Source organism: Nyctibius grandis, chromosome 3, assembly GCF_013368605.1.
Source record: "Nyctibius grandis isolate bNycGra1 chromosome 3, bNycGra1.pri, whole genome shotgun sequence".
Classification (NCBI taxonomy): Eukaryota; Metazoa; Chordata; class Aves; order Nyctibiiformes; family Nyctibiidae; genus Nyctibius; species Nyctibius grandis.
In genome coordinates this window covers 102009809-102070756 of record NC_090660.1, presented here as the reverse complement: position 1 = coordinate 102070756, position 60948 = coordinate 102009809, and the positions used below count along the sequence as shown (strand labels likewise).

The 60948-nt window shown below is 46.0% G+C and overlaps 3 protein-coding genes across 3 annotated transcripts in view; 2 read left to right on the top strand and 1 right to left on the bottom strand.

Annotated features, from left to right (window-relative positions):
* Positions 1-2812: 2812 nt before the first annotated feature.
* On the top strand, positions 2813-28199 carry FBXO32 (F-box protein 32). Its single transcript, XM_068396897.1, has 9 exons — positions 2813-3103; positions 6379-6491; positions 8201-8250; positions 8951-9043; positions 16001-16094; positions 16990-17174; positions 20818-21000; positions 22177-22320; positions 23027-28199. Exons 1-9 carry the CDS (start codon positions 2988-2990, stop codon positions 23114-23116), a joined length of 1068 nt encoding a protein of 355 aa, XP_068252998.1. The 5' UTR covers positions 2813-2987; the 3' UTR covers positions 23117-28199.
* A 13341-nt stretch (positions 28200-41540) lies between these two features.
* LOC137661389 (protein N-terminal glutamine amidohydrolase-like) lies at positions 41541-56536 on the bottom strand. The gene is made up of 5 exons (XM_068396923.1): positions 56180-56536; positions 55837-55936; positions 51364-51512; positions 50911-51035; positions 41541-41843 (listed from the first exon to the last, which is right to left on the bottom strand). Exons 1-5 carry the CDS (start codon positions 56251-56253, stop codon positions 41710-41712), a joined length of 582 nt encoding a protein of 193 aa, XP_068253024.1. The 5' UTR covers positions 56254-56536; the 3' UTR covers positions 41541-41709.
* Positions 56537-56942: 406 nt separating this feature from the next.
* The window catches only part of LOC137661610 (ATPase family AAA domain-containing protein 2-like), a 61799-nt gene continuing 57793 nt past the window's right edge, over positions 56943-60948 (top strand). Inside the window, exon 1 of the mRNA XM_068397216.1 lies at positions 56943-57060. The gene's annotated coding sequence lies outside the window, so the exon portion shown is untranslated. The remainder of the gene's footprint in view (positions 57061-60948) is intronic.

Below are 60948 nucleotides of genomic sequence, written 5' to 3'. Positions count from 1 at the left end.
ACTCCAGGTCCCCAATATCCCTCAGCTTCTCTCTCACTCAATGTAATCTGATCTCTGCCAGTTAACGACACTCTCCACGCATACTCTGTCTCAGACTCCTTCAGATTGCGCGAATATTCTTTTTTCAACTTAGCCAATTCAGTTCCTGTATACGGCACCTCCTTAGTGACCATTCTAGGGTTATTGTCCTCACTATCCTCATAAGCATATTCTACCTTGACCCGCGGTCGAAGGGGTTGCAGAGGACCCTGCGGAAATCATATCGCCTCCTCGCTTCCTCTAGTTCTCCATTGGGGTACAAACCATCCCTTTTGTGACAATCACCACGGGACAGGGCTGCATCAGTTCCCTGTTGACGATTCTGTCCCCCCTTGCAGTCACAAACAAGTAACTTTTCTACAAAAGCCTCCTGCAAACACCTTACATTCTCTTGTTCGTTCCCTACTTCATTTTGCAGAGTTTTAACCTGTTCCTCCAATTCCCAGTTTTTTATCTTTAAATCTGCCACTTGCTCCTGCAACGACTGCACCAAAAGCTTTAGTGCCTGCGGCATCTGTGCCGGGTCTTCTAGTTCTTGATTTCTAGTTTCAACAGCCGCAGCCAGACTTGCACCCAAGATGGCGCAAATCAGGGCTTCTGCCTTCCCAGACCGACATCTCGCATCCTTAAGCAGGATGCAGATTTGGTCAGTGACCGCCTGCAAATTGCACCAATTCTCACACGCCCACTCGGTACCAGGTACCAAGGGGCATGCCTCATACCCCTCCAAAAAGTCAAACAATACATTAGTCTCCTCCATGCTTAGCGCGTGGCTCTTGACAACATAAGGAAAAAAAAATCAACAAGCGGTTTTCCAATACACAAATGGTTTCACTACAAAACCCCAATCCACACGCGAGCTTTCACAAAAAATCTTAATGCACAAACAGGTTTCACACAAGATCCTAGTTACCAAGCAATTTTTCCACACAGAATTCGGATGCACAAGTTACAAAGTTCTGATAAAGTTCTGGTCTACAAACACAACAAGCTGGGGGGGGGTAATCGTCTCAGGGAGGTGGCACGTGAATCTTCACAAGGCTCTGGTTAAACAGGGATTTTTGTCACACAACGCTCACCCCAATCGTCCCCGAGAGGCACACACAGAAACCAGAACTCCACACACAAGAACTCCCACCCCATACATCCCTGAGAGGTGAACACGTAATACAGACACGTGTACAGATCAGACCTATCCGGGGTACACAGGAGAAACGAGGCAAAGTTAAAGCAGATTAGAAGCGCAAGCCAAAGTTAAAGCAGGCGAAGGGCGCAAGCCGAAGTTTAAAGCGGGCTGGAGGGCGACACTGTTGCTTTAAGGGATCCTGCCGACTGCGCCATTTAATGTCAGGGCCCGGGTTAGATTCTGGGCTCTGAGAAGGTTCTTCGTGATCCCAGAGAGCGACATTAAGACACAAATGAGGTCAGATGCTGCTCTCTCCGCTCTCCTGCTTAGTTTTCTCCTCTCACTTCCTACCTTTCCTATCGCTTCATTTTCTCTCTGCCCTCTCGTTCAATAAAGCGGTCTGAGTGGCAGCATCTGATTCTTTGCATCTGGGATCGCAAAGAACCTTCTCAGAGCCCAGAATCTAACCTGGGCCCTGACAGGCCTCGAGCGCCGGCCAGGCAAGGCACATGGCCGCCCCATCCCAACAGCCACCCACCCCTTCCCACGGGGCTGGAGCTGCTCCTGGCCACCCAGTGATGCCCCACACACGAGGCCCCCAAGTAACATTGACTTGGCAATAGGAAAATCAGTGTATTGAGATACATACACCATAGCACGGGCAAATATGTCGTAATCCTAATACAAAATGTCCTGTATTTACAAAATGAGCCATAGTGCATTCCTGGCTGTGAATGTAACACCTCAGCCTGGGCTTGAATGTAAAAAAACTCACGTTTTTAATGTTCAATACATAAGACCTTCTCTTAAAACCTACCAGTGCACGCACCTAATAAGCTCCATTTATATATTATATATATTTTCATATATAATACTGCTTTATATATATTTATGTATCTTTCTGCCATGCACATTTATCTATAAAATATTAAAAGAGAGCATTATATACCAGAACATAATGCATATAAAAGCACATGCATATATAAAACATACAGACATAAAACATGATATAGATACATAAAATGTGATATACATAAAACATTACACAGTTATAAAATAGATACATATGAAACATACTTTTAGAAAACATTCTATACATAATATTCTCTCTGTATATATTGTTGTCTATATAGAATCATATATACCATTATATATGTATTCTGTGTATTTTCACAATGTTCTAAATTTATCTGTACCTTTATTAGATCCTGTACTTTTCTATAAATGGGATATAATTTTGTGATAAATAAATGTCTAAAACACATTTATAAGGATAAACAAACATGCCTGTGTAAATATTTATATTATTTATATCAATAATTTGCATATAGGAGTTATATATGGAACTGAAATATGCATATAATGTAATTTTTATAGATATTTGTGTTCTATATTTAATGTTTTATATATACAACACAACCATATGAAAGCGGTTTTGTGCATAGTACATAAAATCCCTACATGTGCACATACACACTATTTGTGCGTGCACACGGACGGGCGCGGGCTTAGCGCCGCTCACGCAAACAGCTCGCTGGCCCCGCCCCCAGCCTGGCCCCGCCCCCGCCCCGGGCCGGTGGCGGCGGGCGGGGCGGTGCCGATAAACACCGCCACGTGCGGCGGGGCGGGGGCGGGGCCAGCCCCGCGCTTCCGGCAACACGCCGCCCCGCCGCCGCATAAATAGCGCGGAGCGGCGCGGCCTCTGCAGCTCCGTCGCTGCGGCGTCTATCGTATTGTCATACCCCGTGCCAGGTACCGGCCTCTCCGCCACTGCTGCTCCTGATTCTCGGTTCCGGTTTCGGTCCCGCTCCGTCCCGCCGCCATGCCGTTCCTGGGGCGGGACTGGCGCTCCCCCGGGCAGAGCTGGGTGAAGACGGCCGACGGCTGGACGCGCTTCCTCGACGAGAAGAGCGGCGGCTATGTCGGCGACATCAGCAGGTACCGTCCCCGGCGGCTCGGTACCGTCCCCGGTGCGGTCCCCTCCCCCGGCGGCATCGCCAGGGGGCGCCGCGGTGCGGTCGCGCGCAGCCGGGGGGGGCTAGGGCGGGGTGGAGGGTGCGCGACGGTAAGATGGACGGCGGCGCCTCGCCCTGAGCCGCAGGAAGGGGGGGGGGGTCCGCCGAGCTCTCTGAGCCGGCGGTGGCGGGAGGGGTCGTTATGCGGGCCCGCCGGTAACCCCGGGCCTTGGCGTAGCTGAGGCGGCCGGGCCTGCTGGTGGAAGGGCTCGGCGGCTTTCCCCCGGGCCTCCTGGGAACCCCAAACGGGTCTTCCTTAGCCCCGGCGGGGTCCCGGCCCGGCTGGGCACGGAGGCGGCTCGCCATCCATGCGGCTGCGGGAGGGGGTGGGAAAGCGAGGAAAAGGCGAAAGCGATCGCTGCCCCACGGCCCAGGTGATGTGCCCTCGGGGAGCATCGCTGAGCTTCTGGGGGCCCCTGGAGATGTCACCCTGCCTCCTCCTCTCAAAACAACCCTTGTTTGGTGTTCCCGGCTCTTGGGCTGGAGAAGGCTGATGTGTCTGAAGCACTAAATCTTCCCCAGAGCATGAGTAATGTTTCTCATGTGCTGCTCGACTCATCTGGCTGTAAAACATCCTCAAAACCCCTGAGATGGTGAAGTGCTGCGGAGCTGTGCGGTTGCGAGCAGGAAGCCTTTGCAGCAGTGTGGGTGTCGTGGTCTCCGGCCAGATCGCTCCTGTCAAACCAAACTTTTATTGCTGAGCTGCATCCTGTTTTCAGCTGTGTGCAGTCAGGTTTGGGTTTGCTGTGACCTGGTGGAGGGATGGGTCAGGAATGTCCATGATGAAGGGACTTGAAGCAAACGGGGATTTGCTGTGAACCACTCCTGAGATGTTATTGTGCAAGGAGGTTTATGTAGAAGGTCTCTATCTCTTGCTCTTCTATGCAAGCTGTAAATCAAGTTTAGAATCCAAAGCATCTGATTTGTAAACAGGTAGAAAAATGTCTGGCTGGTGGTAGTGTGATTGTATTGGGAATATTGAGTTTGGCATGGGTTTATACATCCCTTTTCGCATTAAAAAGCAAGGAGGTGACATACTGGCACTGGACTGAGGTCCTTGCAGTGTCAGGTCCTGGTGCCCAACTGTTCAACCTGTCAAGATGCCTTGGAGAAGTGTGTGAAAACCTGGCAGTACATAAACAGGGGAACAATCTGCCTCCCATACTGGAATTTGTCCACTGCTGCTGTTATGAAGGTTGCAGATTAGAGTCATTCAGTAGGAAGTCAACAGTCAAGGGTGTGCTGGTGACATGTAAGATTTAAAGCAGATCTGTCTTGTGCTCTTGGGCTTGGATTCTGCCACTGCATGGGTCACGTTAACCTGGCCCATTATTGATTTTGTGCAACTCTCATAAAATACCAGCTTGAACATCTCCAAACCACTTCTTTGTTACTGCCATACTCTGTTCCTGGATTTTGGTCCCCCCCCAGCAGAAAGCAGCATGAGTGGGGGAAATGTGCAGCTGAGATGTTCTGCTCTCAGGTTTAGGTTCTTTTGAGCCAGCCCCAGCTGGCTACCCAGAGGTAGAAGCCTCTGGTTCCTCAAGCTGTTGTTGCTGTGAATATTGTCTGCTGACGTTGGTGCTGCTGTTCTCCCTGTGCAGTGTTGTGGTGGAGCCTGCAGCAGTGGTGCCTTCCCTGCAGCTGTGATGCCCTGTGAGGGGGGGGACTTGGAGCAGCATTGTGGAGCTGAGGCTTGTGGTGTCCTGAAGCTGGGGGAGGTTTCCTCCACCTCTGGGGCCATGTGCATATGCCAAACCAGAAGACACAGCTGGACCCTGCTGGAGGAGGTCTATGTCTGTCATGGGGCTGAAACTGTGACTTGGTCACTTCTACACAGGCTGGTGGCGTGGCTGTGCTGATGGACAGCAAACCTCTCTCTCCTGGCTGTGGGCCTGGGCTGGTGATCCTGTTTATCAGTGGGGGGAAGCAAGGAGCCTTGTCCCACAGGCTTCATTCCTTTGCAGGAGCCCGTGCTGAATAGCTGTCGGAGGTGTGAGTCGGTATGCTGCTCACGTTATTTTTTTGGAGGCTAAACAGTGTAAACACAAGGTCTGTAGAGGAAGCAGCCTGGCTGCACAAGGGTCCTCGTGGCTGTTGTGGAGGAAGCTTCCCCAGCACTGCGAGCAGCAGCACATTTCATCTCTGGGGGTGTCCCAAGCTGGTGCTGCCACAGGAGCTGAGAGGTGCAGCAAGGTGCCTGGGACCCTTCTTTGAATTTAGATCTGCAGATAGCCATCTCGCCTTCCTTGCGAGCTGCTAGAGCAGTGGAGGTGGCTCTCTTTCTTTCTCCTGGATGCACCACCTGTCTTCTCCCCAGCACCTGTGAGGTGTCCCTGCAGCTCTGGGCAGCATGCTGTGTGCAGGGGGGGCCTCTGCTGACAGCTCGTGGTGGGTGCTGCCTTCCCCTGCCACCCCCAGGGATCTGTGCTGCAGCTCTGTGGCTGCCCAGGGGCTTCTTGGTTTCACATTGCTGCTTGGATCTGCTGATTTGCAGGTCTGCAGAGTGTGGAGATGTTGATGCATGGCCTCTTTATGGGTAGTCTTTCATTGCCCTCAAAGAAAATAAGGGGTTATAGCTCCCTTCACTAATAATATAGTTACAGTAGAGCTCCAGCAAATGCAGAAGATGTGCAGTCTTGGACGAGAGATCCTAGCTGTTAATTTGTACAGTCAATACTATTTGGGGTTTGGAAAACCACCAGCCAAGTCTGAACCTCAGCTGAGCTTTTCCTGTAAGCTTGAAAGAATGTTTTGTAGGGACTCTTTTGTTAATAAATATTTTGAGTGCACATATATATATGTCCTTAGAGATGCCTAAATATGTCCTTCCTTAGAAGTCTGGCTCAGAGGAATTTACCACCTACAGTAGGAGGATATGGTGTTACTTAAAGATAGAAACAAGTTAAAGGGAGGAAAAGAATTACTGCCCAGCAGTGTCCCAGCACTAACTGTGCCATCTGTATTACCTGCTCCTGTCTGTTGTTTTCTTAGCTAGCACAGAAATGAGGCACCAGAGGCTCATTTGAAAATACCATTAACTGGATGCAAAAACTGCATGCAGACTTCTCGAGAGCAGCTGGCAAGGAGGCAGCTTTGGAGCTCTCAATGAAAACCTGTGGATTTTCTCTCCTTGCAGGAAACAGTGTTCAGCAGACTGCAGAAATAAACAGAATCTTTGCTTTGTGTCATTCACAGCTTTTGTAAAAAGGACGATCACAACAAAGAGAATCTCTTCAACAGCCTGAACTATGATGTTGCTGCCAAGAAGAGAAAAAAAGACCTGCTGAATAACAAAGCCAAGATTCAATGTAAGATGTCTATTTGAGCTTTTTTTTTTAAATAAAAGTTGCTGCAGGAGAATGGAAAATGCTTCATATCTATGAAGTGCATGAGGAGTCTTTCCAGAGTGTCTCAAAGGGCTTTGCGCCTATGTTTGACCTAAGTAGAGAACTTGGATACAGTTTAATGTGAAGATTTATGCCCCTGTTAGTAATCCCTGCTCTGAGGAGTTGTGCTTGTTGTGTTCAAATTTTTGTCATTTGTGTTTGTCAGAAGGAGGGTAATTTTTTCCTATGGTACATTCAAATGAACTGGTTCCAGTTCCCCCCCGCCCCTGTAGACTTCCTTGTGCACAACAGGCTAAATTTATTCTTTCTTCCATATGCATGTTGAGTACTAATCTACATTACTGGAGGCTACAAGCCTGAATGAGTTTTGATCCTATCTCTGTGTGCAGAGTGCATAAAAAATGAAATAAGATTTCAGCGTGCTCAAAACAATGGAAGGTTTGAAATCTTTCTGTATGCACAGCAAGCAGCCAGGGTCTTGGATGGTGCACTGTGGGAGGACTGAGGGGAGCCTGGAGGGACAGCAAGGTCTGCGTTGGTCTGATGGCAAGATAGGTACTGAAGCTAGATGTGAAGGCTACAAATGTAAACATACACAGAGGAAATGAGTTACAATTCCCACACTACTATTAGTGCATTGTGCATCCCCCAGGATTTCAGAAACTGATGCCAAAATCTGGCCCCTCTGTGCATTTGGTTCTCTGAACAAACAAATGTTACTGTGACAGTTTTTGGCTGGATTCTGTTGTGACCTACTATTTAAAAGGGCCTGATGCAGGGTCTGCATGCCTGTAACTGAGACAGGGTTTGTCCTTGGGCTCACAGTACCGGGCAGGAGTACATCGCTGCATCCTTAGGTGGAAAAAGACTCTAGGAGCACAGTATTTCCTTTAAGGAAAAGCATCTAGCAGGATGGAGGAAAGAATTTTTTACTCACACTAGCTGTTGAATTGACAGTGTGTGGTGGAAGAAGGGTCAAAAGCCCATGTGAGAATGGGGTGGGAGAAGGATTGAGCAGCATAACTGCTGTTACAGTAGGGACTCTTCTGCAAACTGAGTTAGCAGCATGTGGGTACAGGAAAGCTATTTTGGGGAGTGGATGAGACAACTCCTAGTTCTGAGGGAAGGAAGGGGCAACTAGAAGTAGGAAAATTTTGGTCCCAAATGGGTTTTTCTTTTTTAGCAAGTTAGCTGCAAGCACAAGCATGTTCCTCTGAGCCTGACCTCACTGCTAAAAGCTTTCTCCCACATGCCTGGTGTCTCATGACATTTTTGCTCAACTTCAAATTTGACATTCAATCCCAAGCCTGTAACCAAGGTAATGAATAGTTAATAAAATCAATAACAACAGAACCTGGCTGTCAGCCACACTTAATGTCTGGGACCAAGGAAGAGGAGGTGCTATGGTATATCTGTGTCTGGCAAATTAAACATTTACAGTCTTGAACTGTGTCACTGAAACAGAAGCCCTTTCTAAGGCTCAGGGCCACAGTATCAAATGAAGCAGGATGGAAACAAAGCAGCTCAGTAAGTTGCTAGTTTTGGTTTCAAGTGCAGTGATGTAAACACAAAATAACTTCATTTGCATTAAAAGGGCAGTAAGTGTTGTGAGCAGACAGAGATCCAGTGAGGTGGAGGATTAACTGAGCAAAATGTCTTTGTCCCAACAGATTTCCACCAGGAGAAGTGGATCTATGTTCACAAGGGGAGCACAAAAGAGGTGAGTGCTTCCATAGGTTCTTGGTTCCCTTTTCTACTGTTTTTTTTCCAAGCAGTGGAAGATCCTGTGCTGATATAAATCAGCAGAAGCTCTTAAGAGATAAGTGGAAGATCTGGCTTGTGGTTGGAATTTCAGTAATGATTTTAAGCCCCAATCAGGGAGCCAGGTCTTTCTGTACAAGGCTCTGTACATGTGTTTAAAATATGACTTGTTTGCTTCGCTCAGTTAAAAAAAAAAAAAACAAAAAAAACAAAAAAAAACCACCCAGCCATTTGCAGACCAAGCCATAATACTGTTCTTGGCTTTCACCCAGTACAGTCCTAACGTGGAAAATCATTGGAATTCATCACAAGGGCTTGCTTGCACTCACGGAGAGAAGCGGCCGTGTGAGACAGCTCTGAACTCGTGCTATATGTTGAACCCAGGAATTTGTGGCTCATTCTTGCCCGTAAATTTATGGGTCATGAGCAGAGCTCGGGTCACTCTTGGGAAACTACCATAATCTACATTAGGCCATGCCCACTCTTGACATCAATAAGTGCGGCTCTGCGGGAGACAGGCCTGCCTTCTCTGGCCCTGAGCTGGTCCCATGGTTTGTACCCATTAGCTTGCTAAATTGAGTTCCCTCGGGTCACGTCTTCCTGGTGCTGTCTGGACTCATGTCTGCCAAAACATGACCCAGACTGTTTTTTCTTCTCAGCGCCATGGTTACTGCACCTTGGGAGAAGCCTTCAACCGACTTGACTTCTCCAGTGCTATCCTGGACTCCAGGCGATTCAACTATGTTGTGAGGGTAAGTGAAAGGCCAGGGTTTATTTTGCTGTGATGGTGGTGGAGTTTCTGAACTGAGCACCACTTGGGTGATGGGAAGCACTGGCAAAGAAGAGAGGTCCAAGCGTGCAAGTGGGGGCGTTGGGCTTTGCTGCATGAAGTAATTGATGGAAGTTATATGAATAGATGCCCAAAACCTCCTCTTTGATCTGTTAAAATTGAGAGGGAGGGCGGTGGTGGTAATGTAGAAGATGGGCTGTCCTTAGCCTAGCATTCCTTCTACTCTTCAGTTGTGAAATTCACTTCTGAAACCCAGAAAACTCTGCTGCTAATTCCTGAGTTCAGCTTCTACATGGGATTCCTGTAGCCCCAAAAGGAGCATGGGCTCTCTGTGGAGGCCATAGAGCAGTGGGGACCTCTTAGCACAGGAGGCTTCAGCTCCATGAGGGCTGTGGAGCTCTGTCTCCTTTTGAAGTGATACAGGAGAGACTTGGGGGAGCTGAGTATTTTGGGAATGGGGATGGGTTGTACCTCTTGGAGGCACTGATCTTAGCTTCTCTGTAAAGGATTGTGGTTGCTCTTAATCCTGTGTGACTGGCAGTGGTTTCAGTGGGTGAAGCATTTGGTTAGTCCTGATGCCATTAGTTGGTGGGAAGGAGTCATCAGCCCCAGGTTCCCCATGCTCTGGCTTTGCATAACAGACCAGGGCTTCTCTTTTGGCTCTCGCTGGCCAAGGCAGGTGGTAGTGGTCAGGGGGAGCTGCTGTCCCAAGGGCTGTCTGTTTATGTGCATAAGATCTGCAAATTGATCTCGAATTTCAGAATGCTTCTCAAGGTTTGGAATTCAATAAGCTTAAAAAAACATAATCTGTTATTAACTTGAGGCTGTTTATAAACAGCTCCTTTTCACATCTCATCAGCAGTTGATCACTGGTGAGGCACCAGCTGTTCAGGTTTTAGATTCTGGAGCAAGCAGTGTTGATATTGCTTTCCCTTTGCCCAGTCAAATGTCATGAAAAGTGTCTAAGGAAGAAATGATCTGAGCAAGTTCACCTTGGTTGTTCACCTGTTGTCTAGATGACAAGGAGCCTGTGAAAACCTCTGTCACCTTGGGAAGGGTACAGGCATTGGGGGTGATTACCCACCCACTGTGCAGGAAGGCCACTGGCAATCTTTGGATGTCCCACTGCAGGGGTCGTGGCAGGATGCTGGGGGAGGTAAAGTGGGATACAAGCCTCTGGAAACTCAGGCTGTCCTAGCTCTGGTCCTGGGACAACTTGTTTTCCTGATTGTGCAGAGAAGGTGATCACCAGTGCTGAGGTACTTGGTGTTTTCTGATACTGGATATATATACACAGAGCCGTGTCATCATCAGGGGGATTACTGTGGAAGGAACAGTTCATGCCAAGGCTATAACCCTTTAGTCAAATATAAAGGAGGAAAATAAAACTTGTATTCGGTGTTCCAAAGATCCCTTTGGCAGTCTTTGTCTTATGACAATGCAGAACTCCAAAGACCTCTGCTAAGCATGGCCTCAGGTCATGCTGTGCCACGTGATGGGCTTTTGCTCAGCCCAATATGATGGTTGTCTCGCATGGGACTGCAATGATTGAGCAGAAGTCCCATTAAATTGTTTGAAAAGCAAACTTAGATTTCAGTGATGTCGGTGTGGTCTGGTGGGGAGACTCAGGCTGACCTTCTTCCTCCTTTTTCCCATGAGGACTTCATAAGAAGCATCCCAAACCTGCTGTGTATCCAAAATAGCAGTGTTCTGCATGGAAGTTGGCGTGTGTCCTTGTTTTGAAAAATTACCTCTCTTCTGAGCTTTTAAGAGTAGTTTTCTCCCCAGTAGTTTTAAGGATACAGCACCACTGAGAAGGATGAAGCTTTCTAATTGAGGCTGACTTGTGGTTTGGCAGATTAAAGAAGATATTAAACCTTGTACCGTGGATCAAATATAAAACTGACTTCTTAAAATGAAAGGCTTGTATAAGCCAAGTCTCCGGTGGATACTAGCTCATAAAATGCCTTATGTGCCAGATTTACTCATGAAGTGCTCTGCCTAGATGTGGATCTTGTTTATGGTCCTTTGCAAATCGCAGGCCTCCTAGAGCACACAGATGAGCAATCTGTCACATGGAAAATGCCTTGAACATTGGCAGGCAAAACATTTTTCCCTTCCCTCCCTCTCCTTGTTCTCTCTAGTTCCACCCATTGCTTGGGGTATCTGATTAATGTCATGCTACTTAGTTCATCAAGCAAATGCTTTCCAAGGAGGGAAGTTTAGAGTTGGAGGCTGGGGGAGAATATGAGGATGTCCGTAGGGCAAGAAAGAGAAACAGCTGCAGGTGTGAGGTTCTGCTGGCTACACCCAAACTTGCCCTATAGAGTAATAAGCTGCATCACTGCCTATAGCAAAATGGGCTTTCAGGCTGAACATTAATTTGCCTTTCTCAAAGCATTCCTTTCTGAATTTCTCTGAGCTTAAGTGCTATGGTGTTTTCAGTGCTGATTTTTTTTTTTTGTTGTACAGGAGTGTCTGCTGCTTAAGACACACACAAACTTAAGTTCTTGGAATTCCTAATAGTGTACTGATAAAACAGGTACCTCCAAGTGAAGTGGAGGTGTGAGCTGCAAGAACCTTGACAGGTATTTTTCATGAGCAAATGCCATCAGCTGTAGCCATTGAGTTCATGTAACTGAAGCAGAAGAATTTTTTCCTCCAACATCAATCTTGTCTTGACAGTCTGCTGATATAGCACTGGAAGTGCTAAGTATAGGTCTTGGTGCCATGATGTGGTCCTTGCTGATCTTTTAACTATAGTATCTGCCTACATGTTACAGGACAATCTTCCCTTTTTAGAGCTAGTAAGGAAGTCTGTGGTTGACCCAGAGGACCCAAACTGATCTTGGTCTTGAAGCAGTCCTGGTTTCTATGATCATTACAGATTCAATGAAAAGACTGGAAGCATTCTGTAAGCATAAGTGATATGAGCGGAGACAAAAGTGCCTGCAGCTTGTTGGTTCTCCTTCAGGAACGCTCTGTTCAGATGACAGTGAGGTTTTGTAGGCTGCTTCCTTCAGAAAGATTTGTTGTATGATGGCTGTATAGTAATGTTTCAAGGGAACATGCTGTTTCTGATCATGAAAGCTTAGGTCAGGTTAAGCTGCATGGGCACAGCTCTTCTGGAATAACATGATATAGATAGTGTGCAGCCTGCTGAAGTCATCTCTTAAATGTGTTTCTTAAGTTTTTATAGCAGTTAGCTCTGTGAGTCCTGGATTTAAGCTGTGCTGAAAGAATATCAGCTCAATGCTGTCTTGTGGAGATCTGTCAGCACCTGCACTGTAAATCATTATAACTCACCTTGCTCTTGCTCTACCTGCCAGCCGAAAGCCAATGTGACATTTCAGCCACAGAAGGTGAAGGGCTGAGAGAACAAGGGGGAGCTGAAAGAGGAATTTTTCATTGCAATACATTTCTCTAAGCAGTCCAGATGTGAGGAGCCACATCCCCGACCCTGAGGAGCTTATGGATCCCTGCAGGGTGCAGTCCAGCTTCCCTATAGCTGGTTTGGGGTATTCAAAGGGAGATTTACACTTGGGTAGTTTAAGACTTGTGATTTTAATCATTACAAAGCATTTCCCTTTTTGAGGCAAGGTTACACCCTCCTGCTCAGTGCAGCAGGCCTGCTGAGGATTTTTTGGCTCTGTGTGCTGTAAGCCCTTAGCTGTGGGTTATTTGGGCTATGGATTGCCTGCTCACCTTGGTGTTGAACCGAGACAGTGGCAGAAGTGCCATCAGGCTGTAGCAGGTCTAAGCAATGCTGCACTCAGTAGTTGTGGGTGCAGAGCAGTGTGTTTTCATGGCCCTGAAACTGGAGCCCTTGTTCCCTGCCACATGGTTCCTTTTTGTTTGCTTGTTTTTCCCTTGTGCACTCTGCTCCCCGAGCTAAGTGGCTCAGCGCACCAATTGCTTTAGACCAACTGCCAGTGGGGTTTGAGCAGGAGCCCATCACACTCATGGGGAAGTGAGGAGGTATAGCCCTGCTGCGGAAGACACTGCCTCCTGCCAGCTTTGCAAAGGCTCTGGAATAACCCACTGCATCTCTTGCCTTTTCTCCTTGGCTCCTGCAGACCCTTGAGAGCAGACAAAATAGGGGTGAGGTGGTAGGAAGGATTTTCCTGGGGGATGCTACTGGGCCACCTTTTTCAACTTCCTAGGACTTAAGAGTGAATTGGGATCTAATGCCCTGTTTTCTGCAGGTGTTGCAGATTTCTGAGCTCTGATTAAAATCAGCTGGAATGCAATCCCTTGGTGTTCTTGAAAAGCAGGCCTTTTAAAATTGCTCTTAACCTTTCCCTGTGCACTCTCTCCTGCCATCTGTCCCTCTCACTTGAGTGTGGGAGGGACTTAATGAAACTGCATTGTAACACAGGCTTGCAGCTCTCCAGCCTTTTTACCCTACTCAGCATTAGTCTGAATTCATCAGTCTGCTTTTAGTCTGTGTTATGCATGTGGCAACATTGCTTTATTTTTTTAAATGCTGTAGACCCCAATTAGGCAGTTCATTCATTAACGGAGACCATACTCTGGGTCTGTGCCAACACTCAAAAGACCCTGAATGCACTGGAGCATGTGGGGCACAGATGAATGGTATTGCTTACCTGTTTTTTGTGTATTATGTGAACACAGAAGAATAAAAAATGTCTTTTGATTTGTAGGGCTAGCCAGTCGCTTCAGCTGGCGGTCCCCAGGGAGCAGAGTAGTCCTAGAAGTATTCATGACAGAGTTTTCCTATGGAATTTCATCCTGTGTTTATTGCTGCTGGGGAAGGGAGGTGACACATGATATCTGAGCTGGTTCACTGAACATAAATTGAACCTTGATAAACACAGACAAGCCAAATTTGAATATGTTCCTTTGGCTAAATTAATTTTGTACCAATTCAGTGTTCTTCAAGGAACTGAGATTTTTATCCTTGTTTGTCTTAAAGAATGGCACTGGCGTCTAGCTTGTACGGTATTGAATTAGTGATGCTTATCACTGGATGCATTTTCAGTAATGGGCACAACATTGCTAACACCCAGCCTGGAGGAAGCTGTCTCTGTGCCAGTTCCAGAATGGTACAGTCTGGAGACAGCAGTTGTTTATGCACAGAAGAGCTGATCTGGGCGCATGTGTGGCTAATGTACAGATGGAGTCTGGCAAGTTGATTGCTGTAATCAAAGGTCTGAAGGCTAAACAGTTTAGTGTAAGCAGAGTATTGCATACTATTTTGGGACACTGACTTTTTTTTTCCCTTTCTCCAATATTACATGAAATTAAAGACCTTTTAAAACTTTCCAAACATCTTGCAAACTGCCTTGTTTTTAAGAGTATCTAGTCCTTGTGGTCTCAGTTTAGCTGATATAGCAAGAAGATCCACTGATGCCTGTACACCAAATACTACCCAGCTCTCCTGCATCTCTTGTTTCCCCAAAATAAGCCAAGAAAACAGGCAGCCTGCCCTTCACAGGAGTTAGCGCAGGTCTTTTTTCATCTTGTTTTCTTTCAGTTGTGCGAGGTGCAAGATATTAATAGAATGTAAACTCAAAGCCATCTGATGATGGTGTTGGCCTGAAAATTAAACGGAAGAAGAGATCGGTCACTGCAGGAGATTTCGCTGCTTCTCACTGGCAGTCACATGCCAGTGCCCGAGACAAGCAGAGCAGGCGAATGACTGCGGTAATACCTCTCCCTGAGCTCCCTGCTTTGTGGCAAGCTGCCCAGTGACTTTTTGGATACGTTCCTGTCATTCTTTATAGCAGGGCAAACAGTTCAGCTCATGACTTATCAAGTCTTGTCAAAAGCCATCTTAGTTACTTGACAAAAGTAGTTCCACCTTCTCTGGACTCTCTGTGGTGCCAGCAATGGGATACCGAAGCTGTAGATGATAAAGGATTAATAAACTAGTCATGTGGTAATGTGTTGATTGATTTGTAGCATAAAAGGTTTTTCCTTTCCTTTCTAAATTAAAACAGAAGGCTATGTACATCCAAAACAAATGGACTGACACGTGGACAGTCTGTGTATTTATATAATGCTGGGGGAAGGGAGGAAGGCTTGGAAGATCACTGGCTGCATGTTCTGCAGAGCATGATCCCCAGGAAACTTCCACAGCTGTTCTTGTGGTGGTGGAGAGCTGGGGAGGAGAGGGCATCTTCCCTGTGGGAAATGCTTCCTTTAGCAAATGCAGCCCAAATTCCATGTTCAGCTTGTATGTCAGTTGGGAGATCTGTGATGGGGGAAGCAAATCCTAATCAAAAGTAAAAGTGATATGTCCATTAGGGGAGGTTAACAACTAACCAGGACACACAGTGAAAGGTGGTTTGGTGTTGCAGCTGTAAGAGCTGAATAGAGGAGGAAACCTTGGGGGAATAGGGGTTTGTTGGGGGGGAGGATTTGTTTTTAATACAGTGCTTAACCTTTCCGTCGTGGCGACAGCGCTTTGACAAAACCCATGCAACCCAGGAGTTTGACGTAAATTGTGGAGTCTGATTCTCATTAATGCCCCATCAATAATATCACCATCCAAACAGGCATTCGCTTGTGGTCCCGTATGACACTACTTGTTTATGTCCCAGTGAAGGATGGTGATGTTGGCCGTTTGTTGTTCCCTCGGTGTGAATAGAAGCTGTCAGTCTGAGCACTGCTCTGTGGTTTCTCTGCATCTCTGAACCATGAAATCAAGTTTGATTTTTTTCCCCTGAAGATCATTAGAATAACTTTTTTTCTCCCCCCACCCCTTTCAATGTGGGTTTATTTGGCCTCTGCTCTCCTTCTCCTTTGCATTAGTTTGCTCTGTTGTTCTGTCTCCCTTGTATTTTCAAGCAGCAAACAAGTCTCTGGACTGTTTTGCTGTGTCATGTGACCAGGAGTCAAGATTAGAAAGGTATCTCTGTGCTCTAAGGCTTGCAACTTCTATTTTTATCCACAGCTGTTGGAGCTGATAGCAAAGTCTCAGCTGACGTCACTGAGTGGCATTGCCCAGAAAAACTACATGAACATTTTGGAAAAAGTGGTGCAGAAAGGTAAGAAATGGAAATGGTGAGGGGGAGGAGGAGTCTGATTTAATCTGGTGTACTCTGTGTGAACCACATCCTTGAGAATAGTCAGGCAATGCGAGGTGGGTCAAGAAGGGCACCGCTGCTTATTTCTGTTGTGCAGTTCCACTTTCCTTGCCCTTGGTGAAGGACTGTGGCGTGGGTGGGGGAGCAGGAAGAAATGTCTATATTTTGGTAGGTGTCTGAGAGGAGATTACTCCTTTTCCCACTTCCCTCACTACCACCCCTTCTGCATCCTACTGAGTCCTATTTCTGACTGCAGAAGAGACGGCTGCTCCTGCCCCTAGCCTGGCACATCTGCAGTCTCTACTGCCGCCTTGTCGCCAGTTTGCTGGATCATCAAGTGCTCCCAGTGCTCCAGAGGAAAGGAAAGCTCAAGGGTTGTCTTCACCTGCTAGGGGGGCTGAACTGTGGTTCAGATGTGCCACTTTCCTCCCTGATGTTTTAGCTCTGGCTGAAGCCTGGGAATTGAGAGCACCCTGTTAGTGTGTGTATACGTAATGAGAAGGGAGATCCTGAGCTGTCTCCCTGCACATCAGCTGGGGTAAATGGGGAAGAGATGCACCTAGATAACCTCTCACACATATTGGAGGGGAAAGCTGGCTGGTTGCCAGTGACTGGAAATGGGTAGTGCTGTAGAAAGGTCAGATATCTCATCTGCTTATCCTGGGAGGATCTCTTTTCATCTGCTAACCTGCTGTACCTGGCTAATGTTAAGTACTTTTCCTCTAAGAAGAAAAGCACAGGTTTGCTCTCTTGGACAGTGAGGTTATAATTGGTAACTTGCCTTGCCTGAGAAACATGTAGATTCAGAAAAGGATTTGGGCAGTCCTCATTTTTAACCTTTACTGTTCCTCAAAAGTCCTTGAAGATCAGCAGAACATCAGGCTAATACGGGAATTGCTGCAGACCCTCTACACGTCCCTCTGCACGTTGGTTCAACGGGTTGGCAAGTCTGTCCTGGTTGGAAATATCAACATGTGGGTACACAGGATGGAGAGTATTCTCCATTGGCAGCAGCAACTGAACAACATTCAGATCACCAGGGTAAGCATGAATCCTGAAAGCTAAAAATAATGTGGCTCCTTCGTGAAACCTTCTCATGTAGCAGCTCTCATTTAGGTGACTGCATCCCACTGTACTCCCAGTGCAAGCACAGAGTTCTGGGGAAGGACCTGGAGCTGCCAAAATAACTGGATGCATTCCCAGCATTACTTGTGTCCCTTAATTCAAACTCTGTGTACACAACCCAGGATCACGCTCACTGTTACTGGTCACAGACCGTGCCTTGACTCCTTAATGGCCATGAAGTGCTGTGTGAACAGAGCTGGGCAGGAAACCACCTTCCCCTCTTGAGAGTCTTCAGAGACTAGGCAACGGTATGAAAAGTCAGCTCTGCCTTTCTCAAACTGGGAAATTGCCTTCTAAACTTGTTTATCAGATAGTTGAGGTTTGTTTAATCTGTAAATTAAATGCAAATTTCCAAATAGCTGCATAACTTCATGCTTCCTGGCTGAAAATATCAATGATTCTTCCAGTACTCTGGAGCTGCCTGTTCCAGCTGGACAAGTCCTGCTTTCACAATATGTGTTTTCAACAGTGTCTGTGGGGATGGGAGAGAGATGTATTAGTTGATAAATTCCTAGCCTGGCTTTGCATGGGAATCAAATCTGAACTTGCTCCACTTCACAGAATCACAGAAGGGTTGAGGTTGGAAGGGACCTCTGGAGGTCATCTGGCCCAACCTCCATGCTCAAGGACTGTGTCTAGGCTTTTTTCCACCTTGAATGGATACTTACTCCATAGAAATGCTAAAGCTTTCCCCCAGTGCTGATCTCTGTGTTGGTGTGCTCATCATGGGACTCTTCTGCAGTGAATTGGACTGTGCCATTCCATCTTGGGCAGACAAAGGCATGGCCCAAGGGAATATAAAAAGCACCTTTTTCCCCAGTGGGTTGACCAGAGAGGCATTTGCAAAAGATTAAGCAAGGGGCCTGCTTTCATCATTTTACACGGCTGTGTTCTCCGAGAATACCACAAAACAATTTCCAGGCCTTCAGTTAGAGTAACGCAGGGAACAGGATGCATGAGATGATGAACTCTGGGAGGTCCCAGGAAGTTTGAAGAGCTGCAAAAGCAGCAGTGCCGTATCTGATGGTGGTTGCTGCCCCACCTCTGCTGTCCCTCCTGGTGTCCAGCTCTCGGGATGGGCTACAGCTCCCTTTGCCTTGCAGGGGAAGCACTGGCCCAAGTGTGGGGTGTCCCTGGGGCCCAGCAGGTCTGTGAGCTGGGGAGCTGCTCTGTGCCTGGGCACTGCCAGGGTCAGCTCCACCCACGCATCTGCTGTCCTGAGTGTACCACAGGTCAGGACCTGCCTCCTGCTGCTCAACTGAGTAGTACAATGGGGGTTTTTCCCTTTGCTTTAGGGACTCGTAAAACACACACAAGCATTTCAAAGAACTCTGCCTGTCCAGACAGAAGTGCATCACCGTATTGCTTCTGAGCAGAACTGCCTTTTATGCATACTTACTTACATGTACATTTACAGACACTTTTCTAAAATAAATAAAATACATGTTGAGTTTGCAATTAAAAAAAAAATTTCGCACCACTTGAAGATGACTTCAGGTCAAGCTAGAACAAAACCAGCTGAGTGTTTAGAGGAAGGAAGAACAAGCTCAGCTCTGTGCAGCCAGTTCCTTACAGTGCACTGAGTGCTTCTGGTGTTTCTGGAGGGGAGGAATGTCTTGCAACAGCCAAGACCTAAACCTTTTTTAAAAACAAAAAACTTGCAAAATATTGTGTGTGCTAGAGCTGCTTTAAAAAAATCTCTGTTAGGAAAGTGATAGCATGCTGATCTGCTCTGATCAAATCTGTGTTCTTTCTCCAAAAAAAGGAATGTTTGAAAAGTCCTGGAAAGGAGTACTGAGGGAAAAGAAGTAGCAGATAAGTCTTTGGCCCTGACTCAGAAAACCTGTAAGGATTTGCTTGAGTCACACTGGTTTCTTCAGAAATAAGACATAAGCATGAGCTTTGGGCTTTTTTTGACCCAAGAGCCTCTGAGCTTAGTCTTGCCTGTTGTGCCCTAGCAAAGCTTACATGTAGAGAGACTGCAGGAGAATGCAAAAGACAGGCTGGCAAGGGAGACCAACGGGAGGTGATCCAAGGCTCCAGTGTGTTCTTCCTACCCCAAAATATGACCTCAGTTTGCACTGATGGGCAGGGACACTGAGTCTGGACTTGTGGATTGTACCGAGGAAGCATCTACGTGTAACCGGGCAGTGTGCTTGCAGCTTAAGTCTCAGCGTGCAGTGTTAAAGCTGTCATGGGAAGAAATGTCCTCTGGAGATGGCAGAGACAGTTCATTCCTTCTGCAGGGGCTGTTCCAGGCCTGTCTTGCTGGTGGAGATGGCCAAAAATGATGCATTGGTCATTTGTGGTCCTTGCAGGTACCAGGCAGTGCTGCATGGTGTAGGCAGGCTGGTCACTGGGGCACTGAAGGGAAGGTGGAAGCTGTTTGTGTACAGATGTACTTGTACCTCTGGAGTTTGACGTGCAATGGGATGGCTGCAGTTGGGGCCGTATTATTAAAAACAGCCTCATGCAGTGTTCCCCTGCTGATGGCAGTCTGCATGCTTCTTGTGTGAAATGGTTAAGAGCTCTGCCAATTGTGAGATGGGTGCTGTGACTTAAAATAGCAGCATCTCTGTGCAGGGTAAATGATAAACTTGGCACATCTCTCTAACATTGTTTCTTTGTTGGGGCACAATCCTAAAAGCTGCTGTTTGCCTTAATAAGGCTGGGGCTGGTTTTGGAGCAGCCGGAGCCCGGGTTGTGGTCCTTGCTGATGCCTTGCTCCCATGTGTGCCTTGGATTTCCCACAAGTGCAGGACCCACTGATACATCGTGGTCAGTTTGTCCTGGAGCTGTGCTGCCATGTGGACTTGCAAAACAGTCCTGGACCCCGGTGTAGACCAGGCAAAGGTGGACGGGGAGGGGTGGAGGTGGCTTTTGGCTCTTTAAGCTAGGATGTGCTTTGGTGTGGCTGAACAGCCTGGAAAACCATGGCTGCAGCTGACGGGGAAGGGGCAGCTCCTTCAAGTGTTCATGGAGGAAAAGTTAGCCTTACCAGCAGAGACCTGGGAAGCCATGCAGGGAAGATCCTGCTCTGGGTACTCATCAGCCACTGCTGTGGTTACAGCAGGATCCTGTGACGACATAAGCTAAAACACATGGCAGAAGACCGTGAGATTCCCAGCAATGTGTGAAACAGGAGGCTGAACTTGAGAAGTAATGCCAGTGTCCCTCATGGTGGAGAGACCTGGATGGTTAATAGCTGATACCATGACATAGACAATGTCCTCCTGTAGTGAAAGCTGCTGGTGGTGCTTCTGGGAGGAGAGTCTCATGAGTGTGGATGTGGGATGGACAAGGGGAGAAGGAAGCTTGGACTGCAACTCTGCTTCTAACTACTGTAATACAAATACATGCCCCTTTCCTTGATGATATCTCAAACTGTTCTGGGGCAGAAGGTCAAATGTCTCTGTAAAATGTCTCCTTACTCAGAAGAGGGAACTGTTGCTTATTCTATAGGTGAAGAGCAATGCTTAAAAAGCAGTAACTCTACTGCAAGCTAGAATTGCTTGGGTTGTCAGCTTCCCGTGAGCTCAGTTTTGTCTGTCTCTTCCAGCCTGCCTTTAAAGGAACCACTTTCACAGACCTGCCGTTGTGTTTACAATTGAACATCATGCAGCGACTGAGTGATGGGAGAGACCTGGTTAGCCTCGGTCAGGTGGCTCCCGACCTGCAAGTGCTCAGTGAAGACCGGCTGCTGTGGAAGAAACTCTGCCAGTACCACTTTACGGACAGACAGGTACAAGGAGGGACGCAAACTGCCGTTAGTTGCTTGTTGTAACCCACTAGTAAATGAACAAACATGGGCAGGACACTCTTACTTGACTATCACTTGATCCAAGTGCTATGCTGCAAGCTGATAATACAGGCTGGCATGAGAATGGCTGTGAAGATGATTTATGCAGAGGGTTTTGCATGCCACAGCAATGATTCCTGAAATAGGAGCCTGAGGAATTAGTCACACTGTGAACTTCTTCAACCCTAATCCAGGTGATAACAACTGCAAGTCATGCAGTTGCTCCTTGCCCCACGTGTGTCGGGAAAACGTGCAGGCAAGCGCCAGCAATCACCCTGGTGTCCCAGGGACTGACACCCTCGCAGAGAATCTCTGTGGATGTGGTCCATGAGCAATGAGTTGTACTCTCTTGCCCTTTAGAGCAAGAAATCCCCTCTGAGCTGTTTTGTGAGTGATAGGATGGTATGTGGAGACCAACCCTGCTGCTCCCTGTGTTGTACCTGTGTAAACATCTTCGGCCTTTTGCAGGCTGGTAATCATCTGGGGTCTTCTAAACTTAAAAACTAACAAACAAAAATCCCTCTCTCTATGATGAATGTCTGGGGTGTTTATACCAGACCTCTGCACTTCATGGATCACATGCTTTATTTCTCTGCTGACTTGGCTTTATTTGCTCACTCTGGATATGACTTTGGCAGTGACTCTGGGGAAGTTACTTCAATTAACAAGTACATTCAAATCCAGTGTCTGCAACTAATGAGCCCTGAAAGAAAAGACAGGTGTTTCCCAAGCTAATGTGACAAATCACTGACTGAGAGTCAATGAAACAGCAAAATACTTTAACTTCTGAAATTGTTAAATGCAATTATACTTGCTGTCCCATCAGCCAGAAACAGTGGCTATAGTAGTATGACATAGCTCCCAGGATTTCAGGCTTTCATACAGTAATATTAATGAAATGGGGATAGACCTGGATAACAATATTGTGTGAGGCTTTCACTATTGGGAAGCTGGTTATAGCTGAATATTCAGAGCAGGAGTTTTCTTGGTTTTTACAGGGAACTGTTAGGGAAATGGCAAGGATGACACTTAGGCAAGGGAGAGGAGAACAACATGAGCTGAAGAGAAAACAACATTATTATTTGACCTGCTACAATTTTGATAATTTTTTTCTTGCAGATTCGCAAACGGCTAATCTTATCTGACAAGGGACAGCTGGATTGGAAAAAGATGTATTTCAAGCTCATAAGGTGTTACCCACGGAAGGAGCAGTATGGTGACACGCTGCAGCTGTGCAGGCACTGCCACATCCTCTCCTGGAAGGTATGAGGTGCTGGTGGGACAAACTCAATTGGGGCACGAGCCACGGGGCACTCAGTGCTTTCTCTGGTTGCAGCTGGTTTAGGGTGCTGCAGTTCCTTTGCCTGCATAACCTAGTGTTTTCCTATATCTTAATCCTCCCTCAACTGTTAAGACCCTTTTTCCTCTTTGCTTCAAAGATCCCATCTTCTCTACATTGAACAAGAGTAGTGGCCATCAAGGCCAGAGGGGAGGGAGATGGGCATACTGTAGGGCTGCCTGCAGTAGGTCATAGTGCTGCCAGCAACTCCTGCTACCCGTTACATGGAGGGTGGAGGTCTTGGCAGCAGGGTTAGCTGGAACAAGAGCTGATGGCTACAGAACAACACAGGACAAAAACCTGCTGGCCACTGCGGTGATATCCAAGGCCTGTCTCTGGAGTTAAGCTCCTGTAGCTGATGGTAGGCTCCAGCCTCTCTTCCCTCGGAGAAGAGGGCAAAAGAGTGAATTGGATCTTTGCTGGTTTTATTTCCCTTGACTTGCCAGTAGCCCCTAAAATCTGAAGCCCAGTTCTGAGCTGTCTGCTTTGACAAGAGTAAAAATATTATTCTGGGCTCTGCTCTGTCTATTTGCAAGCAGGATGTCTGGCAGAGGGGCAGTGCTAAGTTGGCTGATGCCCTGGCACCCTGTCCGCAGTCTCTCTAAATGGAGTTGCTTTCTCCTTTCCCAGGGTACTGATCACCCTTGCACAGCCAACAACCCGGAGACTTGCTCCACCTCTCTTTCACCGCAAGACTTCATCAACTTGTTCAGGTTCTGAACTTGGGTCACCGCAGCTTATGCGATTCTTACGGGACATTTTATGCCACTGAGCTTGGACACTCCATTTGTATATAGTGTAAATATTCATGTTTGTTCAAAGCTCCTGAGTCAAGGAACAAGAGGATCTCGGAGAGGAAAGGTGAAACTGCTCACTAAGGTGCAGCACTTAAGGAATACAGACTTCTGTAGGACTGGTGTATAAATGCAGTATGTTGTACAGAGTCCCTTTTTTATGATCAGAGTACAAGATACAGGGCAAAAAACTCCATTTTTTGTTTTGAGAGGTTAAAAATGAATTTGCCCCACAACCATGAGAACTCTTTTGGTTTGTTTCTAATAGAAAGCAATATGAGGCTAGGACTGTTGAACTGTTTGTCCATCTGGTTTTATTTAGCATACATATTTATAAATATGACATTTTAAAAATATTTATGAAAAATATCCCTGTGACAAGTTTAATAATACTTTGTTTTTAAAAAGGACACATTCTGAAATACTTACGATAGAACTCTAGCCTACTTGCAAAAGAGAATCGCACCGTACCACTTTCTACCTCTAATAGATTGAGTACCTTTCAAAGAAGAATCCAGTGTACAATGTGAACTTTTGTATTTTGTACAATGATTTAAAGGGAAATGTTTGTGATAGTAAGCATCTTTTCTTGTATTAATGCTTACCTCTTTACATTAGTTTTCTTGCTCTACTCAGTGCTTGAATGCCTAGATGATAGGCACCATATAAATACCTAAGACTTTACTCCATCCTCTTTTAATTTGTTGGTTTTGTGAAAGACTAAGCAAAAGGGAAAAGAGAAGCCACAAGGATGAAGATATCTGAAAGGGAGGAAGTTCTATTATAGAGAAACAAAAGACTGGATTTAATCTCTCAATGTAAATTCATATCAACTCCACTACGTTAACTGCCCTGGTTGAAATCCCAAGTGAGGTTAGAATGTGGTTCTCCAAGACCATATTTTCCTAGTTTTCCAACATACACACTGCTCTGTATTCACACTGCTGTCAAGTGAATTCAGGCAGCTTTAAGTTGGTAAAATACGGGGAGAACCGGGCTGTTGAACATAGTGAAATGATGCAGTTTTTCATCACGGGAAGACTGTCAACATCATGCTTAATTTCAGACTACTGGAGTTTAGGGTGATGAGCGAGACAGCATGAAGAGATAGGTCGGCATTTTCCTAAAAAGAGCAGCCAGGACTAGGGTAAGCAGGGGATTTTCAACATGGCACTTGACATCTTTGGTTATTTCTCCGTGCCAGTGGCAAAGACCCAGCCTAGTCCCTTCTGCTTCCAGTGCTGAGCTTCTTTATGGGATCTTCTAACACTAGCCCACAGCTAAATTTTCAGTCCTACGGAGTAAGTGGCCAAGCTGACTTCACCGTGGCCGTGATCTGGCTCACCGTCTCCTCTGTTGCATACAATGCTTCACTTTTCCCTACAGCGGAGCTAGAAGAATCCAGCTCATGTATAACAATTTGAACACCTGCAGTGGAAAGTTTTTGCCATTTGCCAGTAGATTTCCTGTATAGCACTTTCTCTGTGCATGATGTAAGCAGGATACCTTGAAAGGGTAAATACTTAGTGGGTTGTGTGTGACTATGTACAAAGAATTGTGAGGAAGAGGAATACTCAGGACAATTCAGGAAGAACTACTTGAGTTAATTATTGTTAAATATTCTGTTCTTTTTTTTACATTTTTATAACTGTCTTTCAACACTTTTCTGCAGCTGTTTATATTTTTAAAAAATTGTCAATATTTTCATTTTTGCAAACTAAATCACTGCATATTCTTGGAAGAGACACAAAAAGGGAAAAAAGTTGCCTCTAGATGGAGCAGTGGGGAAGAGGGGAGGAAAACCAGGAAAATGCTGACAAGAGCTGCCCTTCTGCCTTCCAACAGCAAACACAAACTTTTGCTCTTCCAGAGAGCTCTGTGACCCTGTGCCACCCTTAGCTATGGCCCAGAGCTTGGCACTCTCCAGAGATGAGGAGAAAACACATGTGGGATAGGGAGCTTTATCTTGGTGTTGATGCCCCATCCATCAGTTTAACTGCTGGTGGAAAGCATAAGCCCGCTGATATTCATGTTAACTGAAAGTGATTTAAAAGCTGTTACCTTGGTAAAATGAACTCGTGCTTGTTTGGGGGGATGTTTGCGAGTGAAGGAGGCCAGTTTTTGCTTTCATTCCCGCATTGATGGCAGTGGTAGATGAGGCTGAAATCTGGCTTGGTGAATGAGGACATTAAGGACAAACCTGCAAGTGAAGTGAGTGAAGCATTGCCACTGTATTTGGAGATCCTTGCAGCTCCTTTTCCTAGCATTGAGAGGACCCATGCCCCTTGGTGTCTTCTGTTTCCAACTCTGACTTGGGGTTGGTTTGTTTTGTAGTCTTGCCTCCGCCACCCATAGCGAGCCAGCCTGTTGTGATGGGGAGGCAACAGTATTTCGGTACAAAATGATGTGGGGTTCTGCCTAGTCTGAGTCTGTGCTTAGCAGATGACACTGATTCACTGTGAGCTTGTGACACTGGGTGAAGTTTCAGCTCAGGTTTGAATCTGGCCTAGTATATTCCCTGCACAGCAAGACAGAAAATCCCAGCATTTAGCTGTGATTTGGGAATGTCTCAGCTCTAGCCATTGCCTCTATCAGCCCTTCACTGGTCTTGAGCAAAGAGTTTATTCTGTGTCCTCTGCCCAGAGAGCATGGGTCATGCTGACAACATACTTGATGTGCAACTGACACTCCTATTTATGAAACCCACTAATTGAAGTAAGTTTGTTTTTTTTTTTTGTTTCTTAGCACTGTGTAATCTTAAAGGGTCAAAATGCTGAAGATGATTTGTTAATACATACAGACACTTGTGTGTTGCTCGTTTGAGGTCAGTGTCCAAAGCAGCAGAAAACCAAGCAACTGCTGTACTGGAGAACAAAATGGACTAAACAAAAAGAAACTGAATAAGCTTCATTCAGTTACTGCCTCAGTCATTACCCTCCTGCTACAGCAACTGTCAAACAAGACCTTGATCTCTTTGGGAGACTCATTGTTTCTTGAGTGTCTGGTACAGGGAGATATTGTGGTGAATTCAATACTCTTGTTTTGTATTTAAAATGAAGTGCTGTTGCATCCAAATACCTTAGTCTAACCACTTATAAACAAAGCGATCTGTATTTTAGCAGTGCAGAGGCATCTGCTTGGCTGAGGATAGCAGAGTAACAAAAGCAACTGTGATAACAGGGGCTTCCAGGCAGGATGGTGTGAGACTGCTCTCATGCAAAAAGGACCTCTTTATTTTAGGACAATTGTGGCAAAGCTGTTGCAAAGGAAAAACAGGCTTTTACTTGTATTTTGGAAATAGAACGTTCTTTTCAAATGGCATTTCACCTTCCAGTTAGTTGATGCATTTCTATTAGACATGCATCAGTTCTTATACTAGGAAAGAAGGGGTTTTTTTCCTCTTGTTGGGATTTTCTCCTGCCAGCATATATAGAGAAATCTCATTATCTTCAGAGGATGTGTTAGCCAGTGCAACAGTGTGGAACGTGGTGCTGTGAAGAGAAAAAATAGATCCATGCAGGGGAGGAGGCTTAGGAAGGGAGAGATCCCGGAAATGTTTGCTTCAGCTTTCTAGAAGAGGCAGGTATTTGGAGTTCGTTTTAATGCGATAGCCACTTCAAGAGGCACAATTTCAGCTGTACATACCTTAAGCCATTTATACTAACTATGGTACAGTAAAGTTTGATCATAAAACGTGTGCACCTCCTCTTATATTGTTTGGGTTTCTTTTTTCTTAATTGTGGGAGTTTCTAGATCCTTTTATTTTGTAAAGTGATTAGGAAAACTTGTATTGCTCTGAAGACATTGCTTTGTATGTAAACATTTAATTGCACCCTGCCACTTTCTGTATATGGAAATATCTTTTTTATTATTTTTCTTTGCCCCCAGGTTTTCAAATGTTTTGTGTTCCCATTTCTGTTTGACTTCAGTTACTCTTGCAAAGCTGTCACCTTCTAGAACATACACAGGTACTAAACCAGTGTTTCCTGCCCAGAGAATTCCTTGGCCCTTAGTAGCTAAAATTTGATTTAGAGCAGGAACATTTCAAATTCTGTTATGTAGCTAATAAATCAGACATGTTGTTTCACGCTTATCTCCTGCTCGGTACAGCAAACTAGCGTTGTCCTCTGGGGTTCTTAACAAACCCATTGCACAGCTTCCCTGTAGATCAGTACCTTGCCAAAAAGACATAGCTTTAAATTAAAATGCCACTCTTCCTCACTGTCCTGCTTGGAAAATCGTAGACCCTGTGGAGCTGATGGCTGATCAGTTTGATAAAGACTCCCTGTTAACAGGGCTCATTGCCTATAATGATGCTTGTTAAAGGCTCTGAAGATGTGGCCAGCCATCCACACAGCTGTCGGCGTGTGGCTGCTGGGCTGCGTGAGTGTCTTTATGGGCACCCAATTTCTATCCCACGTCTTCCTCCAGTGATTTCTTTGGTAGCAAATCAGCTTTGCAGGATCTGGGCCTAGGGAGAACAAATCCATCTTGTCCTTGACACATGCAGTCTATAGTATATTAATACCTTGAACACCTGAGAGATTCCCCCTCCATTGACCAAGCGTTGCCTCTTTTCCACCTGGCAGGGCAACTGAGGGTGAAACGTGCATTTCTTTAGCCATCATGTGCTGTACAGAATGCTAACAGGTCAGCTACCAAGAGAACATTTTAATTTGAAATAGCAAGTATGCTCATCTTTAGGAACTAATCTACAGTAATTATAAATACCTACTTATATATGGAAGAGAACATGTGTTCTGTTTTGTTCTTCCATAAAGTTGTAACTAGAGATGATATGAAGTGAAAGGCATCCCTTGTATAATAAGACTTCTGTTTAATATTGTTGTGTGGTTAAAATCCTTCCATTATAAAATTGCACACTTTTTTCTTCTTCCCTTGCATGTTCAACTCCGATTTTTACAGCTGTTCTGTGCAGATAGTAATGTATTTTTGTAAAACATTTTTGACACTGAATTGCAATAAACGTTCAAACAATGTGAACCACAGAGCTCGTTGTCTCATTGCTTCCAAGTTGGTGACCTTATCAGCCTTGAGCTTCTGGTGACTGTAAGCAAAGACTTTTCTGCAGGAACATCCAGAACTTGGGTCGTTGTGGCAGTAGAAGAATATCCCAGGTAGAGCTGTTCCTTGACTGTACCTCAAAGGAAAATGAGGTGAATGGAGCCCTCACTTCTAGCAAAAACAGTGCTCACGTGGAGCTCATGCTCATGAATCTGTACTCTCCCAAAGCACAGGAGTGATTATTGCCCCAAAAGATATCACCAGTGCTCACACTTGTCTGATAGCTTCAAGTCCAACTTGTGGCTTACGGAAATGTTTTTTTCTGGACACGTTATCCAAGTGACTTTGATTTTTTTCTTTTTTTTTCGGTTACTTGCATCTGCTTAGAGTCAGGACTGAAACAGTCTGACCCAGGCTCCTGCTCAGAGGGAATGCGAGTAGGAGCCCACCAAAGGGACTCCCAGTAAATTGGGGAAAAGCAGCTGAAAAGGCAAATGAAATGTCTCAGGTTGGAACAGAAGTTATCATGGAAAAATGGGATTACTTGCCTCATGAAAGCTATGCTAGCTATGAAAATAAGCACAAAATGCAGATCCTTTGATTTTAATCTCATTTGCGCTGTCAAGTAAGGTATGCTTGAGTGGTTTCATAAATCTTTTTGTAGTTATGCTGTGCATCAGGTCTATAGTCAGAGGGTTGCACCCCCAGACACAAGTCTCTGGAATCATGGGACAGTCTACAAGATCACCAGAGCCTTTTAAATAAGGGGCTGAGAAAGCTGTTCAGACACATTTCTTACTCAAACTTTCTCAAATATTCAATTCTACTTATGTTAACGGACTAAATCCTTTAAGGGAAATACTCAGTCTTTTTAGGAAAGACTCCCCATTTTCATGTTATTGCTGCTAACACCTCCACCCTTTTAGGAGTACTCAGGGATAGGTGGTGAGGCAGCCTGAAGCAGGGATGAGGTCCTGCCTTGATTGATGGTAACAGGTCACCCGGTATAATTCCTTGAAGTGCCTTCACTGTCTGTCTTAGGGCCTAATAAAGAAGTAGAGTCTGGGCAAAAAGCATTTTGAAAACTACTTACACAACAAATATTAAGATTATGACTGAGCTTTGCCCCAGCTTTCCCTAATCCTCAATTCTGCTTCTCTCTTTTACAAGGGGTGTGGGGTGAACCCTAATCAATCATGTAGGGGGTTGCTTTATTTGTGACAAAGCCTGAGCTTCTTCTGTCATCAAAATCACAGAAATGGGAGAAAGCTGTTTTCTAAAAGGCTCTATAAATAACTGGTGTAGGTTCAAAGGCCTTCCCTAAGCTGGAAAGACACCAGATCACCCCTCACTGTTCTTGATGTGTAGTATACTGTGCTTTTTAGTAGAAAACAAACAAACTAATGTCTTTTTAATATGTTTTCCTTGGATCGTTTCGCTTCTGGTCAGAACAGGCCCTGAAGGCAGGAGGCAGCACCCGCAGGTTTTGCGGCTGAGGTGGCGGGTCTGGCCCGGCCCCCCCCAGGCTGCTGCTGCTTTCATGCGACTGCTGAAAGTGGGTTGTGGGACGGGACACACGCCCACTCCCCACTTCACAGGATAAATAACCAACTAGCCCTGCCGGGTTTGCGTTTATAGACAGAGAAAAACCCAGTCAGTGCAGGACATGCGAGTTCCTACTCTTCACGGCACACCTGGGATGTTGACTTATTTTAACAGGGCTTTTGCACGTTGAGTTAAGCTTGTTCTTACAGGCATATATTTTTATTCGTGAAGTACATAAAAAATGATGTCTCTGTGGGTAGTCTTTGATGGGAGCAGCGTGTGTGACAAACTGTCAGAGGCGGCCTAGAAGCTGCCTCAGTCCCTGCCTGCACCCAGTGCCGGGCCGGGGTGGGCTGCAGCTTTGTTTTCTCCTGGCTTTTCCTCCACAGGCAAAACTCGCACTTTTGCAAGGGGTTTATCTCATGTCACAGGCTAGAAATCCCTTTCTCGCCCTCCTCCCACTCTGGGGTGGCAGACCAGCCTGCAGGAAGAGTGTCAGAGGCGGCTACGCATCCATGGGGCAATTGCCAGGCTTAACCTAGGGCCAGTGTCCAGCCCAACCATGATCCAGCTTAAGCTGATGAGAGTCCCATTGGGTCTGGTCGCGACTGACCAAGCATTTAAATTCTTTGGTAGGCTGGGACCCAATGCACTGTGGCCTTCCCAATACGAGGTGCCTCTTAGTACACCACAGTGATCGCTTTTCCCCTTGGGGTTTGGGGCACCCTCCTCAGCTGGGCACGGGGGACATTTTGTCCATAGGTCTCCCACCAGAACCTGGCCACGCGGTTTTCTCTTAAATGATTTTCTCTCGATCTTTTTATAGCTCTCCTGCTGAAGTGGAATTTATTCTTTCTTTTTTGGATATAGCTGGAGGTGTCTGTATGTTTGTCTGTAAATCCAGACAAATATAACTCCTGAGGGGTATCAACCTGTCCATGCCATGGCTCAGCAGCGCCTGTGTTGCTGCTGGTGTATATAAAGCAACCAGGAGCCTTTTTAAACCTCTGAAAGTGAAGTCATTTCATTTGTGTTTTTTTTTTTCTAGCTAATAGGCCATTAAATTGTTCTCCTTTAAAAAAGCTGGCTCCTGGTGGTAGGTAGAAACCTACAATCTTTCTCTTACCACACACTTTTATATTTAAAGCCTCTATTTTTAACCCAACGGTGGGATTCAGGGTAAATGCTCGATAGATCTGTGTCTAGACAGTTGTGAAAAACAGGAAATGAATTACATTATAGTACGAAAGGAGAATTTAACCTTTTCTCTCCTTGCTAACACATGTGACTGGGGAAAATATGTTACAGCAGAGTATTTTGGAAAGCTTAAGGAAGTAGAAAAATGAGAAGGAAAAAAAAAAGCTGTGTTTCTACAAGGCCTTGTGGGAATTATTTCACAGAGAATAATGAGCCAGACTCTGCCCTCAGCTACACCCAGGCAGTAATTTGTTTCCTCTGGTCCCTGCGGAAAAGTTGCATTTTATTATTCCCTGCTTATGCTGAACATTCAGAAGAAAAAAAGAGAAGTTGACCAGTTTCTCACGCATGCATGCGCATGCGCGGTAGCTGCAAGAGAGAGACCACCACATGCCACCCATCCTCCGGCACGTGGAGCCAGGCAGAGCAGGTTCGTAATGCCTCTGGGTGTAACAGCACCTTATACCCCTTCTCCTCAGGCTGCCTAAGGCCTCAAGGTCTTTTTTTTAATATTTACAAAGTTATTTATTCTTTATTTGAATTAGAGACTGCAAAAATGCAAAATTCCCTCGCTTGGCTGTTCAGGAAAGAGCCTGAAGGCTCACTGACCGCAGGCGGCAGCACAGCCGTACTGCTCTGTCCGCCGACATACAGGGTAAGACCCGAGTTTTAAAAGACTGTTGCAATAAACCCAGAGCGTGAATTAAGCCTGAACTAGTGCAGACAGCTGGTCTGCTCAGAAAGAGCTGGAAAGTCGAGGTCCAGGTTCTCTTTACCCACTTATCCCCCCCGCCCACCCTCTGCAAAATGGCTGCTGTTTGGATGCAAAACACACCACAATCCAAGGCAGTACTGCAAGCATCTTCAATACTGCTTCTGAGCTCTTTCCTCACACCCCTAATGTGCCCCAAATGGTGTATTTTCAAGCCTTCCTCAACCCCTCCCAGAGCCCCGGGATGAGCCAGCAGCTGGGAACCCCAGCAGGCCGCAGCGCAGAGGCACCGGGCGAGTACTCTGCTCTGATGCAAAAACACCGTCCTCCCACCAATGGCTGCATCTCCCTCTGCCCGTGCCCACTTCTCCCCGAGGGTTCTGCGGGCCCTCACATCCTCCAGAGACGGCCCTTGCCCACCTGGGTGCTATTGCAAGGACCGCATTCATCTCGTGCACCACTTGCCGCCCTCATCTGCAGCTCTTTGCTGGAGCCAAATGTTTACGCTCGCCGCACATGCTGTCAGCTGGCCAGAAACATTAATATCCCCATGGCAGAGCAACAAAGCCTTCCCAAGGATCCTCCGCGCTGCTCAGCCCAGGCTCTGCTGCTCCTGCCCTCCTGGGAGCCCGCTGGCTTCGGTGGCCGCTGGGAGCATGGAGGAGAGGGATTAGGTCCTCCTCAGGACTGTTTATTTGTTTCATGTTATCATGGTTGCTTTTAATTTTGAAGGCGCATGAATATGAAGTTTACAAATCACTGGAATAATACTGTAGCTAATTTTATGGCGTCCTTAGCTCCATCCAAAAAGAAAAAAATAAAACCAACAAGCAACCAGCTCCCCCCGCAATGGAGCAATCTAAATAAAGTTTTTTAAGCAATACAATATTTGCCTGTATAGTTGTCAATGTTTCCACTGGCAGTTTGTCTTCCTAAAGGAACCAAGCTTTGGCACGGCTTATATCATAAAAAAATAACATCTTTACATGTTTCCAAGGGGGTATGGGATGGAGGGGACGATGGGAGCTAAAATCACTAGGAGTGTGGTAAAATGTTGGCTTAAGAGCCTCAGAAAGGAAAGGGCCTCTATTTATCTGGGTTTACTTGCCCGTGGCCGTGCCAGTGAGGGAGGGAGCGGAGCAGGAGCCCTCGCAGCCCTTAAACCTGGCCAGGTAGCAGCAGCCAAGGTGTGGGTCCTCCTCAGGAAGAGCCAACTGCTAACGGGAGCGGTGAGGATATAATTTAATGCCGCTCATTGCTAATGCCGAGATGAGCTTAGCAAGCATGGGAGCTGATACCCACTGCAAAACACACTGCCGTGAAAGAAGTCGTCTATATACGTACGCATATAGAGGCACGCAGACATACACACAATTAATAAAAGCTTTCTTTCAGAAGCCTGGCTCTGTAGTGTAAAGAAGGTCAATAATTTTTTTGTCAGCAGCAGCTTCGCCTGAAGGAGAGGCTTTAGGACATGGCTCATCCTGTGGTGGGGAAGGAATGTTTCTGCATTAATCATGAACCTCTTTTTTTTTTTTTGCCATGAATATATTCTGCCTGATGTAAGTATAGCCAGCTTGACAGTCTTAATGCAGCCAGAAATGATGTTTCATTTACGGAGAAGGTGGAAATCTGAATAGGAAAGGATACAGATATTCCAGGGGTCCTCATTTTGGCCCCTCTCCATGAGCACACGTGTTACACCTGAAGTCTCTTGGTGTTGGAAACTGATGGAGGAGCCCCAAAGCTCCTCTTGCTGGCCACGGTGTTTTGCTGTAATACCCTCTCAGGTATCTCAGGAAGCCACTTTTACCTCCAGCCCATCCTCAGGTTACCAGATGAACTGCATCAGCTGGGATCTTGCATCCCACTTAATATTTAATCACCCTTTGCCCTCGTTTTCTTAAGTTGGCAGTGAAACCCTAGCTAGCCTGTGTGCCACAGCACAGCAGTATTTTATTACAGAAAGCTCAAAACAAAGCTTCCACTTGCGAATCCAGCCGTGATAATGGCCATACAGCTGGAGCTCCACAGATCATTCTCCAAAAGACATTAAGCAGCAGTGAGTAGTTATAACATTATTTGGGAGCAGGCTCTCCTGCACTACGCAGGCAGGGCAGAGGACCTTACTGCAAGATATGATGATGCCATATCAGACAAGACCAAGTGACGAAGATGGTAACGCCTCTTTTGGTCTCCACACGCGTGCTTTTGTCACGTGTAGGGCCTCAGATGTCCCCAAGGCTGGACAAGCTCCACGTGTGCGTTTTTGCCGTGGACTCCACTTGCTGAGCCAGGGCACTTGCTCATTGAAGGAGCACAAATAATCCCCATTTCTGAGGATTTCTGTAAACCCAGCAAGCATTCCAAGCGGGGTGGTAATGTCTTGCCATTTCCACTGCCTGTGTTGCCCCTTCATGGAGCCAGTGACAGGGACATGGTGGCCCCTGGCAAGGGCTGGGGACCTGCACCTGCACGGCCAGGGCTGGGCTGGGCTGAGCCGTTCCACAGCTGCGGGTTTCCGCAGTGGTTCAAAGCAGTGAGGCCACAGAGAACATCAGCAGAAGGGTTTCACTCGGGCTCTGCAGCCGTCGGGAAGGGCGACTGCTTCACCCCTGCTGACACAGCCTTTGGCAGCGCCTTAGAGGAGGCTGGGGCTTTGCCTCTGTGCACACATCCAAACTCCATGCACGGTGTGAGCTTGGAGAGGCCGGTGAGCAGTGGCTGCTGGGACCATGTGTGGCTCTTCTCTGCTGCGAACCAAGTCCCTCACTTGGCCTTTCAGATAGCAAAAAATACCCAGCCTGGGTTTTTTTATTTGATAATTATCAAGTAAGTTAAATGAGAATGAGGATTGAAGACAGGCTGAGAGAGTTGGGGCTGTTCAGCCTGGAGAAGGCTCCGAGGAGACCTCATAGCAGCCTTCCAGTACCTGAAGGGGCTACAGGAAAGCTGGAGAGGGACTTTTCACAAGGGCATGTAGTGATAGGACAAGGGGTAACAGTTTTAGACTGAAAGAGGGTAGATTTAGATTAGATATTAGGAACAAATTCTTTCCTGTGAGGGTGGTGAGATACTGGAACAGGTTGCCCAGAGAAGCTGTGGCTGCCCCCTCCCTGGCAGTGTTCAAGGCCAGGTTGGATGGGGCTTTGAGCAACCTGGTCTAATGGAAGGTGTCCTTGCCGTGGCAGGGGGGCTGGAACTAGATGATCTTTAAGGTGTCTTCCAACCCAAACCATTCTATGATTAAGGAAACAATCTTCCCAGTAAAACATCTCTGACAAATAGGGCAGGTAGGGCACTGCAAATCCCCTCCAAGTCCCTTCTTCCCAACCTACTGCTGGGAGCAAGGTGGGGGGAGCGCCGTGCCCATGCCCCCTCAGCCAGGAAAGAGGCTGGACCCCTGTAGCAGTTCCCAGCACTGGTTATTTTGCATCGCAGGACCGAGCTGGTCGGAGTCCATTTACTTTGTAGCAGCTCCATGGAACCATGCATTTGAAAACAACTTCTGGCCAGACACATACCTTAGCATATTAAAAGGTATTTTTAGTACCTCTGGCAGAGCGGATCAAACTCTGCTTTCAGCTGTACTAAGAGAACTCCATGGACTTTGTTGGCAGTCCCGCATATTCATACCGAGGCATTAGCTGGTAGAAGCTACTTGACTGAAGAGTTGCATTTACTTCACTCAAGACAAAAACACAAGCACAGATAAAACGCCGATAGGATTCCTGACTTACAGCAGGCTGTATTTCCTTCCTAAGAGTGTGACTTTGCCCGATAGAAGTCTGAATTGCTGAAGAAACAGCATCACATAGCAAGGAAAAAATACCCTGAATGTCTCCTCCTCGATTTGTGATGACTTGTTTTTGCACTGGTATAAATATAACTGTGACCATTTCATACAGCAAAGTGCTCTGTGGTGAGTACAGTATAAATAGCCAAACTGATTACATGGGCTATAAACAAGGACTGGAAACCCTCGCTTCACCCCAGCAGTTAGAAATGGTGGAAGTGGAGGGAGCTTTTACAGCTAAATGGTTAAAAGCTGCAGCAGAACATTTTCTCAGGCTGGCTCCAAGTGTGGAGCTGGTATGCTGCCATTTCAGCAGCCAAGCTGAGACGGTGGGACGCACGTCGCCACAATTGCATACTAAAAAGAAGGGAAGGCTGAGATAAGTACCGTCTTCTTACTGTGTAGGCCATTTAAAAAAAAACTAACATATAATGATTCCTGCCTTATTGCAGTGTTTGGGTTCCAGATATAGCCTTGCACGGGAAGGCCAGTATGACACTGAACCAGGCCAAATGAGCATTTCCTGCTTTTAAGTAATATGATGTCAGGAATCCAGCTTGTTGGAAACACCCTGCTCATCTCCCTCTGCACCAGCGCCAGACACTCAAAATGAGCTTCAGGTGAATAACGCCACTTCACTCGGACTTTGTGAGTGACAGTTCACGGCTCAGGTCCTTTCAATGCTTATTTTTATTGCTATAAAACAAAGCTCGGTACCCCTCATGCCTAGGAAGTGGCTTGGCTCACTCAGAAACTCAGGGACTTGCCAGAGGCCTTAGATAACTAAGTAAGATTTGTTTGAGCTGCCCTCAGTATCCAAGGTATTTCCTAGTGTAAGTATAAGGAAACATGGAGGATACTTAAGTAACCGTATTTGTTTATCTTAGGTCAAACTGGGGAGATTTTCCAGAACCACTACTGCAGCTGCACTTAACTTGTTGAAAGGCTGCATTTGTATGGAGTGCTTCGCTTCTGACTCCACGATCACAAACGAAAACCTCCACCGACAGCCGAGCTCCACGGGGAAGGGTGCACACAGCTGCTGAGCAAACCTGAGCAGATGTCTCCAGACACTCACGCTCCATGTATGCTTCATTAACCTTGGCCTCAACTGGGCCAACTCCTGCATAAGGAGGAAGCCAGAAGGGAGAAGAAAATCAGCAGCATTCCGAGTAGGTAATTACCTGAAGAGAGACAGGCATCCAGACAGGTTTCACCTCAAGAGGAGATGAGATCCTCCAAGCCTGCAAATCCGAAGTGGTGTAGGAGGGCAGCCACACCAAACCTGGAGCCATCTGCTCAGCCAGGTGATGTGTGAAGCGATGCTTTGCTGGTCCTCCTCTCCGGCAGCATGGCCAGTTGTGGGGGACAGCCACCACCTGGGTCATGGACAGTGTCTTGGTTCTGCAAGGCACCTGGTGGGAGGTAACTGCGACTACTGCAGGGACACGGTGGGATTTTCACATCTCCTGCCTATTCCCTGCTACAGCTTTCTCAGGGCATTCAGTCCACAGCCCACATTTGCTGAAAAGGTGCAAGAAAAAACTACAGCACCGTAAAATGAAAAACTGTGGACCAAAGTCATTCTAACAGAAGAAAAGCAGACCCCAGAGATGGCCATTTTACAGTAGATGTTTGGAGAGCAACAGTGCTTCAGAGCATGCACGAGGCTCTGGCTGGATGATGAGGGGGTGAGGAGAGGAGGCCACATGGGTCAAAATGTCCCAACCTGGGCTCTCATCCTGGAATCTGATTCATACAAATGCACCTCGGTGCCTCCCTGCTTCCTTAATAGCACAGATCAGATTGCAGTGTCCCAGGTACCTAAATTTAGCCTCTGAAGTCCATAAATTGACAGCAAAGCAATTAGTCTGATGCTCTAAGGTGTCACACATCCATTTCGGTAGGAACTGTGAATGCTGAACAGATCCCCAAAAACTGGTAGTTGGTTTGGCTATGCTGGCATACAGCCCTTGATGCGCAGGAAGGACTTGCACTGACATTGGAGACTCAGGCAGTCAAGGGCAATACGTAACCCATTAGCTGAATCTTGCAAGATATGGATCACCTCTGCACTGCTGCCAGAATTTTTTTTTCTGAGCTGTAACAGCTGCTGGCAGGGTGGAGTGTGCAGGAGAGTGCCTCTGGCCAAGCGTCCCAACCCACACGTCCACCGAATGCTGACTGCTCTCTCTGCTGGCCAACTGAGAAATGGTATTTTTCTCAAGACAAACCTGGTCATGTATAAGTTTGCAAAAATGGGCTGACAAAGCAAATTCATGCCAGAAAAAACACCATTTCTTTCCTAAAGTCCCGAACATGCGAATAAAAGCGGTTAGTTATCAAATAAACTATATTCTTAACTAAAAAGCAGCAGTGAAGAGGAGAAAAAGGCAGGAGGGATGTGGGTGCCATGTCTCATGCTGCAGCTTACTGCATCAATAATCTCATGGAGGTGAGAGAAACTACCTGTGACATAATACGTCTCGCCACTTTGTGCTGGGTGGCCATACCGGCTAGCTTGGAGCTGTACCTGAGGACAACCGAGTTGTGCTCTGCCATACAGTGTACCCCAAACGTACGTATGCCTGTGGTAGAAAGTCTCTTGAATCTTAGGTGTTTGAATACATCAGTGGTCACAGAACTGATAATTAGTGATGTCTGGCAGTGAAGCCACCTCCTCACCATCAGCTTTACAAACAGTGGCAGTTCTTCACTTGTACTTCAGACACACGCTGCTTCTGCAGGCACTTGGCAAAGTGGCTCTCAAGAAACTTTGCTTTTCTGTCTGCAACTTACTGTGGTGCTCAGTGAGTGACAGCAGAAAGGTTAAACACAGTAAGTTCCCCAAAACAGTCAGGACAAGGGTTAACTGGAGAGAGAAAGGAGCAAAGAAGGGAGGGAATTCACTTAGTCCCTCTGATGGGACACCTTGGCTAATCACCATTAGAAAAAGGGCTGGTCTCTGCTAATTATGGTTAAGCAAGTAGCTCCTCCTTGTATTTGGGGCCCTCAGTGAGCACTTGGTGTGTTCCTGAATTCTGGCTTTCTGATAGCACACCTTCTGAAACGATGAAATGCCACCAGGGTTGAAGGGCTACAGAGACAGGACCACAATATCAACACCCTCAGCACTGAATGAAATGGTTCTCTGGCCTCTGGAATGACAACTTTTACAAGAGTTACAAGAAGATTGTTAATTATAGAAAAGCTATTATCACACACACACAGCCTGCTACGGGTAAAATTAAGCATCTGTTCAGGATGATTCGAGAGAAAAACGACTGTCTCTCCACATTGATTTTTTTTAAACTTGTATATTCGGAATAATGGTTGTGAGTGTTCTCCTTAACAGCCTCAATCTTGAAACTAGATTAAACCAGGAAATTCTTGTGTCTGAGCCTCACTAAAGGGAGTGTGTCATGGATTTCAGGTACTGAAATCAGCTGAGGATGGCAGCTCAGTATTTAAATCAAATGACATACTCAAGTACGGAGGGATGAGAACCTAATGTTCTGGAACAACTTAAAGGGTCTGCTAAGCAATGCACAGAACTCTGCATATATGAGATTCAATCACTTGAAGGATAAAAAGTGCTTAACATAACCCGTTCATCTAAAACACAGATCTTCAAATTCTCAGTTCTGCTATTGTCTAACCTGGGCAGTGTGTGCAATACCCTGGGCACTGGGTTAGAATCATAGACTCATTTAGGTTGGAAAAGACCTTTAAGATCATTGAGTCCAACCATTAACCCAGCACTGCCGAGTCAACCACTAAACCATGTCCCCAAGCACCACATCTACACGTCTTTTAAATACCTCTAGGGATGGTGATTCCACCACTTCCCTGGGCAGCCTGTTCCAATGTTTGACAACCCTTTCAGTGAAGAAATTTTTCCTGATATCAAATCTACCCCCCCCGGTGCAACTTGAGGCCATTTCCTCTCGTCCTGTCACTTGTTACTTGGGAGAAGAGACTGACATCCACCTCGCTACAACCTTTTAGGTAGTTGTAGACAGCAATAAGGTCTCCCCTGAGCCTCCTTTTCTCCAGGCTAAACAAGCCCAGTTCCCTCAGCCGCTCCTCATAAGACTTGTTCTCCAGACCCTTCACCAGCTTTGTTGCCCTTCTTTGGACTCGCTCCAGCATCTCAATGTCTTTCTTGTAGTGAGGGGTCCAAAACTGAACACAGTATTCGAGGTGCGGCCTCACTAGTGCCGAGTACAGGGGGACGATCACTGTCCTAGTCCTACTAGCTTCTATATAGAGCTGAGCAGGCAAATTTCTGCTGTTGTGCACATTCACAACCAGTCTTGACACCACTCAAAAACAGTAAGTAACAATGTCTTCACTCACTCAAAGCATGCTTGCCACATCAGCCTCACACAGGACATATACCTAGAGAAGGAAGAGCCATTTCATCCAAACACCAATAATTCAGACCTTTTGCAAAGGTGTATCTGGTTAAATCCAGAGCTGCCCCCTCTCAGGAGAGCTCTGAGCACCAGTTTATCAGGAATCCCAAGTTCCATCATCTCAGTCTCTTCTGGTGAAGCTGGTTCACAGAGACAGAAACTACAGATCAATTCTCCCACTCTGCAGATGAGTGTCCCAACAACTGGCCTCCTATCCGCAGCCCGTGCTGGTACCCAAGGAATCCGTGTGGTAGCAGCCTATCTGCACAGCCAACCAGCTGTGCTGCATCTGGCAACAGAAAGTGTAAGTTTCTACATTCAGCCAGTCCTTATGACACAGAAGAAGAGATGTCTGGAAGAAGTGAATCAATTCAAGTTGTTCTCCGGTCTGTCTCTGCTGTTAACATGATGAGTAAATTCTCTGGAACTGATGGGAGATACAGTAACCAAATGTGGATATAACAATACACTTATATAAAAGTAATATACATATAAGTATCTCTGAAGTTCTTATATTTTTGTGTACTTACAAATAAAATGATCCTTTAATACTTATAACTCTTACTATGCTTTTCCTCACCAAGACTGAAGTCCATCACAAATGTTTATTGTGGTCTCAATCACAGCAGGTTTCCAAAGTCTGACTGGATAAAGCCCTGAGCAGCCTGGTCTGACCTGATTTGAGCAGGAGATTGGACTAGAGACCGCCTGACCCTTCTAACCTGAATTATTCTACCAGTCTGTGATGCTATGCTATGCAAGTATGTAAAGTAGAACAGGTCCAAAACCAGAAAATTAAATACCCAATCTTAGCCTATTTCTGTAATCCCATGTTCAGGGCACTCTTCTAAGTCGTGGGAGACTTTTCTCCAAACCCCCAATCAACATGATGGCTTTCCTGGGTTCCCCTGCAAGGATGCAGCTTGATACCACCTCTAAGGAAATTCAGCAGCAAGCAACTGCATATGGGGGAGGCTTTCTCATTCCTGCTGATTTCCTTATACCAGCAAGAGCAGCTGTCTGACCTCATGGCAAGCCAGTTCAAGGAGCTAAGAGGCAGGAAAAAACACTTTACTCTGTCAGTTTAGCTTCCTACCCTGGACTACCATGGGGTCAGGCAAATGTCAAGTGCAAGCACATGGGGGCAGGTGAGAATGCACAGCCAGCGTAAGAAGGAAAAGCAACTGCATCTTCCAGCAACCGTCAGCACTAGAACAGTTTAACTGAAATGGCAGGCATTTAATTTTCCCCTTGTACAGCACAGAAACCTAGACATTTACCCGGTTTTACATAGTGCTTGGGAGTTCAAGATTGTACTACTAAATCTATGTTCCCTTTGTGGGTTTGGCCTTAAGGCTTCTGCTAAATAAGCCTAATTGACAAAGTTAGTGACTAAACTGAGATGCACCATCTGTTTATGTAAGTGATAGAAATAATAACATAAAGAAAATATATCGTATCTCGCTTCTAAAATGTAGCAACATTTGACAATTTGAGCTAGATTGTTCAGTATTTTATCCATGTATTTTTCCAAAAGCTTTTCTTACAGCATGTAAATGCTCTTTTCAATCTGGGCACAGTAGATGGAAAAGTAACATGCTTATGGTGGGATGCCTGCCTTTGATTTGTCACATTAAAAAACAAGTTCATTCTTACATAATCAAAATAAAAGTTTTTATTCAGTTCATGACATTTCTGATTGGGTATTCTATTCGCCCAGATACTTAATTCCATGTAAGGAAATGTAAACCATAAATACAATGTAAGAGCAGCAGAACGAAACACACCCACTGAGAACAGAGGCAGGGAGAACTTCTTTGTTCACTTCACTGTCCTTCCAAGGAACAGCTGTCATCAGTCTGTCTGCCAAATCGATGCACAAAGTCTGGAAGGCAGACCACTGAGCTCCATCCCACTTTGGGATTCATACTGATGAAATCATCCAAGTTCATCTTGGAATCTAAAAAAAGGATCAGAAAAGGGAAATTTTTAAGTTCCTGATGCAGCCTCTGTAGCACAGCTATACATCTCTTAAGAAAATGCCCCAAAACCCCTCTTTGATAGTTCAGCTCAAAATAGCACAGAGTTCACAGCACACTCGCTGAGCGGCAGTCCGGCAAGATTCTACAAATTGTACGGTGCTACAGAAACATCTACTTCCAGCATCTGAAATTCTGCTTTTGCCTCTGATCCCTCTCTCTGCCCATGGCAATAATCACGTTACCAGATCAGTAAGCATCCTTACTCATTAAAAACTAGCATGTGTAGGAAAGAGTAAGATTTTTCCCTGCAACAGCAGCCTAGAAATGTCAAGTAGTGTCAGAGAACTGGAGTGCAAATAACAACCAACACAGGGAATACAATGCACCAGGTGCTTGTAGTCTTCCTGCATTCACACAAATCTGATCGCTCAAAGGCAGGGGAGATATTATTCCCTCAATAAGTTCTGAACCAAAGTCAACTGAGTCAGCTTTTGCACCGACTACAGAGGAACTGGATCAGAGCAGCAGTCAGAACTGGGAGTTGCTTAGTGTCTCTCAGAAGCAATTAGCCCTTTGGCAAACCTACAGTGTGTTACAGTATTCGCTCTGTATTTCCTTTCCCTCCAGCCCTGAACTTTGTCCTTGCTGTACACCAGCCCACTGCAAGGCCAGAATATGCAGACCGGAGGAAACATCTGATGTAACCCAGCCCATAGCCCAGAGTGATGCTCACTAGAAGGGCACAAACCTAGGCTGGGGGCAAACACTTTTTTTTTGAATCCTGAGCTCCTGAATGAAGTCAGAGCGGGGAAAGGTTAACTGCTATAGTTTTCAAGAGAAAAGTACACATTTGATCTGCTCTGACCCCACAGGAGAGGCAGAAACCACTCTGCCTGTTTGTGGATCCCGGAGAGCTCTGTGGAAAATGCTGGTAAGCAGTTTTGGGCTTAGGTGCTTTATACATCCGTTTTCTGGAGCTGGCCTGGTACGGGCTTTGCCGACTCAGAACCATGCTGATCAGAGGTTTCCTATTCCTCAGCCTATTCAGCTCTGACTACAAACATCTGTGGGCTTGTTGTTTTATGTTCTCACTGACAACCTGCGCAAATAATCTTTTTAAATGCCCATTAAAAGAAAACTGGAAGAAAATGAGTTTAAAGAACAGAGTGGAAGAGCCATTGGATTTACTGTAACAGCTTTCCCCCTGTATTTAAGTATTTATTTTAACATGGATGATTCATGTGCACATTTAAGGATTAAGAACCAAACAAGAGTAGGCCCTAATAAACGGATTATAAAATCCATAGGACAGAATTTGCTTCAGCTGCAAAAAGCTTGTGTAATTAGGCTTACCATTATGGACAGCGTAAGCGAGGAAGGGAAGACGATGTTTGGGAATCCCAGCCCCTGGACTCCCAGCCATAATCCCGCCCCCAAAGCCCTCTGTTTTCACCACATCTACACTATGGCACAGCTTTGCGATTTCCCTAATCCCAGCTCTCACCATTTCTGAGGTCTGGCCCCTAGCTCTTTTCTTGTTAACCTGTTTGGCCTCTGCACTTTGAAAATCCTTATGTCCAGCCAAGTATCTTCCTACTGCTGACGTGAGTCTGGCAGAACAGGGCCAATTTCTGCCTGATTTAAAAGAGCACAAGCCCAGCAATTTGCTGTTATAGCTCAAGAACAATTAGTAGCGGGTAACAGCTCTTTCTCCCTGGTAGACTGGTAAGCCTGTTTTCCAATTCCCAACTTGTCTTTTCCTCACAGATGCTTTTGTTTTAAAATTAATGCGATTTTTCATATAGTTTAAAATTTGAAAGATAAATAATTCCCCGCTTTATGTGCACTGAACATAGTAGAATAATATTTTCATAAAACTGTTCTGTGAATGGTAAGGAAGTCCAGAGGGGATTGTTCCAGTACAGTTACAAACACAGCTGCTGTTGTTAGCAACTCGGAAGCTGCTGTCACAATGTCTGTAGGAAGTGAAATATTCTCTGAAATTCAGAAGGATTGTGGCAGAGCATAATATAGTCTATCAGAGAAGTTTAATGAAAGGAAAAATTGTTTTAACAAAGCAAACACGAACATTCCTGTGAAGAGCGGATGGTCTAAGAGCCGGTCAGTAGATGGCACTGAAGAAGTATGAAAGCTATCTGCAGGGAAAACATGGTGAGACCTCTCCTGTTTTATTCAATTCAGGAGACAACAATCTCTCTGTGCCACTCTTCCTACTCACATGCTGCATCTGAATGCCATGCATGTTATGTTAGACCTTACAGCTTTAGGAAACAGCTCGGCAAAAAAAGCAGATGAAGAGTGACAAACAGTAGAATTTACAAACGAGACATCTGGATGCTACAATTGACAAACCAAGAGGATTTCTCCACAAAAGCAAGGAGGAGCATGCTTCATATAACATTTATACAAGGTCAAAAGCAATGTTTTTTTTTTTGTTTAAGATTTCCATTACACTTGCAGTCCTCCTCAGGTGCTGTGGCTATTATACTAGCCAATGCTTCCTCTTGGACCAAACCCACTTTGTTATGCACACACACTGTCAATGGGACCTAGCTGATGCATTCTGGGATTCTTGCCTAATTTTATTTTTTTAATCCAGTCTGACACTTTTGCCCCAAGCAGGGATGAAATAAAAGGCCACACACTATCAGATAGCATTGTTAGCCATGATACTTGTGGCTTCTGCCAACAGTAGTTAGAAAGCAATGCTTCACCCAAGCCTCGGCTTGGCTCACAGAACTTGGACTAACTCTGCATGACAGCTGCCCAAGGACTGCTGGAAGTGAGCAAGTCTGAAACAGAGCCTCCAAGATCAGTCCTGCTGCTGCCTAACCTTGAAGGCACCTAAAATACTTAGAAAGTTGGGCTCTTCACAGACTTGTGTAGGTGTCTACAGTTCTCTTCAGATCTCTCTCCCTTGCCTGAGCAGCGAGAGAATTGTTTTTGCAGGCAGAGTTGGAAAGGCTCTTACCAGATTCATCTGGAGGGTGCTGTCCCCACAGCTGAGACATAACTGACTGTGCAAACCATCCTGGTCCATCTCAGTGTAAAACAAAGAGAATTTAAATGCTTCTGTCCTTAGTTATACCTTTATTGCCTCTATCCTAACATGATTCTTTACTTCCACAAAAGCTCATGAAGTAAGGACCTAACTTGACAGATTGGAGTTGTATTCTCAAATGAGAGGAGCAGAAGGTTCCCATGAAGTGCATATGAGCTATTTATATCCATATCAGTGCTTCTTTTTTGCTTTCACTAGGATCCCACCAGCACCTCAGAAAGGAGATACAGAAAGAAACTGCATACATCTGCCTGGCCTCTGTCTAGCAGCTCACCTGTTACATAGGTGCGTCATAAACAGTGCCTCCAGAATTTCTCATCTGTCCTATTCATGCTCTTCAAAACAAAAAAACCCAAACAAGTAAAACCCCATCATTTATGACTACCAGGGATTTTAATACTAATAAAAAGAACAAAAAGCCTTTACAAATCAATCCTACCACTGTGCTACCAAACACCTAGGGAGAACTGAAATTCAAACCAATGCTTTTCAGTGTTAGAGCTGATGCTAACAGTTGTATATAAGCCGTCAGACGATCTGTTCTGAGTAATTTTGAAACGCACTGTGCTACTTACTCACAGTAAGGAGGGCTGATCTCATGAAGACTCATAAACTAAGCAGAATCAGACCGCATTCATTTGTGGAGAGAAGACTTAAAAGAAAACCCCAGGCTGGGCTCGCCAGCCCTAGAATGATGAATCTGTGCCCTAAATCGTTATCTTCTTAATTTTTATTATTTGAACAAAATACCAGACTCGCCCCTGTTTTCCTGCAACAGGAGGCCACTGTCAACCAGGTGGGCCCAGGGGAATCTGCTGTGGCTCAGATATGCTTATTCCAGCAGAGCTGCTTTGAGGATAGGGCTGGGTGAGAAAGCACGGTGCACCCAGTTAGGTTAGGCAGCTTCTCTTGGCACACACAACAGCAGAGCAGAAGAGAGGCCAGAGCAATGCCAGTAAGACACATAGAGGCCTGACTCTGGGAAATGGCTAGAGCAGAGCTAGTTGCAGAAGGCTAATGCTTAGCATGTGAGTTCTGATGAGATATTGAGGAGTTTGAGGGTTTTTGTTTAGTTAGTTGGTTTGGGGTTGTTTATTTAAAAAAAAAAAAAAAGCGCTAAGGTTCTTTAAAAAAAAATCACCTAGTTCCAGCTTCAATTTTTTTAACCATGGACCGGAATTTATGATTCAAGATAAGCTTATTTTAGAAGGTTTATTTTGCAACCTCATGAGCAGAACAAATACAGTTTAAGAATTAGTCCTTTTGAGTTAGTAGTAGGAAAAAAAATGCTTCATTGGTTACTGATAGAGATTCCTTGATTCAATTCCAAAAGGAGTTTCATGGTCATTAAACATTTCCTGGTATACTTCATACAAAAGGATCACTGGTCCCAGTATTCTGTCCTAGCTCCACACTGGGTAATTACATTATCCTACCAATGGTCCTACTTAGCTTACATCTGACTTAGATACTACGGCATTTCCTTTTCCGAAGTGCTGTATTCAGCCTTAACAGCTGCTCTGCTCTGGAAGAGGCAATATTTTAGTACCAAGAGCAAACATTCTTCTCTTTTTAAGTTTACTAAAAGCTTTAAAACCAAGTAGGCTAAGAAGAGTGGTGTATACAAATGTAACTAATATGCTTTAACACATAGCAAATTGTACCAACACACTAGTACCAGAGTGCTGATTATCTATAAATATGAAGAGTTCATGGGCACATTTCTTTAACAGTACAATGCTCAGACATTAATAAAAAAAAAAGACTGATACATTTTTATTGTATTTTTTCAGTCTTCAAACATTTGTTTAACATCAAAGAAGACATATAGCAAACAGAAGTAATATAAAAACCTTGTACGCTTTTGTAAACATCTTCTCAAGACCTTAGGAATTTGGCTACTCTAAATGACAGCAAAATAATAATAATAATAACGCTCTGATCTAAATTTACAGCACAAACTGATACTAAAACAATATGTGGCCAATTCTGTCAGCCATTAAGTTGCAGTCACCTCTAACATGAAGTATGTAAGCTATTTAATCTTGTGCAAACACAAATTAACATGGAAAGCAGAAGTACTCTAAGTGAAACAACAGGGAGAAAACATTTATCTGCAATGGAATTTGGCATGGACATCAACATTAATACCCCAGGCTCTTCCGATAACAAAACGTCTGCCACCCAGTTTTCCATCAAGTTTGAAATAAGGTGCTTTTATGCCTGATGAAACTGTGCTGAGACATTACTAGTCTCTAAAGGAAGAGAATTACAAGTTTCACTTGTTGACAGCAATGCTTTCTAAACCTGTATGTAGGCCTGCAGGACTCATGCTCATCTACGGAACCGCATCACTGAAGCAGGACTTAGATTCAGCTAAAAGTTGAAGCACATGCTTGTTCCACAGCAGTTAAACCCAGACTCCTCAGTGACTTACAGCATCGTGCACATTGAAGGTAAGGTATCCCAAGTGAATACAGAGAAGACAAAAAATAAAGCTGGAAAAACTGGTACTGAATGAAAGACAACTTGAACTAAACATCCTACATCTAATACAATCTAGTCCTGTTGCCCCCTCCCTTGTAGTGTTTAAGGCCAGATTGGATGGGGCTTTGAGCAACCTGGTCTAGTGGAAGGTGTCCTTGCCCGTGGCAGGGGGGTTGGAACTAGAGGATTTTTAAGGTCCCTTCCAACCCAAACCACTCTATGATTCTATGACCCAGATCTTGAAGCTACCTAGTGAATGACCTTCCACCTTCACTGGGTGCAGGGTAGCCAGTTTCCTTCATCTGCAACATTCAGCCAACTGACCAGGAGACCAAAGCGCATCAGCACAGAGCTGGAATAGAATCACAGAATCATAGAATGGTTTAGGTTGGAAGGGACTTTTAAAGGTCATCTAGTCCAACCCCCCTGCAGTGAGCAGGGACATCTTCAACTAGATCTGGTTGCTCAGAGCCCCATCCAACCTGACCTTGAATGTTTCCAGGGATGGAACATCTACCACCTCTCTGGGCAACCTGTTCCAGTGTTTCACTACCTTCACTGTAAAAATTTTTTTCCTTAGATCTAGCCTAAATCGATCCTCTTTTAGTTTAAAACCATTACCCCTTGTCCTATTGCAACAGGCCCTGATAAAAAGTTTGTCCCCATCTTTCTTATAGGCCCCCTGTAAGTACTGAAAGGCTGCTAAAAGGTCTCATCGGAGCCTCCCCTTTTCCAGGCTGAACAACCCCAACTCTCTCAGCCTTTCCTCATAAGAGAGGTCCTTCAGCCCTCCAATCATTTTTGGGGCCCTCCTCTGGACTCGTTCCAACAGCTCCATGTCCTTCTTATGTCGGGGACCCCAGAGCTGAACGCAGTACTGCAGGTGGGGTCATGTGAGAGCAGAGGGGCAGAACCACCTACCTCAACCTGCTGGCCACGCTTCGTGTGATGCACCCAGGACACAGTTGGCTTTCTGGGGCTGCTAGCACACATTGTCGGCTCACATCCAGCTTTTCATCCAGCAGCACCCCCAAGTCCTTCTCTGCAGGGTTTGTCTCAATCCCTTCATCCCCCAGCCTTTGTTGATACCGGGGGTTGCCCTGACCCAGGTGCAGGACCTTGCACTTGGCCTTGTTGAACCTCATGGGGTTCACACAAGCCCACTTCTCAAGCTTGTCCAGGTCCCTCTGGATGGCATCTCCTCCCTCAGGTGTGTCAACTGCACCACTCAGCATAGTGTCGTCTGCAAACTTGCTGAGGGTGCACTTGATCCCACTGTCTGTGTCATTGATGAAGATACTAAACAGTACTCATCCCAATACGGACCCCTGAGGGACACCACTCGTCACCAATCTCCATCTGGACATTGAGCCATTGACCACCACCCTCTGGATGCGACCATCCAACCAATTCCTCATCCACCGAACAGTCCACCAAATACTGTGTGCATTTTGTGGCTCCTCAGTACAAAAAAAACCCAAAACATTGACATACTGGAGTGAGTCCAGAAGAGGAACATCAAGTTGTTCGTGGTGGCAGAATGTGATATTCAAGGAGAGGCTAAGAGAACTGGGCCTGTTCAGTCTTAAACAGAGAAGATGAAGGGGAAACCTTACTGCTCTTTACATCTATCTGATCAGAGGACACAAAGAAGATGGAGCCAGAGCCTTCTTGGAGGAGCCTGGCACCAGGACAAGAAGCAAAAAAAGCAAGTTGGAACATGGGAAATTCTGATGACATGCTAGGATTTATTTTTTTTTTTTTTTACCATGACAGTGATCAAATATTGGAGCAGATTGCCCAGAAAGGTGGTGGAATCTCCATCCCTGGAGGTGTTCAAGACTAGACTGGACAGAGCCCTAAAGAACCCCTGTTTTGAGCAGGTGTTGGACTGGATGACCTATGGATGTTCTTTTCAGCATGGCACATACAGAGTAACAAAATAAAGCATAAGAGGAATGAAGATCCTTGTATCTTTCACTATCTACCAACACCACGGAGACTTTAGGAGGTTGGTTGAGACTGCACGGCTGCTGCTCACCAGTGAGGTAAAGGTTAGCCAAGCAAGACAGATAAGGGGAAAGTTACAGGGTTTGCAGCTATGGAGTAATTCACTACAGCTGAAGGAACATGTACACATCTGCAACTGTTTGAGTCATTCTATAACTTACTATCCACAAGTAATGTTTTCTACTCTTGATTTGAGTAGAATTTTTTCACCTTCCTGGTCCAGCCTGATCTATATTCCCCACACTTTCATTAACTCTCAACTATCACAACAATAAGGTTTCCACAAGCAAAAAGTCCTCAGCACCGAGGAGGCTCCAGCTAACAGTGAACCATGAACTGCAGTTCAGGCATTCTCCACTCGCTACACTACCTTTGTATAGAACTTTACTGGACATAAGGACCAAGACATAGAATTTAAGGTGCTTCATAACCTGGATTGTCTCGAAAACACCTAAAGCTTCACAATGAAGACTACATTTGAGCTCCTACTCACATTCATAATTCATTTCTATTCTAGTGTGAAACACAAAGCTTCCTTAGAAGCCAAAGCAAAGATTGAGAATTAACTTCCCAGAAACTTAAAAACACAATGAACTTGGACCTAAACACAAAACATGTTTCTTTGACCCTGCCTTCTCTAACATAAACACAAAGCAGTACTGTGTTAACAAAGCAACAAAAGCAAACCTGAAGAGCAATAACATGAAAACTCCTTCAAAGCAAAAATTCACCACACTTTCCCCATCCGGGAGGGAAATGAGAGAACAAACACACACATGGTGAATGTTATCCAGCTTGCCAAGCACGTTATTAGAATAAGCTGAAATGCTGTGTGATAAGAATGGTTTAAGCAGCTCTATAGAACAGAAGAGATGTCAGATCTTCTCTCTGCTTGGCCCAGAGGTTGTTATCAAAGAGGCTTAAGGCTTGGGGAAAAATTTGCTGACTTGCCAGTTTGCCTTAAAGTGTCCTCAGGTTCATTCACCTGGTAGACAAACCTCAAACATCTCACGCAGGCAAACCCAGCACGCTGAGCAGAGCCTGAAAACTTCCTCCTGCCAAAATAATCTGCTCTGGCAGGATGGGACCTGCCAGCTAAAGTGTGGTATAATCAGTGTGTTAAAAATTTACTTTGTGACCCCTAAGCAAGTTAATTGGCCTCTTTGCTTCAGTTCCCTGCTGTCAACAAGAGAACAGTATTACTTACCTCTCATTCTCTGCTCAGTTTATGAAGATCTGTAATTAATGTTTGATAACAGTAAATGCCAGGAGGCATGCTAGGCTTTATATGTTCAGAGAAGGAAGTGCCAAATGCTTCACAGCCCTATTTTTTTTTCCATATGAAATAATAAGCTAGGTGGATGTGCTTCCAGACACATCTTATGGAAGCATATTTATTTATTGTGTGCATCTTGGACTATGTCATTCAACACTGTCAGCAGGAAAAGGGAGCTCTGGCAGCTTACCTGCAGTTTCAATGCAAGGGTATGAAGGAGGAGGTTTCTGCCATTTCCCATTTGCATCTTTCATATGAGATCTGTTTGAAGCAACTGTCTTCAAGTACAAATCTGCTCGAATCATTTCGATTTTCCTAAATAATGATGCAAAATTTTATCAAAAGATACGTGTATACAATACTGCATTAGTCGCTTAGAACAAGAGCCCCTTCCTCCCATCAAGGAGTATTAATTTTACTGAATACATAAATCAGTGACATTGTGCCAAGCTGTTAACAAGAAACTCCAGTAGAAAAGAAAAGGGCTTTTTATAACTAAGGTAAAGAGCTTTAGAAAAATAACGCAGTGCATTTATTTTACTAGAGTACAGCACAAATGCTCTGTCACTATGCACCCCCAAAGAGAAGCTCAACTTTGATTTCATGAAATAACATTCATCGTCTTTCTCTTTTACGTCGTCACCTGTGAAATTCTGGATGAAGGCTGTCATCCAGCCTAAAGGCCTCCACACTGTACACGGCAAAAGGACACGGAAATGGCAACACTGTGTCAAGATCATAAATGAAGTTCTCCTCCCCGCTGGAAACGTGAAGTAGAATAACACAGTAGTCCTGGAAAGAAGGGTAATTGCCAGTAGTTAAACAGCTGTTAATGAGAAACTGGCAGAGTGTGTGGAAAAAAAATGCTTCCTAAAAGCAGAAGCTACAGCTCCTTTCTTTAAATCCTGCTTTCTGCCCTTGAAGTATGAAGCCTGTAACATTTCTGGCACCAAGAGAGAGATTTCCTAACACCTGCCTCGCCCATCGTGCCTTTCCATAAACCTTGGTATTCTCCCCATTCCTTGGCAGCCTCCTTTGATTTAAGACTGAACAACTAAACTAAAGTGTATGCTGCTCCTAAGAAAAGAGCAAATCTCTTTCATGTCCCACATCAAAACGCAAAAGTTGAGCGAGATAAGCATTTTTAGCTTAAACCCAGTCCTAAATAAAAGCTCACAACAATACATGATGATAGCTTAACATTAAAATTCTCTAGTGATCTCTTCTAATAACAGATGTTGTACCTGTTGCAGTAAGATAGTCTGTGAGTTTGAGTGCTGAGAAGCAGCTGAAAAAACAGCATGTGAGTGAAAAAGCAGCAAACGGCTCAGATCAAGAGGACCATAGGAGTGAGATGAATTCCTGTAGTAGCTCTTGAAGCTGGGAAAAAACGCCTATGGGTACTATACCACACTTTTTCAAGCTAACTGTTTTGTCTTGACACTTGGGTTCAGAGGTGCAGTTTTATTCCTGAACTTGTAAGAAGCATAGGTGTGGTGCAGGTTTGGAGAAACAGGAGTTACTTCTGTTAGGTGTCAGGTACATACACTGCTGTTTTCCAAAATTAAATTGAAGGTAGCTGTTAACAGCTTACTAAAGCTTACATTAAATCCACTCACACAAAAGGTCTGAAGCATTGTCTTTTGACATTTTCAATATTAAAACCACAAAGGGACTGGAATGAAAAAGATCTTGGGCAAGCTATTTTGTCAGACCAATATACATATACAACTGTATGCAACAATATATAGAAGAATCTGTTACAGAGTATAAGAAAAATTAACTACAAGCTTTACATATCCTACAATCCACTGAAACATCAAAGTTAAAACGCCTTTCGATCCATGAATTTTGATGAGAAATCCACATTCTGCAGTGGCCTTTCCTGACTCTCCTATTCCTTTGTAGATCATCTTTATAAAACTTGGATCTCTTTTTAAATTAAACCTTTTTTGTACTATAAATATACCAATATTTTGGGAGAAAATTAATGATTCTGAAATCACAGAACTTCAGAAGTTTGCAGATTATTTTGCAGAATTTCAAAAACAGAAATTGCCACAAGAAATAAGAGTTTTCCATGCCAGATAACTGAAAGAACTCTGTAATGATACCTATTGAAAGGAATTCCATAGGGGCAATTACTGAATCACATTAATTGGTCAAATGACGCTCCACAGCTACCATTTATGGGTCAGTTCAATTGTTGACACCTGAATACATATATCGCTTATATTTTTCTGTCCTCTGTCAGGCCTACGTGGATATTTTCATCTATCTACTTCTTACAAGTACAGACATCTACTTAAAATTGTACAAAGCTGGTAGCCTCAACAATATCCAGCTAATAATTTTCACAAATCTGTCATGTACCCTTACCAATGTTAAGATTTGTCACCTCTAGATTTTACTGACTGTCTCTCTGTTAATTTACTATAAATGGTGAAAAGGAGCACCAGATTTAGGCTCTTTATAAATCTGTTGTAAAAGAATAATAAGTATTAATACAAAACTACAGAATGATTGAGGTTGGAAGGGACCTCAAGAGGTCATTTGGTCCAACCCCCTGTTCAAGCAGGGACACCTAGAGCCAGCTGACCAGGACAGTGTCCAGACAGGTTTTGAATATCTCCAAGCATGGAGACTCCACAACCTCTTTGGGCAACCTGCTCCAGTGCTCCATCACCCTCACAGTAAACAAGTGTTTATGTTCAGATGGAACATAAACATAACAGTTTGTAACAGCGAGATGGCTCACATTGCCCATGTCTGATCCTGCAGCTATCAACTACAGAAGCACGCACTCAAAATTAGTGTGTGAGAGAGAGAGAGAAAGAATAGGATGACTATTATAGCATGATAGATGGTGGTGAATGGGGCAAAGTCCAACTGGCGGCTGGTCACTAGCAGTGTTCCCCAGGGCTCAGTTCTGGGGCCGGTGCTGTTCAATATCTTTATAGATGATCTAGACGTAGGGATTGAGTGCACCCTCAGCAAATTTGCAGCTGACACCAAGCTGGGTGGGAGTGTCGATCTGCCGGACAGTAGGAAGGCCCTACAGAGGGATTTGGACAGGTTAGATAGATGGGCCGAGACCAACGGCATGAGGTTCAACAAGAACAAGTGCCGGGTCTTACACTTTGGCCACAACAACCCCATGCAGCGCTACAGGCTGGGGGAAGAGTGGTTAGAAAGCAGCCCGGTGGAAAGAGACCTGGGGGTGCTGATCGACAGCCGGCTAAACATGAGCCAGCAGTGTGCCCAGGTGGCCAAGAAGGCCAATGGCATCCTGGCCTCTATTAGGAATAGTGTAGCCAGCCAGTCTAGGGAAGTGATCGTCCCTCTGTACTCAGCACTGGTACAGTGAGTACTGGTGAGGCCGCACCTTGAATACTGTGTCCAGTTCTGGGCCCCGCACTTCAAGAAAGATGTTGAGGTGTTGGAGCGAGTCCAGAGGAGGGCGACCAAGCTGGTGAAGGGTCTGGAGGGTCTGACCTATGAGGAACGGCTGAGGGAGCTGGGGTTGTTTAGCCTGGAGAAGAGGAGGCTCCGAGGTGACCTTATTGCAGTCTACACCTACCTGAAGGGAGGTTGTAGTGAAGTGGGAGTCGGCCTCTTCTCCTGGGCAACTAGCGATAGGACAAGAGGACACAGCCTAAAGCTTCGCCAGGGGAGGTTCAGGTTAGACATTAGGAAGCATTTCTTCTCAGAAAGGGTCATTAGACATTGGAAGGGGCTGCCCAGGGATGTGGTGGAGTCACCATCTCTGGATGTGTTTAAAAAAAGACTGGACATGGCACTTAGTGCCATGGTCTAGTTGACATGGTGGTGTCACGGCAATGGTTGGACTCGATGATCCCAGAGGTCTCTTCCAACCTGATTGATGGATTCTGTGACTCACCCAGACAACAGGCTCATCTCCATGTCCTGATTTCTGCTTCCAGAGTGGATTATGAAAGTTATACATGAATAAATCTGAAGTGAATAAAACCTTTCAGATTAATACAGATTAATTTTGGGTTAATTGGTTAGTTCTTTGCTAACCTATCCACTTCATCAGCTTACATCTGTGCTGCAGTCAGAAAATTTTCTCTAGTTTCTATCTTTCAGGAGCATGAAGTTGGAGATACTGTTCTGGACCACATAATATAGTCATTCTCCTAAACTGACAGATTACAGGTAAGAATTACCCCCACAGCTCATACAGACATCACAGAATCATCTTGGTTGGAAAGGAACTTCAAGGTCATTGAGTCCAACCATCAGCCCAACACTACCAAGTCAACCACTAAACATACCCTAAACAATGTCCCTAAGTACCACATCTACTGTCTTTTAAATACCTCTAGGGATGGTGACTCTACCACTTCCCTGGGCAGCCTGTTCCACTGCTTGATAACCCTTTCAGTGAAGAAATTTTTCCTGATATCCAATCTAAACCTCCCCTGGTGCAACTTGAGGCCTTTTCCTCTCGTTCTATCGCTTGTTTCCTGGGAGAAGATACCAACACCCACCTCGCTACAACCTCCTTTCAGGTACTTGTATACAGCAATAACATTTCCCCCGAGCCTCCTTTTCTCCAGTCTAAAGAACCCTGGTTCCCTCAGCAGCTCCTCATAAGACTTATTCTCTAGATGGTTCACCAGCTTCGCTGCCCTTCTCTGGACTCGCTCCAGCACCTCAAAGTCTTTCTTGTAGTGAGGGGCCTAAAACTGAACACAGTATTCAAGGTGTAGCCTTACCAATGCCGAGTACAGGGGGACAATCACTTCCCTAGTCCTGCTGGCCACACTATTTCTGATACATGGTGCCTCTTCCCGTGGTCCTGAATGAATCAGACAACTGAAAGATCCCATGTCGTGTGGTTCACATGCCTCTGGGCCAAGGTGAAGCTACAAGGTGGTTCTGGACCATGTCTCACAGGCTGGGCTGCAGTCTAAAGGCCTGGGCCCGTGTCTCACCTATGTTGGGCTGTGGTTAAAAAGCCCGGGCCCATGTCTCTCCTACGTCAGACTGTGGTCTGAGCGCCCGGGACCACGTCACACCCACACTGGGCTGTGGTTTAAAGGCCTGACTCCCTCCACAGCTGCATTCAGACCACATCTCATCGACTCACCATCCTCCTGTCACTGGATATGAAACCAGCATAAAATTCTTCTAACGGGTATTGATCCTGACTCCTGATGTAGTCACAAAGTTTCCAAACATTTTCTTCCCTGTAAAACACAAGAACTGATTATTTCCCCACCCTGCCCCCACTTCATTTCCGGCGCACAGAAGCCAGTTCAGAGGCGATGCCTGCTGGAAACTCGCCCAGTGTCAGCCCCAGTGTGGACAGAGGCTCCGCAGGTCACACACCCGCTTCAGAGCAGCCTCCGAGCCCAGGCACGGGCTGACACCAGGCACGAGGATCCTCACGGCTCCCGCCTGCCCCGCGCACCGGCCCCGGCGGCCCTTACCAGTAGGAGCTGGTGTAGGCGCAGGCGGGACGGGGCGGCAGGGCCGCCTCGCAGGCGGCCGCAGGTCGCGCCATGGCCGGCCTCGGCGGCGGGGTCGGCGCAGGAAGTGCCGAGCGCGGCGGGAGCCACCGGCTACGCCTTCCCCGAGGAAACGCGGCAGCGCGGCGGGGCCGCCATCGCGGCTCGCCTCGGGCGCTTGCCGGACAGCGCGGGAGTGGCGGGCAGGGATGCGGAAAGCGCGGCCCCTCTGCCCCGGGGATCACACAGGCGGGGAGCGGGGGCGGGGCGAAGAAAAGCCGCCGCCGCCGCCTGGGAGAGCGGCCCCTTTAAGCGGCGGCCGCGGCAAGACCGGCGGCCCCGTCCACTGTCGGCGGGAAGCGGCGAAGGGGCGGGCGCAGCGCGCGCAGCCCAGCCAATCCCGCGCCGTCAAAACAACGTGCTCCAAAAGGTTATTTGCGCGGCAAAACTCTCAAACGGGCGCACTGCGCCACGTATCCCTCCGCCGCCCCGGCCGGGACTAGCTGCCTGCCGGAGGGAGGAGCGGCCGCGGGGCGGAGCGCGTGCTGCTCGGTGCGCGAGGGCGGGGGGCCGCGGCGGCGCTCGGGCAGGCGGCAGGATCCGGGGGAGGGCGGTGAGCGAGCGGCGCGCGGGCAGGCGGCGGCGGCAGCGGCAGCGGCAGCGGCAGCAGCGCTCAGCCATAGTGGTCCTGAGGCGCAGCGCTGCCCGCCTCCCCGGCCCGGCGGCCCGCGACAGCCGCCCCCGCCCCCCCTTCGACCTCAGGGGCTCCAGCTCCGAGTTCATCACCTTGGAGCCCCCCACGCTCAGCAGCCACCGCATCTGGACTGTGGCATCCAGGGGGACCAGGAGAACCGACGGTGGCCGTGAGTACCAGGCTGGGAGGAGGGGGGAAACGTAGGCTCCTCCAGCTGTGTCCCGGCTCCGCGGGGGGGCCCGGCCCGGCGGGGTAGGACCTGGGGTGCGGGCCCGGGGGGTGCGGGGAGGCGCGGCGGGGGAGCCGTCGCCGAGGGGTGCCGGCCGGGAGCCTTGGGGAGCTGTTGGGGGGAGCTGGCAAAGCCGAGTCCCCGCGCAAAAGCGCCGGAGATCGGTGTCACGTGGAGGCAAAAATAAGGAGAAAAAATGAGTGTTTAAGGTGAGCGCCTCCAGCTGCCGTCATTTGCGTGGCCGCGTGTGAAGAAGGAGTCGGGGTCCCCCCGCCCCACCACCCGTTCCTGGTCACCCTGCAGCGAAAGGGGGGGCTCGGCACAAGCCCTGCCCCGGGGGAGCGGTGACAGCGTGCTGAGAGACAGCGCCTGGTTCGCCCTCAGCCCTGTGAATACAAACCTCTGGCATCAGCGTGTGCTTTGGTGTGTTATCTGCACTTCTCCTTCCCCGTTTATTTTGATTAAGTTTGTTACCTAAAAAGTTACCTTAAAAAGATCTTAGAGACCGCTTTACTCTAATTGTAGTAACGCTCATAGAGAGAGCGCTCGCTGTTTTGATGATAAAAATGCATCAAAACCAGCGCTCGACACAAAATCTACGTGACCTATAACTGCATTCTGGCTGACCTGAAGTGCCTGAGAAATACTCCCTAGTCGAGGGTATATAGGTGCTACTTTGGATGCTTTGAAAACAAAGCTCTGTTTAGAAATCAGGACTAATTTATACTTAATTGAAGCACTTATGTGCGTAACCTAAAATGGTGAAAAGTTTATTTAAGCTGTTTATAAATTTAATCTACCCTAGTAGAAAAGAGACAACTTACATGATTATAAAGGATGTTAAGTAGCCCGTGCTATGTTCATCTCAGTGCTGCTACTTTAATAACTGAACCATTTCACTTTGGGAAGTTAATTGTTTTTAATGTAGCCTTCAAAAGCTAAAACTCTGCTCTTTCCAAGTCAGGCTCTTCTCTGCAGGGTGTCCTGCATTTCCATGACAAATAAAGGCAGACCAGATCCAACTCAGAAGTGGTCTGCTCTTCAGGGGAGCCCTGCCTTGGAGCGATGCTTGTAGTGGACTCTCAGCAGAACTCTTTCAGGATTTTCAGTTGTATGCATTAATTTTTTTTTTCATTATTTTCAAGACTACTGAACTAAGAAGGAAGAAATCCTTGGGGTGTGGGTTGTTTTTTTTTCCCCTTTGCAAACAGTCATGGAATCTGCTCAATCTCACTGCTTTGCTTTTGCAGTCTACACCAGAAGTGGTTGACAGAGGCTACAAGGGAATTCAGCTGCTCATTGAACACGGGGGAAAGCTGTGAAAGTTAGGCAGATAAAGCAGCTGACGTGTTCTCAGAGTGGAGGACAGGAATGAGGAAGCTAAATGTAAACTTTTCAGTGAAGTAAAGCAGAATCATCATTACGAAACTGGTTGTAAGGTTGTTCTTTGTTTTGGTTTCTTTATTTCTTTTTTTTTTTTCCCCTTCCCTTTTTGCAGACCTTTCCTGTGCTTTGAGGCATGGAGTCGTTCTTACCTCATTTGTAGGATGGCTGGGCTCTGCTGGAGTGTTTTAACTACAGAGACAATGCAGAAGTGCCGTAGGTGACAGAGGTGATGATGCTGGTGCTAGCTGCGTGTTCAAGTCCTAATGCCTCTTTCCTAACTTGTTGATGTGCAAGGACTTGGTGGTGGCAGCTTTTGCAGTTTTTCTGATATCAGCAACCGGTTTATCTCTTGTTATTCGACTTATTTCATCCAACTTATTTCATCCATAGACAGTAAGGAGCATACAGCAGAAAGTCTAAGGTAAAACAGCATGTGCTGGGTTTATCCTCTTCAGATTTCCAGTCCCAAGGAGTTCCATGGCAGATCCAAAGTGGCTGCTGTCCCTTTGGAAGCTGTGTTTCTGCAGGTCTATAACCCTGGTGTAATTCTCCAGGCTGAACAAGATTGTTGTCCTGTGACCTGTATTTGAGGGCAGTGTGCTCCTGAGTTCCCTTTCTGTGTAGGCAAAGTGGAAAGCGGCATTTTTCCAGTCTGAGCCTTCATGACTTGTCTGTGTAGGGACCTCAGCACCAGAGCTCACAGCCTTGTTGCCTAAGCAGATATATCTGTTCTGATAATACTTCAACACAGGGTTACTTCCTCAGAGATACCAGATAGCTGAACACAGTTTTTGTAAAAAGACTTTTTAGAAACAATTGCTAATCACTTCCTATAGCATGAGAAAAGTAACAAAATACGAAATGCTTTCAAAATTTTAAATACTTCACAAAATTCTTTCACCTGTTTCCCTTATCTTTCCAGTTTGCCATTTGCTTCTACTGAATTTCACTTCTTGACTGTGTTTTTTCAGCCTGATAGGGTTGATAAGAGTTAGTTACTCTTGCTCTGCTGGCAGCTTGCTGGAATTAGCCTAATGGTTCTTGGTATCTGTCATCTCAGCGAACTGGGATGCCTTCCTACAAATGGAGGATGGTCAGAGTTAGCAATGTACATTATTACTGTTTTGCCTGTGTCCTAATTTGAGCCACGATTAAGGTAAAAAGGCAGTAACAGCGGATAATGAATATCACAAATATTGTATTGTGATCATGGCATTAAAAATACATTAAAAAAAGCAAACAAGTGCATAAATAAACATAGAAAGTTGCCCAGGTCACTGTACTGTTTTTCTCTGATATCTGTGCTGTCATTCTCTAAGTGTTTGTTCTTCTTTCAGTCTGGGATTTGGCCCACAGGTTTGTGAAGCTTATTACTGCAGTCATTTTAACTGATACGGCAGACCTTTAAGATTTCTCCCAAGGAATGTTTCCTTCTAGATCAATGAAGTAGAAATATTTAAAGCAGCAGTTATAACTCATGTATCTTGGAGTTTAAGCAAGCTAAATCTTCCAGAGTTGCTCCCAACTTTGCAGTCTAATTTCACAAGTGGTCATGTACTTAGAAATAAAGCCTCTTACTTAAAAAGTTGTCCTTATTTGAAAGTGTTGTATATTTGGAGTAGCTGAATCTGACAGTCCTATGAACAATGCAAATGGCCTGATCCTTCTTCCCTCTCTGGCTGATGAGGATGAAAACCCATTAGTGGGAAAATACACACAGAGATGCATATGTGTAACATGGATCCCTGTATTATTTGGTCTTGGGCACCCAGCCTGTCTGTAGCTGCCCCAGATGCCCAGGTCTCCCCAGGGGCTGGCAGCTGGGTGTGTAAGCCACAGAGGTGCACAGCCCTGTGCCAGCTGCTGGTATTTAGACCCCGTGTGTGCACTCACACATGTACTATGTCTCCCCCGCCTGTAACTGTCCTTAGACAGTGAAACCAGTTGCTGGCCCTCGGTGGCCTGGTCTCCCCAGATCCCTCATGTGCAGACACAGAGGGATCTCTGGCCCAGGCCTATGGCCTCTTCAGTAGCTGCCACCCAGCCCAGCGCTTGGCTCAGACCACCCCAGTCTTTCCAGTGTTTGGCCCAGACTCGTGGCCTTTCCAGTGCCTGGTTCCTAAAGCTCCAGCCCCAGCTTCCCTGGCCTCTGGCCCCAGCTGTGCTGGCTTGGTGTCTGCTGGCAATGGCGCAGGCTGTGAGGAGGTGTGGCCCCTTCACCCGTCGCTGGCACTCAGACCTCTGTGCCCTGAGACACAGATAGAAACGCTGTTAAAGAAATGAATAAGGAGCAAGGACAGACTGTGGTGATGGGTGTCCCACAATGAGTCATCTCCTAGGCAGGGGCCCTGACTCGCTCTGTTAGGTGACCCCCGAGGCCTCTCCTGCCCGTGCCCCTGGGGCGTCGCTCACCCTGGAGCCAGGCCTTGGGCTGCCCCATGG

What these genes read in the sequence shown, in the direction of transcription:
- LOC137661389 (XM_068396923.1), bottom strand. Translation starts at nt 56,253, where the DNA reads ATGGCGCGACCTGCGGCCGCCTGCGAGGCGGCCCTGCCGCCCCGTCCC. An exon ending in TATCCAGTGACAGGAGGATG is followed by an intron (nt 51,513 to 55,836) that starts GTGAGTCGATGA and finishes CCTTCTTTCCAG; the next exon opens with GACTACTGTGTTATTCTACT. An exon ending in CCCTTGCATTGAAACTGCAG is followed by an intron (nt 41,844 to 50,910) that starts GTAAGCTGCCAG and finishes TCCTTTTTTTAG; the next exon opens with ATTCCAAGATGAACTTGGAT.
- FBXO32 (XM_068396897.1), top strand. Translation starts at nt 2,988, where the DNA reads ATGCCGTTCCTGGGGCGGGACTGGCGCTCCCCCGGGCAGAGCTGGGTG. An exon ending in ACAAGGGGAGCACAAAAGAG is followed by an intron (nt 8,251 to 8,950) that starts GTGAGTGCTTCC and finishes TTTTCTTCTCAG; the next exon opens with CGCCATGGTTACTGCACCTT. An exon ending in GCCACATCCTCTCCTGGAAG is followed by an intron (nt 22,321 to 23,026) that starts GTATGAGGTGCT and finishes CTCCTTTCCCAG; the next exon opens with GGTACTGATCACCCTTGCAC.